Source organism: Rhinolophus ferrumequinum, chromosome 9 (genome assembly GCF_004115265.2).
Source record: "Rhinolophus ferrumequinum isolate MPI-CBG mRhiFer1 chromosome 9, mRhiFer1_v1.p, whole genome shotgun sequence".
In the NCBI taxonomy this organism is placed as follows: Eukaryota; Metazoa; Chordata; class Mammalia; order Chiroptera; family Rhinolophidae; genus Rhinolophus; species Rhinolophus ferrumequinum.
The window spans coordinates 30,201,120-30,272,455 of NC_046292.1; the positions used below are offsets into that span (position 1 = coordinate 30,201,120).

The 71,336-nt window shown below is 48.5% G+C and overlaps 1 protein-coding gene and 1 pseudogene across 1 annotated transcript; one reads left to right on the plus strand and one right to left on the minus strand.

Annotated features, from left to right (window-relative positions):
• Nucleotides 1-382: 382 nt before the first annotated feature.
• Nucleotides 383-29,652, minus strand: SLC2A1 (solute carrier family 2 member 1). Its single transcript, XM_033115043.1, has 10 exons — nt 29,504-29,652; nt 17,306-17,401; nt 6,136-6,296; nt 5,797-6,037; nt 4,552-4,714; nt 4,267-4,454; nt 3,907-4,011; nt 3,327-3,428; nt 1,932-2,135; nt 383-1,555 (listed from the first exon to the last, which is right to left on the minus strand). The coding sequence occupies exons 1-10, from the start codon at nt 29,519-29,521 to the stop codon at nt 1,355-1,357; spliced, it is 1,479 nt and encodes a 492-aa protein (XP_032970934.1). The 5' UTR covers nt 29,522-29,652; the 3' UTR covers nt 383-1,354.
• LOC117026699 (TIP41-like protein) lies at nt 27,391-29,353 on the plus strand (annotated as a pseudogene).
• Nucleotides 29,653-71,336: the final 41,684 nt, after the last annotated feature.

Here is a 71,336-nt window from a genome sequence, read left to right on the forward strand (position 1 = left end):
GTTTAGCATCTGTGCTTGGGGTGGGGGAGGAGTTGGGTATGGCATATGAGTTGTGTAGTATAATGACTAAAAGCAGGGGTTTTAGCATATTTGCCCTGAGACTTCAGGCACATAACCTCTTCAAGCCTGTCAAATGCAGATATAGTACCCATCTCACATTCCAGAGAACACATATCAAGGCCTGAGCATCAAGGTGAGCACATAGCTATCATTTTTTGAATACCATCATCTGTGAAGGAAAATGGGAATGCATAAATGCCAAGATATTTAGATTTTCTCTGGGTAACAGGGATCCATACAGATTCTTGAGCAATAGAGGGTGTTGATCAGAGGTGCTTGGAAGGGACTCGATGGAGAGTCAAAGTCTAAAGTCACTATAGCAGTTGTGACTGCTTGCTTGTCTTTTACTTCCATCCAAATCTCCATATCCTTAACCCGCAAGTATTTCAAAACCATGTTTCTAAAAACCAGCCATTTATATCTGTTTAGGTAAGTTACAGAAGGAGTAAGGTGGTGTATTTACAAGTTGGTTTGCCTAGATATACTATAACTTAGTGTCTGTATTTAATATTGACAACCAAAAATATATATATAAATATCTTCCATCTATACACAGCAGGGCGGGAGCATCCATGTGTTCTTGAGTAATGAGTTCTCAGCCTCCCACGGCCCTTCTCCTCTCATGGTGATCATCTGGCCCTCAGTGCAAAGGAGACTAGAACCTGGTAGCTTAGTCTGGCCCTTCCCCTCTCCCCCGGCACTCCAGTGCTCCCAACTGGTCTCAGGCAAGGAAAGATTAATTTGAGTAGCTGGGTAGGAAGAGACGGGAATGGGCAAGTCCTAATGGAGCCTGACCCCTAGGGTGGGGAGCTCCAGGACTGCAGAAGTGAGTGGCCACAGCCACCTCTAGGGGTGGAAACCTGTAGTTCGCAGTTCGATTAGTGTGTCCTTGGTCATGGTCCAGCCCTACAGATTAGCTTGGCGAAGAAGGCAAGTGTGTCTAGGCAGGACTTGGTCCCCACCCTCAGGCACTGAGCCATTCAGGGTGAAGCCTGGAGTGTGGGTATAAGAGACTCTGGCTGATACAAAAATAATAACAAAATCAGTAATAAAAAAATTATAAAATCTGTTGCTTGTCTGAATAGATCTGAGCAACAGTCTTGCTTTTGTTAAAATCCTGGAGCTGTTAAAGTCCTAAATAGTCTTCTGGACATCATTGCTGGCTGAAGAAAGGAGCCCTAGGCCCAGCTCCACTGAGATCTGCTAATTTGGAAGTCTCATCCAGCTGCCTGTGCTCTGAGAGATCGATCCTTGGGGCTGCTGGGAACAGGCCGGGCTGGTGGTGTGGGATGCCTCACACTTGGGAATCAGCCCCCAGTGGGTGGAACAGCTCCTCCGGTGTCTTGTCACTTTGGCTAGCTCCCCCCTGCCGGAAACCGGAAGCAATCTCATCGAAGGTCCGGCCTTTGGTCTCGGGAACTTTGAAGTAGGTGAAGATGAAGAACAGAATCAGGAGCACAGTGAAGATGATGAAGACGTAGGGACCACACAGTTGCTGAAAGACACACATACACACTTGGTTGGAGTCCTGACCCTATATTCTGGCTGTAGGACCTTGGATAAGTCACTTTACCCCTAAGCCTCTGATATGAGAAAGGGAACACCCACCTACAACCTAGGAGTGCTAGGATGATTAAATGAGAGTCTGCCTGCACTGGGCATGTAATAGGCTCCAGGGAACAGGTTCCCACTACAGAGCAGAATGGAGACAATGCAAAGCCAAAGAAAGAACCCTGGGGTTTGAGGTCAGGGTTCCTAGCTGTGTGACCTGGGCTTCTGAGCCTTGTTCCGCCTCAGCATAATTCCAGTGGGAACAGCTGGAAGAGTACTTCAAAGGTGAGAAATGGTATGTATAGACAACGGGTTCTTACCTCCACATACTGGAAGCACATGCCCACAATGAAATTTGAAGTCCAGTTGGAGAAGCCAGCAACGGCAATGGCAGCTGGGCGAGGCCCCTGGCTGAAGAGTTCAGCCACAATGAACCATGGGATAGGGCCGGGGCCCACTTCAAAGAAGGCCACGAAGCCAAAGATGGCCACAATGCTCAGATAGGACATCCAGGGCAGCTGCTCCTGTTGAGGACGAGAGAGGGGGGAAAAGTTAGGGCTGTAATGGAGCCTCAGAGGAAATAAACTGCAGATGCAATCCGGGGCAGGGATAAGAGCAGAAGGCCTGGGGCTGATCCTGGATTTGCGGTGTGGCTAGGGTACCCTGCCTTGGGTCTCAGTTTCCTCATCTGAACAAAATGATTTACGTCCTGCATGATGGTTGCGAGCTCCAGTCTACCCTCTGGGAATGATCACGTGCTGTACCTGCAGGAGGTGCTAAGAAGAGATCGGTGTGGTCCCCTGGCTCTGGTTGCGGACCAGTCTGCTTGTGGCAGGAGGAAGAACATTTCTGGGGGTGGGTGTTAGAAAGCTTGTAAGGCACCCAGCTCTGGGTCGGCACAGAGGAAGCCCCAGGCATGTGGTTCTATATATAATCATTCCCCTCGAGGCCACGGTATAAAAGTTAGGGGCTTTGGCTCAGATCCCAGAGCTGCTGCTCGTCACGTGCTGTATGCCGGACCTCAGCAATCACCAGACTTTCTGAGCCTTGGTTCAGCTATAAAACGTGCATACTGGTGATTTCCTTGCACAGAGGTTGGACAAATGAGTGTTTGTGTGTGTGAAGTGCCTGGCACAGGGTTATCACAGAGGTTAGAGTCACGGGTGTGGGGCCAACACCTGAGGTCGATGCCTGAGGTCCTTTTATCTGCTGCCTTACTAACCTCACTGGGACTAGGTTTTCTCACCTGTGAAATGGCACTACTAACTGAACTACACCTTTGAGTCGTAAGCATTGAGTGAGATGAAGGCATGTTTCTACGCCTCTGTGGTAAGGAGGGCAATACTCTCTAGGGCTGTTTGGAAGAAGAATTGAGGCTACTACAGATGAAAACTTTGAAAGGGTTAATATTGGGCAAAGCAACTCCTAGGGAGACAGAACTTGGGGTCTGGAGCTGGAGGTGCTATGGTGAGAAAGCCCCAAGCAGGGGGGAGCCAGTTCAAGGCAGGATGTGAGTGTGTAGAAGGAAACAACCTAAAGAGCCAAAAGTCAGGACCTAGGCCTGGTGGGGGCGTTGCAGAACTAGGGAGAGCAGCACCCCGGCCTTTGGCTGCTGCTGGCCAGGATGGAGCTGAGACAGGCACTTTGGGATCTGAAGCCCATGTGAGCTTGGCACCCAGTCCTGCCACCTCACCCCCCAGAGTGTGGCAACTCACCAGCAGTGCCAGTGCGATGGTCATGAGGATGGCACAGCCTGCCATACCAGCCAGGCCAATGAGGTGCAGGGTCCGCCGGCCAGCTCGTTCCACCACAAACAGCTGTGGGCAGACAGAACGTCAGTGCCACCTCCACCTGGAGCCCCCTCCCCCATCCAGAGGCTCGCCCCTAGAGCTAGGAAAGCCACATGGCACTGCAGAGACCGAGGGGAAGACGGTACCGGTACCGTCTCCTCCCTGGAGTTTGGTTTGGGGGCCACATTCGGAGTAAAGGAAAGACAGCTGGCCCTGAAGCCTCACAGGAGTACAGGAGGTGAGAGCTGGCCCCAGAGAGCCAGACAGCCAAGCACCCTGGCTGTGACCTTGGGCGAGCCATTGTATTTCTGAGCATCAGTGTCATCAGCTGTTGGATGTGAGTAATGAACTTGACAAGTTGTTGAGGATGAAATGAGATAGCACTTAGGGAGCACATGACACATGCCTGGCTCGCGGTAAATGCTGCCATTCAGTCATGAGGCCCTGAGGCCCTGAGCTGGACCCTGGCTGCTGACTGGCGGTGGGCAAGGACACAGGGACTCACCGACACGACTGTGAAGGCTGTGTTGACGATGCCGGAGCCGATGGTGGCATACACAGGCTGCTGCACCCCTGCTTTCTCGAAGATCCTTGTAGAGTAATAGAAAATCTATAGGACAGAGAAGTCGTTGGGGCTCGGCGTGGCCTTGGGCCCTTTCCCTGCCTGTCCCCGTGGGTCTGGGACAGGGGGTGAGTAAAGAATGAAGAGGACACTGCACCACTGAACTTAGGGTTTGGTTCTAAACCAAAGTTTCTCCATTGGTAAGGGCTTGTTTGCTGTTTTAAATTTGGGCTCTGTTCACAGCACGCACTTGACCACAGGCTTTGGCTGGGGCCACAGGAAGTGTGGGTGAGGGGCACTCACAGCGTTGATGCCCGACAGCTGCTGGGACAGCTGCAGCACCACGGCGATGAGGATGGGCTGGCGGTAGGCAGACGAGCGGAACAGCTCTAGGATGGTGACCTTCTTCTCCCGCATCATCTGCCGACTCTCCTCCTTCATCTCCTGCAGGTCTCGGGTCACATCTGCTGTCCCACGCAGCTTCTTCAGCACTGGGGGGTGGGGAGCCAAAGGGAAGGTGGGGGTGGCTCAGAGTGGGAAGAAGGCCGGGGCCAGGGGGTGGGGAGGACGGCAGGGCCCTGCCCGTACCATTCTTGGCTCGGTTCTCCTCGTTGCGATTGATGAGCAGGAAGCGGGGGCTCTCAGGGCAGAAGGGCAGCAGGATACACTGTATCAGGGCCGGGATGAAGATGATGCTCAGCAGCAGGGGCCACAGCTCCTTGTTGCCCATGAGGGAGTCCAGGCCGAACACCTGGGGGAAACAGGGAGGGAGGACGCAGCTGTGAGCGCCCCAGCCCTCACCCCTACTCCCTGTCCCCCCCACCCACTAGCCTTTGCCAGCTTGTGTCCACTGCTGCTTTAGAGAAAGGGCTCTGCTTCTGAGGCTCTGCCACTAACTTGAGGCTAGGGTTTCCAGGCGGGAATTCCCGCCCATTTTTAGGAATTTTTTCCCGCTTTCCCGTCCCCAAATCTCGAGAAAAGTTGTTTGGGAAAGTGGGAAAATCGGCTCTTTGAACCCAGTAATACCCACAATGGGAAATAAACGTACTACTCACAATGTACCTCTTAGACAGTTTTCCTATTTATCACTAGGGTTTCCGGGCAGGAATTCCCACCTGTTCTCGGGAATTTTTTTCGCTTTTCCGTTCCCAAATCCCGAGAAAAGTTGGTCAGGAAATCAAGAAAATCAGCTCCTTGAACCCAGGTGGTTGGTAGTATCAGCTGTCACTTTGTGGAAACGATTCATCGTGGAGAACAGAAAACAGTTTATATCTCGGGATTCGGGAATGGGAAAATGAAAAAAAATCCTGAGAACAGGCGGGAATTCCCACCTGGAAACCCTACTTGAGGCTTAACTTCTCTGAACCTCACTGAGTTGCCTCATTTGTAACACTAATACCTCCCGGCATTCGTGGAGGATAGGACACACGGCTGCTACTCTGCCATAGGACGCTTTAAGGGATGGAAAAGGGAAGCTTTCTGGAGAGAGGGTAGTGTATGTGCAGGCATAAAGACCTACAGGCATGAGTGGGGCCCAGCATGGTGAGGAACCCGGAGGCTTCCCTGCAGCTGGATCCCCAGGTGAGAAGAAAGGCTGAGTGGGCAGGGATGACAAGGGTCAAGTCATCTGGACTTGCTCTCCCCCCGAGGAGGCCCACAGGGAACTGTGAGCGGTGGCGTGTTCTCTGGGGCCTGTGCTAGGCTGTGCCCCACGAGGCTGCCCTTCTCTACAGGGATGTGGAAGGCTGGGTCGGAGGTCTAATCAGGTGTCATCTGGACACACCCCCAAGAGCCACTGAAGCTATGGGCTGGGGGCGGTGCTGCCCCACTCACCTGGGCAATGAGGATGCCGATGACGATGCCCAGCTGGTGCAGGGTGCCCAGCGCCCCTCGAAGGGCTGTCGGGGACACCTCCCCCACATACATGGGCACGAAGCCCGTGGTCAGGCCGCAGTACACACCGATGATGAAACGGCCCAGGATCAGCATCTCAAAGGACTTGCCCAGCTTCGAGAAGCCCATGAGCACAGAGGACATGAAGGCCAGCAGGTTTATCATCAGCATGGAGTTCCGCCTGAGGGTGGGGTCACAGGTCAGATGGTCCCTCAATCCCCCCAGACTCCCCACACCCAACTGGGACTCCCCGGGCAGGGCCAGAAGCCCTTTGCTCACCGGCCAAAGCGATTAACAAAAAGGCCCACCGAGAAGGAGCCAATCATGCCACCTACGGAGAAGATGGCCACGGAGAGGGACCAGAGTGTGGTGAGCGTGGCAGGTGGGATCCCGTCTCCATAGCGGCTGGCCCAAGTCTGGTTGTAGAACTCCTCGATCACCTGCAGGGGGAGAAGCAGCCTGGAGGGCAAGGCCAGGACCCAGTCGTTCCTTTCTCCTGGCACTCATCCCTCAGAAAGGGCCATTTTACCACAGGATGCTGGAGAGAGACCAGCACCTGGCCTGGCCCCAAATTCACTGCATGTTCCTGTGCCAAGTCGCTCCCCTTTCGTGAGGCTTAGTTTTCTTAAGTGACAAACAAGGGGCTGGGCTCCATCTCCTGCTCTCATGCTTCCCCTTGGCATGTTTTGTGGCTTTGCGTATTCAACAGGACTTGCTGGGAACCAACAGCCGAGGACCAGTGGGGGAAGTTCAGGCATGGAGAGGAGAGGTTCAGAGAGACAGTGTCCTTTCCCACTTATCCCTTTCTCCTTAAGGTGCTGAAGGCCCCAACTCCTGTCATCCAGCCCTCTCCCCAGCTCCCCTGCTGGGGAGGAAATACAGCTGGACAGATGGGTTCTGCCCTGGGAGGAAGGAAGAGCAGGCTCACTGACTGCACTCAGGGTCTGGTGTGACCAGCTTGCACACAAACCACGTTCTTGAGACTCACACTGCGCTGTCTGTCCCCTAGGCTCACTTCCTTGTGGCTGGCCTGGAAGTTCCACTTTGAAGGACTTATGGCCTCCTCCCCTCTCCCAGGTGCCCAGCTGGGAGGTAGAGGGAAGGCCAGAACAAGGAAGCAGTTCTAGGAACTGGAGCCACCTGCCCTCGCATAGGCCTGCCCACTAGCCCTGGCCCTACCCAGGGGAGGGCCTGGCCAGATTCCAGGAATGTGACAGGCAGGTGGTACAGGTTCTGCCTGAGCATACACACTCTACTCTCAGGCAACGCAGACACACATCCAGTGCCATGGAACTGGCCAGATCTACCCAGCCACATGTATAGCGGGCACAGGCCCAATGTACCCAGAAACAGCTTCCTGTGTACACAAACCGTCACACACACATATTCATGCTCACATCTGAACGTTCCGGCTTCAGCCAGTCACAACCCTGCATGCCCCCCTGCCCTCACTACTTGCAGCTCAAACTCAACTCCACTCGAACCCAACCCATCCCAGTACCCTTGCCCACAATCATATGGCAAGTTCATGCACACATAGCAGTATGCATCTCTTATACGATCTCCAAAAGCACAGCTCTTGGCCCTCCCTAACCCTCAAGCACCGGGGGTCTAGTGGAAGCAGGCTGTGGCAAGCCACAACTGCCAAAGGGGAAACTGAGGCCAACAGTCCCCTTGAATATGGTGGGCCTGGCCCTATGGTTACAGTAGGTCCCTGGCCACTACCTATCTTTTTCCTGCCCAGTTGCCATGATCTGTCCAAGGTCTGTAGACACCTGACAGAGGCCGGGCTCTAGGGGATTAGGATAGATGGACATGGGGAGGGGTGGAGAGGTGAGGCAGTCCTACTGATCTAGGGAAGCCAGACAGTGGAGAGGTTAGGAACCTGGACACAATCAAGTTCAGATCCCAGCTCTACCACTCATCTCCAGTGTGACTCAGGGCAAATGATCTTTTCTCAAATGATAACATTAGAAACACCTACTGTGTAGTGCTGCAGGGCACTAATGAAACAACAACCTTAGGGTGTTTATATGGTGTCTGGCACCATCGCTGAGCCAAGGGACCCCACCACGTTCCAGTATGGACCCGAGGGATGTGCAGACCACTGACAAAGTCTAACCAAGCCTACATCCCATAATTCAAAATCAAGGCTCCTGCCAGATATCAGTGTAACATCTCTATCTTCGCCCTCCATGGTTACTCTGCCTGGAGGGCCCGCCCTGCCTTACCACGCTGAAACCTTTTGAGATCCAGCTCAAAGGGTCCCAGGAGTCTATCCTCCCTGAGGACAGGGATCTCAGTGGATTCACACCAGGGTCTGTCCCAGAGCTGGTGCCAGAAATGCCTGGTGAGTGAAGGAGGAGTCAATGAAGAAAGGTTTGCTTTTGCGGGGGGGCAGAGAGAGGCAGCTTTCAACAAAACAAAACACAAAGTGCTTGTGTTCTTCAAGGGACAAAACCAAGCCCAGAGGAGGACAGCTTGGGAACAGTCATGCTCCATTTATCAGGCTCTGAGCAGAATAAGCTGTTCTGGACAAGGGAACTGTCCAGATAAATGACACGCACCCCTCTGGGGCCCCCAACTTTCCTGATCCATCATCTGGGTGGAAACCTTTTCTTCCTCCTGTCACTCTCACTTTGCTGCCCTGCTGACCTATATGTGGAACTCCAGGACACTGATGTCCTTGGGGTTCTCTACAGGGGCAAGGAGAGGTATTTGCCCAGATGGCTTTTAATTTTTGCATTGTGCAGTTCTCAGAGTCTTCCTGTGGTTCAGAGACTTGTCCATAGAACTCTCAACATATTGGTTTAAATTTTGCCAAGAACTCAGCTAATGGAACTTGTTTGAATTGGGTGCAATAGATAGGTACTAAGTAAGGGCTTACTACCTACATGAGCTTAAGGATGTAGGCTGAGGTTTGTGTTTTGGCAGTTCAGGTCTTTAAACCTCTTTTCGGGGCTGGCTGGAGACGCTGTGGACCACATTAGAGGTGTTACCGGAGCCTCTCTAGTTAAGTCCCCTGCTTGTGATAACAGGTCAGAGGGACCAAACCTTGTCTATGGCTGGCTCCTCTATGGCTCACGAGCTCCTCTGCTACTCAGACCCCTTTATAGAGGTGAGAAAGGGTGAGCAGGCAGCCACTTTCACCTTGGCCCCAGGCTCACCCATCCCCCCCCCAATCCACTTGCTACCCAAGCTGAGGCTGTACAGTGGACTCCTGCCTCTTGATCTGGCACTGGAGATTTCTGGGAAGAAGCTATGCCCAGTTTTCCATCCCTGCTCTTGGTGTGGGGGCGCTGTGTCCTCTTGCCCCTGGGAGTCTGTGCCTCATGTGGGGCTCAAAGCTGGCTCTTGGCCCAGGAAAGGCAGGGGGATCCCTGACAATCAGAAGAACCTAGGGAGAGGTTCTGGGATCACCGCTTCCACCCACCCAGTTACTGCCCTTAGCACCCATCCTAGCAGTGGCTGGGTGCCCCTCCTTACTGCTCCCCTAACAGGATCCCACAGAACCAATCTCCACAAGGTTACTGGCAACATCCTCGGCCTGGCTCATGTTTGAGGTGAGGTCAGGCGTGTGCCTCTTCTGAGTGCTCCCACCTCACGTGCTCCCATCTCACATGCTTCTCACAAGCCTGGGGGATGCCCTTGATCCTGCCACACCCTCCAGCTAATCAATCACCAAGTCCTTTCCATTCTGCCTCCTAATTTGTCCTACTCTCTACCCATGCAGCACCTGCCCTGGGTCTCACCTGGATTGTGCTCCTGACATTCTCCATCCGCTGAAGCCAGATTCCATTTCCCACAGTTAATTACTCCCCAACATGGCCGTTGGAGCCCTGACCATCAAATGCATAGGCTCAGCCATCTCTCTGCATCTTGGCTCCCCCGTTCCAGCCCATTCCCAACCTGTCCACTCTGCCAAAGGTCTGTGTGAGTGCGTGCGTTCTGGAGGGAAAGAGGGGGTCCTGTCAGTTTGAGGGGGGATTGTCAGGAGTTGAGAGGCTATTTAGAGATCTCTGTCCACTTATCCCCTCATTGAACTAGAGGGCAGTGGCCCACTCGGTGACACTGTAGGGGCCAGCATGGAAAAGCAGGTCGGCTCTGGGTGGCTGAAATCCCTTGAACTGAACGGTTTCTAGTAAAAGGCTATTTCTCACCCCACCAGTTCTCCTGGGGGTGGGAGTGGAAGTCTTGTGTCATGTCTGAGTCCTTAGGAATAACCGCCCTGCCCTGCCCAGGCAACTCTGGATACAGGGCCACACATCTGCCTGTCTACAGGAAGTCCTGACTTCCTCTGTGCCCAGGCAGTGTCTGTAGTGAGGCCTGGCGTGAAGGGAAGCACGCTGCCCGGCATGCAGAATAAGCTGCTACTTGTGTCACCATTGTGCTCTCAAGGACAGAACCACCACTTTCCGAGGAGTATTCAGGACAGGGTTTTCTATTTTCAAACTGCCAGAAGACAAAGCATTACCCTAAGGAATTTATAGCGTAGTCAAGAACCTGAAGGAAAGCTCTGTCCTCAGACTCTGCCTGGCTGCCCAGGGCAGGGGGACCCAGAAGGTCTGCAGAGCCCCAGGATATGCACTTCAGCTCAGGGGCAAGAACAGCTGTTTAGGCTGGAGAGGATGAGATTACCCACCTTACAAAGGTGAGTTCCCTGCGAGACGGGAGCAGACAAGTCACAGTTTAGAGCAGGGATTGGGAAACATTTTATGTAAAAGGCTAGATAGAAAAATACTAGAATCTACAGACCACATATGGCCTTTGTTGCTTATTTTTCTTTTTTCCCCTCCTCTAACCCTCTAAAAATGTAAATAAAAAAGCTTAGCTCACGGGCCATACAAAAACAGGCCGCTGGCTGGATTTGGTCTTCCTGCCAACCTTTGATCTAGAATTCTAGACTACTGCCAAGAGAAGGGTTATGTGTTTGGGAACCTCTGGCTGGTCTCACCATCCTTCCCGGTAGACACTCCTCTAGCCCAGGAGACCTGGGTCTTCTAGTTCATGCTGAGCAGGAATCAGACTTCCCTCACAACCCTCTCTTCTCTCGTGGATGTTACTGAGTGGATGAAGGGGTTAAACAGCCTGCCATGCTTTGAGCTCCAGTTAGGAGGAGGAAAGGGCCAGCTTGTCCAGCTTAGTCCCTCAGTCTGACCTTGACTCCTGTTTCCTGTTCCCTACCTTCCCCTCTCCCACCAGCTTGGACTGCCCCCCAACCCTCAGTCTCCATAGCAACCCTTAGTCATACCCCACAGTCACCTGGTAGTTTACAGCCAGATGCTACAGGTGGGGCTAAACAGATAACCCTGTCCCTTGGGTCCCCTGCTGGGTCCCCCGGGGCCTCTCCCCAGTGCGTGGGGCCCAGGAAACAGATAAGAGCTAGAAGCTGGGCCCCAACCCCACAGCAGAGGATCGGACCACCCAGACTGCTTTTCAGGAAGAGCTCTGACCTGGCTTCTCTCCAAATCCAGGCCAGCCCTTTGTTCTGGCCTCCTCACTGGTCCCTGGCCTCCAGGTTCGCCCCTGCAGACAGAGGGATTTCATCTCCGTGGCAACCCCTGCTCACAGCCTTCCTTGGCTCCCCACCACCCTCAGGATGAAATGTCTCCTCACCTACACGATACCCACATGCTACCTGGGTACCCCACAGCTCAGCATTTTCCTTTGTGCTGCTTCTTTGCCTTTTCCCTGGTAAGATGCTAATCACCTTTCAAGAACTGTCCAAACACTCCTTTGGAAAGCCTTCCTGATAACCACTCCTCCTTCTCTACTGCAGTGGTTCTCAAACAGGGACAGTGTGGCCCCCCAGAGGACATCTAGCAATGTCCGGAGATATTGTTGGTTGTCACACTGGTGGGGTGCTACTGGCATCTAGCTGGCAGAGGCCAGGGGTGCTGCTAGACATCCTACAATGCATGGGGCAGACCCCACAACACCAGAGAACTATCTGGTCCCAATAGTGTTGAGAAAACTCTGCTCTGTGGGCCAGGACCTTCTCCTTACCCCTTTTCTGCTCCCACTGGTCCACATTTCCATCACTACCCTGAGAAGCTCACTACAAGGCACCATGTGCTCCCTTTAGACTAAATTCCAATATGGGTGTGGTCTGATTCATCTCTGTCACTGGGACCCAGCACAGACTGGCGTAGAAAGAGTTGTCACTAATAAACAAGCCATGAATTTGAGGGGCTTAAGAGATGATGTATCTGTGATAGGATGTAATGGTGTTAAGAGACTGTGCAACTATGTGTGGGAAACTGTTAAGATGTCTGCATGACTGAGCTTAACTCAGCTTGAAAGTCAGAGCCAGAGGGACAGCTGGGTAGCATCTGTAGGTGTGTGAAAGGGTGTTTTGGTGCTCATCTGACTGTAGTGTAACAGCCAGTGCTTCTACAGTGGTCAAGGATGCAGACTGGAGCCAGACTCCCTGAATTCAAATCCCTGATCTACCACTTACTGGCTGTGTGTCCTTGGTTTAATTGCTTAACATCTCTGTGCCCCAGTTTCTTATAAAACAGGGATTATAGTGCCTACCTAATAGTGTTATTATAAGGAACAACTGAATTAGGATTTCTACAGCACTGAGAACAATACATAACACACAGTAATGTATTAGTGGAAATGGGGGAAGGGGAGAAGGGAACCAGAACTCTGGATGTAGACAGAGCTAAGGAGAGGCCACCTGGATGTCTGAGCGGCAGGGGGCAGAGGGCTTGGGATGGGAGGCAGGTCTTCAGTACTATCATTCACCAAGTGGGTCATTCTAGGCAAGGCAGACCTTGCCGGCTCTCCAGACCAAGTTCCTCCTTTGTCAAACAAAGAGGGTAACCATCAGGCCTCTTCAGCCCCAACTGTCTGCTTTCTTCTGAGGATGCCTCATTTTCAGAGGTGGCTGACCCTGTCCCTTGGCCAGGAACTCATGGTTTCTAAATGGCCGTTAGTCATTTCTGTTGGCAGCTCAGCCCTATATGATGATCAGGAGGCCCTTGTTCATTTATTCCCTCTCTGTGGTTGGGCTGCCTCCTCTGCCTCTACCTACGCTTCCTCCCTCCTTCCCCAGGGAGATAGGAGGCCTGGCAGGGAGAAATCCTGGGGATGTTGTCCTCACTCACACAGCGTGACGCAAGGAAAGGGCGGTCAGGAGGCAGGAGGCCTGGAGTCCACCTCAGCTCACCACCTCACTGCCCAGGTGACCTCACCTGGCCTTGGTTTCCTCCTTTGTAAGCTTAGCCCCACCCACCTTCTGAAGCAGCGGTGAGGTGAGGAGATAATTAACGGGAGGTGCTTTGTAAACATTTAAGATGCTATTATGATTAATTAATCACTTCCAGGAGAAAGCACCTTGGGGCCTGTTTTATAGAGGAAACCCAGCTTCTGGTAATTAAGAGCACAACTGGCACCCCTACATCAGTAGGGCAGTTTCCTCTGGAAAGCAGGCTAAGCCGGTCAACCCTGCGCAGTTTCCTAAGACAAGTGCTTTTAAACAGACAAGAGCAGTCGGCGTATTCGATGCAGGCAGTTAGCAATTCCGCACTAGGGCCACACTTCATGCCACCGCATCTCTGCACAAGCCGTCCCCATTGCCTGGGACAACTGCCCTCCTTCCCCGTGGGTCTGACTCACCCTTCAAGGTCTAGGGCAGCTGCCAACTCCTTCTCAAAACACTTCCTGTCGCTCCCACCACCGTCACCACAGCCTCAGTCATTCCTTCCTCTTTGCTCCCCTAACACCTTAAGCCCTCCTTTCATTATACTCTGGCTTTTCCCAAGGGGTCTCCCCACCCCCTGGGTACTTGAGTCTTTGGAGGACGGGGACCCAGCTCAGCTCAGACCATGTGTTAGGACCAGGATAGGATGTGCCCGTTGTGCTGACAGCTCTGTTCCTGCCCACTGTTTAGGTCATTACCTGGCATAGTCCTTGTTGAATGAAAAGGGTCGGCAGAACCAAATCACTGCCCTGTCGGCTCTGAGCCGTCCTTTCATCTCTTACTCTGGTGCCGTCTTCTCCCCTCTTCCCATGTTAAATTTATCACTTCTAATCTGCTCCTGCTTGGAAGAATTAAGGCCAGGCTTGTGAGAAGTGTTTGTAAAGTGCAAAAGTAAACAGATTGAGTTCCTGAGTGCGCGCCCCAGGAAACGCCACCAGATTTCAGTGTGTGCGCTATCAATTCTGGCCACGCAGGTCTCTGGCTTCAGTCCTCAGAGGCTGGTTTCTGAAGTGACCTTTGGACAGGTGCCCACAAATGTGCCTATAAATGCTGTTTACAAGCCCAGCTGGGCCCTCCATGCTGCCCTCCCAGCCTTCTAGACACCCTGGGCAGCTGCCCCACCCATCTGCCACAGCAATCCTCATCTTTCACCTGCTTCTGATTAGATAGGCAGCATAAGAACAGGAGAACTTCACTCTGGATACCTGTCCACATCCACAGCCTCAGAAGTACCTTAAGTTCTTTCCAGCCAAATGCCAACCCCTACCTCCTAGAGGAATCCCTCCTCTCCCCTTCTTCACTCTCTCCTCTCTGTTGATTCCTTACAACACGTTTAAAAATGAAGTCTTGATATTAAAAACAAAAAAAATCCTAGCCAGACAACCCCTTTAGTGACCCACCCTTCTTTTCTCCCTTCTAAACCAAGTCCCTTGGAAGGGTTGTATCTACTTTCTCAGTTTCCCTCCCTTTTCAACCACTGCAGGGAGGTTTCTACCCACATGGCTTCCCCAAGTCAGCCTTTGCCACCACTGGCCACTATTGGATCTTTCCCATTCATAAATTTGGGACTGATTTGCGCAGGTCAACCTGTGGGGCTCCTGAGAGCATTCCTTTACTCTGTTCTTCCACCCACGACTTATCGGAGTGCCCCTGAGGCTGGGCAGGCACTGCACGGCCCTGACAACCAAACACCCGTACCCTCAGGTGCTGCCACTCTTCCTCTGTTTAGTGAGATTCTGGTTTCCTGGCTTAGAGGTACCAGCTCTCCCCCTGCCGGGGATCCGCCTCTTCTTCAACGTGGGTGTGCTCTGGGGCTTGACCCTTACTCCTCTCTTTATTCCACAGTCTCTTCTCTCCTGCCACTTAGATATCAGTGACCAGTTAGCAACTTGCCTCCAGCTGGCTACCTGCCTAAGAAACAGATTCCACGTTCAAGTGTTTCCCGGACGTCTCAGGCTGTATTACACCAAACCTCAATTCCTGCATGTCCCATGGGCACCTATTAGCGTCTCCCTACCTGTTCCGGCTCCAGACCCTACATCACGCAAGCCAGAAACCTAGAAGCCATTTTTAAAACCTACTCTTTTGTCCTCACACCGAACTAACGCTCATCCTGCCCACTCAGTGTTTATTTTTCTATCCCTCTGACAATAGCAGTTCTCTCATTAGTTTCCCTGTCTCTAGTCTCACATTCTCAGATCCATCCCACTACACCAGACGCCTGAATCATTTCCCTAAAATGCAAATCTGACCATATCTGTTTTCTTTAATGAGTCCCCATTCTTCTCATTCCGAAGTCCACACTCCCTAGCTTGGCCATCGCGGTGGGGTCCACATTCTGATTGTCCCATGCCATGTTGGTGGCTGGATATTTTGCAGAGGAAACCTACCCACAAGGCCCTTAGTGGCCAGGCTCTGGCTTATCTTGTGGACCTCCCCAACCTTCTCTCTCCCCCCATTCATCCACCCAAGTCACACATCAGACTTTCTCTCCTCTGGGCATTTTATTACCCCCTTTGCAGGCCCTCTGCTCACTCCCACTTGTTCTGTTTCTGGAAAACACCTCCTCTATTCTGATCTTAGATTCCTAGTTCTGTCAGTAACTCACTATGTGATCAGTCAGGACAACATTCAATCCAGTAGTTCTCAACTTTGGCTGCACGTTAGAATCAGTCGGGAAGCTTTCAAACTTCGACAATGTAGCCACATTATACCAGCAGCCCAGACCAATTAGCTCAGAATCTGGAATTAGACCAGGGGACCCTAACGTGCACTCAACCTCCCTCTGCGAAGGTACAGACTTTCTGCCTGTAAGGACTTCCAAACGGAGCCAGCTCTGAGGCACACACCTTGGCAAGAGCTGTTCAGAGCACTAAGCAAAGCAGGGTTTGGGGCTGTTCCAAGCATGGGCCCACAGTCGCCATTTCAGGCGAACTTGGAAAAGTTCTGTCACGTCCGCTACAGCTGAGCATGACTCAGCAGGCTAGGCCTTCCTGGTGACCTGTTCCCCAGCATCAGGCGTAGCCCCAGCAGAAACCCGCCGCCTATTTGGAGGAGGCCCAGTTCTGACTCCCGATACTGCCCAGTTCCCTGAAGAAGGCCCTGGAGCCTTGGGAGCCAGCTACACTCACTTTCTAGTTTTACCCATCTGCACAATGAATGTGCTCTTGACAGGAGAGCTGTCCACTCTGATTTCATTCTCCCCAGCAAGGTGCGGAGTTTTAAACTGACAAGAAGGTTGGTCAGGAAGAAGTTGCATAAACAAGAGTTTGGTTTCTGACTCCACCATTCACTAGCTATATGGCCTGGAGCTCACTGGTCATTTCACCTGCCCTCATCTGCTCAGGGCCTGTTTTCGGGTCTATAAAATGTAAATCACCACCGACCTCCGGAACATATGCAAAAGGCCTGGTTGTGGAGAAGGGACTTTCCTTTCCTGCCCCCTTTCCTCGTCTCTCCTCCCTAAAGCAAGTGGGCTGGGCTGGAGGTGATCACCGGGGTCCCTCCCAGTCCTGACTTTCAAGTGAACAAGTAAGGACTGATCTGGGATGTGTCACGGGGAGAAGGAAATAAGCAGACACCTTCACCCCCTGTAGTTCCCTAGGGCAAGACGCCATTTTTGTTTTGACTGGCACAGGGCCTCCAGGGAGAGGAGGCAGTTTCAACCCAGAACAGGATGCCTTACAAGGGAGTGTGCTGTGTATGGATGGGTGTGAGCATGGGCTTGGGGACCACCTGGCCAGGAGAGCTCCAAGACAGACTGGTGTTGGATACCAGCTCCATCCCTAACTAGCTGGGTGACGCCAGGCAGGTTTCTTCTCTCTGGCCACTCTCCCCACCTGCAGGATGGGCATGGTGGATGCTGCCAGCCTGGCCTGTTTATAGTGCTGCATGAACAGCAGATGAGAGGAGCACCACAAGAGTCCTCTGTAGTCCCATTATACCAGGGATTGCTCTGATTATTGCAAATGTCTGTGTTGTACGGGAGGTTGCTGAAGATGACCTATTAAGACCCCATGTTTCTATGGGCCCCGAGCTTCTTGACTTCTGCAGCCCCAAGATTTCAAAGCCAAAGCTGAGTCTCTGCGCCTGTTCAGGGCCAGACAACTGGCTGGTGAGGCAGATGGTTGAGTGGATAGTAAATGACTGATATTCAAGAGGCTGGGTGAGTGTGTGAGGGTGTGTGGTGCACAGCAGAGGAAGCTGGTGTGAATAAGCCAAGGAAGGCACAGCACTCACCTTCTGGGGGGCATTGATAACTCCAGTGTTGTAGCCAAACTGCAGGGAGCCAAGCACTGCCCCTCCCACGGCCATCATGAGGCGGCCGGTCAGCTTCTGCAGAGAAAAACACACTGTTACAGGCAGGTCTGGGCCCAGGTTACTACAGGGCAGGGCCTGGGCTGGCAGATTCCCTTGTTCAGATTATCTTGCTTGACTCCTGGCAACACACCAGTCTTTCTCCCAGGAAACTTGGCCACTTCCTGACCTCAGGTGCCCAAACCAGCCCTGCTGACTTCTAGACACGAGGCTGGCCAGACCCATTCCCAGGGAGAGGGGAGAATTAGGGTCTCCTCTCTCTCTCTCTTCCTGCAGCCAGGTCTTGGCATTCTCTGGGGTCTCATTCCCCTGGTGGAGCCATGCCTGGGGTCAGGTGGCTGCAGACTCTGATTGGGAGGCCCAGGAACCAGTGCCCCTATGGAAGGGATGCCAGATTACATGGGAGAAGCAGCATACATGGGGGGAAGAGCCCTGGATTTGGATCCAAAGGTGCTGGCGTCTGATTCCAGCCCACTTGCCTCCTTACTCTGTGAATTCCAATAGGCTAAGTGACAATTCCCCACTCCTCCCTGATCCTGTTTGCTTGTCTGCAAAATGGGAACAGTTTCATGCTTATCAGCAATGGAGAAGTGGTCCCGCCCTCCCCACCCCATCCCTCCATTCACAGGGTGGGAAACAGCCCCGAGAGGCAGAGATGAGGCAGAGACGACTTCCAGCTCACTCGGGGTCAGGCTGGAGCTTGGGGCTCCTGATTCCCCACCCAGTGTCCCTCATGGCAACCATCTGCAGACCATGAGTCTCCCAGGGTTATTTGGACACAGATGACATACCAACCAGGAATGTGCTCTGGAAAAGTACATGACACAAGGCAAGTAAGGGTGTGGGGGCAAGGTGTTTCCAATGGGCAAAGAGCTAGGGGAGAAAAAAGGTGGAGGGTTTCTGTCTCCTGGAAACCAAGGGCCTGAAGGCAGCAGGCAGGAGGGCCCTGGGTGACAAGGTGCCTTGCTAGAAAAAGGGAGAGAACTTTTTTCCTTTTGAAGAAGCCAAGAAATGTGACATTAAGCAGGTCCTTAAGTGGCAGTGAGAGAATGGAGCCAGGGGAGAGAAACCAAAGAACAACTCTGTGCACCGCACCGGGATGGGGAGTGGAGGGTCGGGTCGGGAAGCACACAATCCTGCCCACACCTGCGGGGGGCAAGAGTTTCCGCTCAGTCACAGCCTTGCTATATGGGCCTTGGTTTCCCTCACAGAACCCAGAAGCTGCCCTTGAAGATCCTCAGACAGCACTGGGCTTAGCTGTTAATCAGACATGTTCCTAGTACGGTGTTTTCATTCTCCAGAAGCCATCAGGACAATGATTGAGACAGCCAAGATTTTCACATCAGAGGCTGAGAAATAGGAAGGAAGCTTGGGAAGCTTCGCCCGAGAGCATAAGCTCTGAGCCCATTCTTCAGGCGGTGAATGCTGGGCCTTTCCTTCCCACCAGCCCACCTGGCCCCTTCCTGGCCGAACTCTGGACATTCATCCAGATGTTGGGGCTTTCTTCATGGCGGGCTGCACTCCCTTAAAATCCTGGCCTTCACAGCCCAGCTCAAAAACACCCCCGAGCACCACAGCATGCCCCAGTGCCCCACCCCTCCGGAGCCCCCCTCAGCTCCCTAGGGAGCCTCAGACCCAGGGCTGTTGGTTCTGAGTGGGCGGTGAGTAGCTGAAAGCTCCTCTGGTCTGCCTCAGCCAAGCCCAACACATAGTGTGACCAGTGGAATTAAGTAAGATGCTGTCACAAGGTACTGAGCATCAATGGAGGGAAGGCTCCACAGCGGCTGTTGAACCCCACAGTGTGAGGGTTTTCTGCCAGCTGAGTCCTATGCATTAGCTCCGGCTGTCCATTGGGTTGTCCAGAGTGTGATACCAATGGTATTATGCAAGATATGTTTTTCTAGTACACATTAGAATATAAAACCAGCAATGCAAACCTATGGTTTAATAAAATGTGGCATAGCTATATAATGAAATACATAAAATAGAAAGTTCTTTAGGTATTGAATTAGGACACATGCCAATATATATTAAGTAAAACAAAGCAAGCTTCAGAGCAGTGTGTGTTGTATGCTACCTTTTGTGTAAAACAAAGAATAATAAATAAGGCTGGGGGGGAAACTATACATATGTATTTAAAAGAGTGCACAAGAAAGGTCCCGTTGTACCTTAGGGGGTGTGGGTGGCAGAGTAGAAGAGAGACTTTTCATTTGATACCCTTTTGCACATTTTTGAATTTTGAACCACATGAATGTATCATCTACTCAAAAGAAAATTTTACAAGCCCCGTGGTGTCATATGACTTAGAACCATGTAATTCAAATAAAAATTAAAGTGAAAAATAATACAGATGCTATGTGGCTCTGGTAAAAATCATAGCACATGAAGAAGTGACGCTGCAGCAGAAGCTCTGTGAGCAGTACCATTATTACAGGTCCTGGTTTCAGTCTGGCTCTGATGTTCGAGGGGTCTGTGGGCCTCTGAAATCACCCCTGGGGCCCCACTGAACAGCTGTAGCCTCTGACAGTGGGGGCTGCTGGGAGCCAAGGACAACCCCCTCTGCTGGACTTCGCCATTTGGCAAGTCAAGGTCAAACTCTGCTTTAGAAAACCTGCCTACCCACGTCCTGGGTTATATCCATAACCTGCAGGCGGGTTGCTGCATTAGGAGCTGCTACATTGCTCAGTGACCCATGCTCGGGCCCCGGCTGAAACAGCCCTCAGCGCTGGGGAGGCTGGTATGGTCTGAGCTCCAACCAGTGGGTAGGAGAAGGCACTGTGGGAGTCCTAGAGGGAGAGACTTGTAATTTTGCCTGGGGACAACCAAAGATGCGTTCTCAGGAGGTGACACTGGAGTTGGGCCGTGAAGGACATGCAGGGAGTCAGCCAATTGGGGAAGCGGTGGCAGTACTGCATTCCAAGTAGACAAAACAGTAGGTACAGGGGGAAGAAAAGGCGCTCCATATGTCCAGATTAAATGGTGGGGGGAGAAGGGGTTGTGCTCAGTGCGACTAGATGCTAGATGCAGGGGTGGAGTGTGGCCCCTGCTCCTTGGTAGGCACGCAATACTGAGACCACTCCCACATCCACACTCCCACCTCCCACCCTTACTGCACCCACCAAATCCTGCTTGATCTCTGCTGGACTTGGAGTCAGGAGACCCAGGCTTTAGGGCAGTGAATTGCTTCCTATCACCTTGGAGTTGAGATACATGGTGGCCCTGGCTCTGGGCCGTGGTTTCCTCACATAGGAAGTGGGTATAAGAGTTGCCATCCGGGTCTGTATCAGTGCCCATCATGGAGCCTGCAGGGTTCACTTGACAAGCGCTTGCTGAATCAGGGAAGGATCGGGAGCCACCATGGCACCATCTGCCCCCACCAACCCTGTGGCTGGAACAGAAACATGGTGATGAACTCCATTCATTCAACATGTATTTATTTTCGTATCACACTGATGGACGAGTTGGCGATGCCTTAGACAGGAGTAGAAACCCCACAGCTTGCCGCTTTCTTATGAAGCCTTTTTCAGGGGTGGAGGAGCAATGTAGAGTCTGGAACCTGGGACCCCCCAGCAGCCCATCCCCACCCCCTGGGGATGGGCTACCTTCTAGAACCACTCCCCTCTTCCAGGCCTTCGCCCTTGCTGTGTCCTCTGCAGACTTCAGCTTTTGCACAAGTAGTTGGGAATACCCATCTGCTCTTCACCCACCAGACTGGGAACGCCTTAAGCATGGGTCCAAGAGTGTCTCCAGGGTAGGACACAGCACAGAACCTTTGCAAAAGAAGACCCACCACTTCTGCATTTCTCTTTTGGGCAAAACTGGCTCTGTGTATATCTGTTCTGCCAGAACGGTGTTCATCCTTATAGACTTTAACTTGTCCATTAATCAAAGCCCTGATGAGTACTGGAATATCAGCTCTGAGAGGTGGAAACAGGCTAACAGGAACCCCTCACACCAACCCACAGGGCTGTAGAGGAAAGACTACCAACCGAGTTTAAACCCTGACTCTCCAGGAGTGCCACAGGCCCCTCAGTTCAGCAAATGCCCAGGCTCAGGGTCCAGCATGAAGAAGGATCTCGTGCCCCCCACCCTCATCACCTCCATACCCATTCTGTGGGTCCAGAGTCCCACTGAGAGCTCTCCCTCTCCCAGGAAGTCAGCTTCCAGGACCTCTCCCCCCACACCCTGGACGTTGATGGCCCTGGCCATGACGCATAACTTCCCAAGCACTGCAGCCTTTGTGACCTGCATGTGCCTGCCCTTTTTCAGCAGAGTGCTCCAGGCCTGGGGCCTGGGCTTGAACTTCAGCAGGCCCTAGGTCAATATCGGCAGAGGGAGGGCATGTGGCTACTGCCATTCAGAGGGAGGACATTATTCCCTGTGGGAAAAGGGTCCAGGAGCAGGGAGCAGGCATAATCCAGGTCGTTCCCACCCACTTTCTCCCCCACAGCTGTCCACGTGGTTTCCCCAGGTGTACTGGAGCATGGGGTTCAGCCTTAATAACGGCTTGGCCTCCAGTTCCAAGGAGGGCGGGACGGGGTGAGGCAAGGGCTTACCAGATCCATCACAGCTCCCTTTTTATGTATTTTGTGTACATTTCGTGTCTGAGATTTCATTTAAATAAAATTCTGGGCGTTAAAAAAGAAAGGAGCCCAAGAAATGGCAGAATTGCTTTAACACCCTTGTGTGATCGATGGGAGCTAGAAGGCCAGAGGCAGGGGCCCAGGACACAGTAAACAAAAGCCAGGGCTAGGACTGGGGTTTACCCTTTTCTTTCAAACAGATGAATAATGGGTTGGTGCTCAGATGTCTGACCTTCAGGGGCCCTCAGGCATTTATTCCCCTTGAAGCCATTTCCTTCAAGCCTTCCAGTAATGTTAGGACTTCTGCCTGGCTGAGCCTCCCCTGCACCCCATGGTGGCCCCAGAGGCAGAGGGATTCATCAATCTTTAAAGCAGAGAGGAGAGGAGGGAGGGGCAGAATTTATCAGCACCAGCAGCAAGGCACTAGGCACCATGCCAGGGGCTGCTCATGCATCCTGATTTAACCACCACGAACACATTTCGGAGGAGACGGTCCTACTCCACACATGAGAAAATGGGAGGCTCAGAGAGGAAAAGTGGATATCGGCAAGTCCCTCGGCCTCCGTGAAACTTCAAGTTGGGGGTCTCTGATGCCAACTCTGTGCCCTTCCTGCTCATGTCCTCCCCCGTTTCCGGGTACTGGTCCCTGAAGGAAACAAGGTTTCTACCTGGTACGTTCTATGTAGGTCAAATTCCCCTTCCAGCAACTGTGGGGCTTGCCCAGTCTGAGCCAGGACAGCCCAGACCCAAGCTCAGAAACCTTCTGACTACTTGGGTGGATTCTGCTGTAAGCCAGGGTCGGCAAACTATGGCCCGTGGACCAAATCCAGCCTGCCAGCTAAGAATGGGTTTTACATTATTTTAAGTGATTGGGGAAAAAAGACTAATATTTTGTGCTACCCGAAAATTATATTAAATTCAAATTTCAGTGAGCATGTTTGATTGGAACATAGCCACTCATTTGTTTATATACGGTGTTGTTTATGGCTGCTTTTGTGCTACAAGGCAGAGCTGAGTGGTTGTGGCCAATGGGACCATATGGCCCACAAAGCTGATGGTATTTACTTACTATCTGGCTCTTTCCAAGAAAGTTTGTTAATCTCTGCTTTAAGCCCCAGGCCCTCTGAACTGCTATGTGCAAACCCGAGACATGAACTGCACAGGACTTTCAAAGCCATCCAGGCAAAATCAAATCCTTCTCCCTAAATAACTGACAAAGCGTTTCCCCTAAAACAGGATGTTCAATGCAAACAATTGGCTCCCTGGGCTGTGTGTGTGGGCCCTGGGTCAGGACCTGGATATCTGCAGAAGCTGACACCCTTGAGGAAGTACCCTTTCAGTGGTGAGGTAGGAACCAATTCAACTCTGATAAAATTAATTTAATAAGGCCATGGGAATATGTAAAGGTCACTAACACTCTCAACAGGCAAGTTTCCATCTCATCTTCCCCACTTGTGTGGCCTTGAAAAAGACCCTTCCCCTAAGACCTCCAGTTCTCAATAAGAGAGGTTTTCCAAGAAAAATATATTACTAAGGAAAGCTAAGGCTTGAATGCATGTTCCCAGCACCATTCTAGTCAATGAGAATTCAGCAATAAGCTAAACCAAATTCCTGCCTTCCTGGAACTTGATATTTTAGTTGAGGGTGGGGACAGATAATAAATACCTAAAATACATCAGGTGGTGAGTGGTATGAAGAAAGTGATGGGGGTAGTATTTCATAATCATGGCAAGACATACTTATAATGGAATACTAGGTAGCCGTTAGAAAGAATGCATCAGATCTGTATGTACTTGATATGAAAAGAGCCCCAGGGTAGACTGTTAAAAGAAAAAAGGAAGGCACAAAGCAATGTATACGATGTACATTTTGTGTGAGGAAGGAGTAGATAACTTGTGTAGGAGCCCTTGCTGGTTGTCTACTCAGAGAGAAACACTGCAAGTAGGTATTTGTCTCTAAGGGGTGGTGGGTGAACAGGATGGGTGGGCCATGCAGGGCTGCATAGAACTAGGTAGAAAGTGTGATCCAATGACATAAAAATTACATTTACAGGCACACATATACACGTGTAGAAAACAAGGTCTGTGAGGTAAACGTCAACCCATTACAACTGGGAGAAGAAGACATTTACTCTTTTACAAGCATGCTTCTCCGTAGTTCGCTCTATTACTTCCATAATGAAAAAAAAATCCACAACCTGACCCAGAGAGGTATATCTTATTATTCCTATTACAGTTGAGGAAACGAGCTCCAACAGGAGGTGTGGCTGGCCTGAGGTTGAATGGTAAGGCATTTCTGAGGGAGCCCTTTCCTGCCTACACCCAACTGCCAAGATAGAGGGAGACCAGCTCTGGGGTAGGCGATATGGGCAGATGTCCTGTCCAGTACAGGCTTTAGGAGCCAAAGGCTTTGTACGCCGCCGTCTGGCAAGAGTTCTCTCCCCTTCCTGGGCGCCGAGGCCCTGGGGAGGCAATCGGCAGCAAGCGAGTAGTGCTGAGGTCTCCGAGAGGATGAACACTGCCCTCATTCTGCCCAAGTTCAAAACCTGGGAGCCCTGCTCAGTTTATGCATCATGCTACTGCCTCCCTGGCCTGGTGGCTGGATGGCTCCACTGCACTCCTCCCACAGAGGGAGGTAACAATGGAGGTTTGTTCTGGTGGCCAGGCCTGGGCCTGCTGGCCTGGACACAGCCTCTCTGAGTCCATAAGTGAAACCAGGAGCCTTCTCAGCCTCCACTATCCTGGGGACGCCAGTTACCGAACTGAGTGGCTTTGTCACCTCTATGCCCAGGAGTGACAGGGGGGAAGGGGTGAGGTTGCAAGTCCCAAGCCAGTGCTGCACACACTTCCAGCTTTGTTCCAGGCCTCCCAGCTCTGCCAGCCTGGGGGAGGGGGAAACTGGATGCCTGTACCCTGGGAGCCAGAGCAGAGCTCTAGCAGAGCTCTGACCCCCGTGACTGGGAGGCACCGGGTAAAGCTGAGCTCCCTGAAGTCACAAGCTGATGACGGGGGATTTGGGGCTGACCCAGCTCTGGGGCAAGTAGGGTTGGGTCGGGTCTCTGAATGGCTCAGCATGGGACAGGATCTTCATGGAGATGTTGACACGGCCTATACTCCCAAACACCCAAACTGCCGTACAAAGTGTCTTTCCACTTCAAATAGCCACCACCCTGATTTAGCGCCCTGGGCCAGTCTCCCCACATCCACCGCAGGGTAGCAAACCTCTGTTTTACAGGTAAGAAAGCAAGGCTCTGAGGAAGGCCACTTCCCCAAGGTCATAGTTTTGGGAGGACACGGTTTGTGTCCATTCACAAAAGGGTTTCAGTCGTCACTTTTTGTCCAATCCAACTTTGAGACTCCTGCTCACCCCGAAAGAGCTTGGAAAGTCTTAAGGTCTGGGAATTCCTGCTCATTTGAGGTGAGTGGAAGGTGGCACAGAGGAGAGGGGTGTGGGGAAGGCATCTTTTTTATACTGTAGAATATCTCAGATTTTCTTGTGGTAGCCGTATGTTGGACACGTCTCTTGCCTTCTCTGGCCTCAGTTTCCCCATCTGTCTAATGGAGGGCTGGGCCGTCCACTGGAAGGTCCCTTCCTGCTCTGACTTTCCTTTATCCCCTTATGTCATATTAGATCGTCTGGCAGCGGGTTCTGAGGTGAAGGCTCAGTGTGTGACCTTGGGAAAGTCACTGGACTGTGATGTCATTGTGACGCGTATCTCCTTGACAGGGGAGGCAGGGCAGCCACATTAGTTGACCCATCTCTGGGCCAGGCACTCTCACCCATGTGCTACCTCTGCAAACCAGCTTCCTGAGAAACCCTTACTGGAGAAGCACTGGCCAGCCAGAGTTTCAATGATTTCCTCAACCAAGTGATACTCACAGCTTGGGCCTCCTGGGGCTCTCCAAAAGCTCATACTGCCAGATTTCTAGAGGCCACAACCCAGGTACAGGTCACCTAAGGCCCAGGTAAGTGCAATGCATCCTGGGAGTCCAAAGAGGCAAGGAAGATTAATGGAGCATCTATGAGAACACTTTTTTCCCCCTGAATTCTTACAGATACTCTTATAATGAAAATGACACCATTGTGCACATGAGGCAACTGAGTTCAGCTAGAATTCAAAACCCCGTCTGCAGCACCTCAGAAGCCTATGCTCCTTGTACCACTGGGGGACCCTGAAGATTTTTATTTCTTTTTTCTCTGCAAGGCAGAGATGGCAGAGACACTGGGGTGCCACCCGGGCCCCACGAGAGACTAGCTGGAGTTCTTCACAAAGGACTGATCACCCCTACCTGCTGCCCAGAAGGGAGTATGAAGCCCCGGCCGGAAGGGAAGGGGATTCCAGCCTGTCCCCTCCCTATTTCCTTCTACTCAGTAAAACTCCTCAGTGAGCTGCAGAGGAGCATGACAGAATACACAGAAGGCAATTGAGTCAATGACTCGTTCCTAAGAGATGAAGAGGAACATAGGAGAAAGAACTTCGGAGCCAGACGTGCCTGGCTCTGGGCAGTGATAGCATCTCTCCAGGCCTCAGTCTAACAGCCTGTATAAAAGGGCTGTGCTTATTGATCGAATCAGCAATCTCCAAAGGGAAGGGCTTTATTCCAAAATGTATACAGGATGATCCATAGAAGGCTTAGCAAAAAGGAAAAAACTGTTTTTTAACCAGAACTGCTATCTGTATTTGTTCTTTGAAATTTCTATGATAGAGGCATACGATCTACTAGCATAACTGCATGTACATGAATTTATAAATACAGATAAACCACTTGGAAGTAGGTGCTCCAAAATTATTTACTGACGGGGGAGTCACAAATTGGGAGGTTATTGCATAGAAAACACCCACCTGTTACAGCATTTAGAATCAGCTGGCACCAGGGCAGCCCTTGAATTCAGGCAAACTTTCCCCACCCCAACCCAAACTTCAAGAAAGGCTATGGTGAAAAGGGATAATGGAGACTGAAAGTCCTTTCTGATTGGCCTGGGTTCAAATCTAGCTCAGTTCCTTACTAGCTGTGGGACTTCAGGAAAGTTATTTCCCTTCTCTGAATCAATAGGGCTATGTGGAGGGTCAGTGACATTGTAAAGCATGTCAGCCAAGGGCCTAGTAAACTGTAAGTGGCTACGAATTTTCTCCTCCACTTTTCTGTCTCCACTCAGAATATTCTCTTATCCACTCAAGAAATAAATACCCACATCCTGCATCCATGCTGAACCGATAGTTCTTACCTTTGAGGAAGTGACTAAAGTTATCTGTCTTACAGATGGAGAAACTGAAGCCCAGAGAGGTAGTAACGTGGCCTACCACGTAACGTGGATAAGAGGACAGGAGGTATTTGGACTTCTGGGTCTCAAGCCCTTACCAGTATCTAAAATCGCTTCTCGTTTGGTTTTTATTTTGTTACATCCCAACATAATGGCTCATCTATGACTGTCAGGAAATATGTTCCCAGCTCAGGGTCTCCCATCAAGCCCAAGGGCCACGGCAAGGTGAAACAGGTTGTCTGGATTCAACAGGTATGAAGCAGCCTTTTCCCGCTGAGGGGACAGCCTGGCGTCACTCTCAAGCACCACTCTGCCCAGCCAAGACCCTCTTCAGTCCCACCAGACACATTCACAGCCCACCAGAAGGGCAGTGCAGAGTTCAGCACTGCCCCAGCACTCCAGCATTTCAGGTAAAAAAAAAAAAGGGCATCCATGAGCCTTCCCTGCTGAGGAGATGGGAACATTCAAGAGGATAAGAGGGAGCGTTTCAAAGGAAAAAGTGATTTGAGAGTGGCAGGAAAGCAGGATGGAGGATGAACATTCCAAGAAGGTTATTAAACCATACGATTGGACATATATACAACAGATTATAAGGAGACATTACTTGGAGAAGCACTCAAGTTAAAAGTTGTACCTACAACATATCACATAGATACAGAGAAATCGAAAGCCAGAGAAATTAAATTTTTTGAAGAAGTTCTGTCTGAGGATGAACTTCATGATCATGGAGTTTCAAGCCTGAGCGTGAAAATTAGAGTAAGGCCTTCTAGCTTTTTCTTGCTGTTTCAGCTTTTCTTGAGAATTGATGGAGTGCCTATCGGAATGAACAACCTGAGACTTTACCATGAGGTGACAAGACCTACATGTTATGAGAATATACATCACGAGAGCAAAATTTTTAATTTAATGCATGTTTCACCTCCCCTCTTCATGGACCCTAATGAAATACCACAGTATTTACCAATAAAGGAGGCAGTTTGTGAAAAGCTAATATTTCCGGGCAGAATTGATCATAACTCGACAGACTCACAAGAAAATACACCTGTAGAAAAGAATGTGATGTACCATACAACTATATAAATTCATCATGGAATCTGGAGACGTTGGCTGTTTGGACGGGGGCATTTTTATTATGAGAATTAATTGCCTTGTCTAGGTGCAGATTTTCTGTAGCGTCAAAGGAATAAAAGATTATTGCAGGCAAAAAAAAAAGTGACTTGAAAATATTCTATACAAGGGGAAAGAAGGGAGGAAGGAAAGAAACACTGTCCCGCACACCGGCGAGATTCGATACATATTTGTTGAGAAGAAACCGTTCTGGGAAAGTCACAAAGATCTCCTGCAGGACAAGACCGTTTACAGATGACAAAAGAGATTCTATCCATGCAGTTGTTTGCCTCCAGAGAAGAGTCCTCATCTATTCCGAGTACAGAGGCCCTCCCTCGTCCCCCAGTCCTCCCGTTCCACTCCAGCCTGGGGCCCCTTCCTCAGCAAGTGATATAATCTCTCCAGGCGGCGGGGACGGCCCCAGGGGTGTTCTCTCTCCGCCCAGCCCGCACCAGCCCCGCCCAAGAGGGAAACGTGCCACCTCGGAGCACATCTCCCCAGGACTTGGCAAAAGCTTTGGAGCCTGCGCTACTCGGAAAGAAGGGCCTAAGAGGCCGGCTCTTAACTCAAGCCTGGAGAGCCGGGCACCCTGGAGTTGGAGCCCCGGCCTTAAGAAAGTGTCCCCCGCCTCGGAAGCACAGAGCTGGCGCGTAGCCGCGGAAAAAGCCAAACGCCAGGCCGCGCGCTTAGTGTGGCGCCCAGGAAAGGGGAGCAGCGGTTCCAAGCCAGCCTGGTGGGGACGGGTCCCGCCTCCTCTACAAGCAGAAGCTGGGGCCGGGCCGGGGGCTCGGCCCGCTCAGCCAATGGGTGCCGCGTTCAGCCAATGGGTGCCGCGCACGAGCCCCCTCCCTCGCCCCAGGAGGAGTCTGCGCGGGGCCGCTGCTGGGAGATCCTGCTGCGCCGGGGCCCTGGGTTCCCCTGGCGTCCCCGGAAGGAAGCCAGATACTCAGTACGAGCGCCAAATGCGCCCGCGCTCATGCCCACTCGCATCCCTCTCCCCCAGGGCACTGCGCTCTAGGCCGGCGCCCAATGAAGCTCAGAGACGCGCGCCACCCGCCCGGACTGCACAGCGCTGCCGGACCGCGGGAGAAACCCAGGCCTGCGGAGGGGTGGGCAAGTGTCCGCGCCTTTGTTCCGGGAGGGGAGGGCCCACGGACGCGAGACTCACCTTGCTGCTGGGATCCATGGCCGCGCTGCGCCGGAGGCTCTGGCTGCGCGCGGGAGACGCTCAGGTTCCGGCTCAGGACCCACGACTGCCACTCTTGACTCCCAGTACCCGCTCCGCCATTTATAGGACCCCAGCCATTGGCTGGCGTAGCTGGTGTGTGTGGGGGTGTGGGCAGAGCCAGGGGGCGTGGCCTGGGCACGTCCTGGGCGGGGCTCCAGGGGGAGGGGGCTAGGGCGGGGGAGAGGGCTCCAGGCCCCGACCCTGCTCTAGCTGCGAGTCTGCCCTACTCCCTGTGCCTTGGGTCCGGGGAGAGTGCTCGTTGTGTGACCCTGAGCAAGTGTCTCGCTGTGTTACCCTGAGCAAGTGTGCACACCTCTCTGAGCCTCAGAGGCCTCTAGCAAAATGATGGAGCTCGTACCTGGCTGTCCGCCACTGGAAAACTTGGGTAATTAAGGATAATAAGAGCACCACCTCATTGGTTTGTTATGAAGATTGAGTTAATATTTGTAGAGTGTTTAGAATAGCGTCTGTGAAGTGGTGAGTTGTATTTAAGTATTCGTTAGACTATGGGAGCTCTCCCTGCGCTATTTTCTCTCTTCCCTCCTCCGGGCGTTCCTGTTTGCACGCTAAAACCTTGCAATGACTGGGCCCTCTGCCTGGAAATCTATACCCACTTCTCTGGGCTTTCATCTCACCTCCTCTGTGAAGACTTCTTCTACTCCTGACAGTACAACTGAATCTATGATGACAAGTAAGTGTGAAAAATATAAATAAGAACACAGGAGACCTTGGGTTTAAACCAGCTCCACTGTATACTAGCCCTGTATGATCCTTGGTGAGGGGCTGGCCTATGAGCCCCAGTTTTCTTATGGGTAAAGCAAAATTAATACCACCACCACCAGCCTCATGTGTTGTCAAGAGATACAATTTCCAGAGAAGCATATGCTGACACACAGTAAGTCCTCCTTTAGTAATAGTGATATTATTTCACCTTATTTCATCTGATTTGACCTCATTTCCTCTTCTAGACCCTGCCTTACTTGAGATTCAGTGAAGGGTAAGAGTCCTGGTCTAAAGGTCTGGCCAAAATCCTGAGGTTAGGCCGAGGGTCCCTTTCCGCTTCCGGGGGTGGGGGAGGGGTTACTCTCTGTTGGAAAGAAGTCTGAGCTGACCACATGACCCCTGGAATCTCTGCCTGGGCTGTGTATCCAGTGCTGGCCGAGGGGGCACCCTGGCTGTGCATGGAGCCCTGAAAGGGAAGGCAGGCCACTGGGCACACCCCTACCCAAGGCTCCCATTTCTATGGGAGCCCAGCAGCTTAGCCTGGAAAGCTTAGGGCTTAGGGCTTCTTTCCCTATCTGGGTTCCAGAAGCCACCAAATCCTGCTGTTTTCACCTTATGCACCACCTCATCCTTCTTGCCTCCCTGCTATCTGCAGGGCCAACAGCCCCTTCAGTCCTGACTCCCATTCTCCTGCTCAAATGTCCAGGGTTGTAAAGGGAGCAAGGTCCTCAAGGCACCAGTTTGAAGCTTAGCCTTATCTCTCGCACCAGCACTTTCTACTATATCTATACCTTTGTCAGGTTGTTTCCTCTGCTGAACTCCCTTCTCCTCCACCTCAATATGCCAAAATGTTTCTGAGGGCACAAAGCATCCCTGGAATGGGGCTTCCTCTTGGAAGTGTCCCTGAGTCCCCCAAGGGGACTCTCTTCCTTACCCTCTGGTGTTTCTAAGTGTGCTGCTTGTCTTGTCTGTCTTTCCCCAGACTGAGCCTTGAGGTGAGACACATGGGTGAAGAAGTGAAGGAAGGCAAGAACCTCTTTCCTGCCAACTCTTCTAGTCTTTCCTTAAGTGCCTCTTGGGTTTTTCCACTTCCTTGCTCGAAGTCTCTGTCCCTCTGTTCCCTAGCATATCTAGTCAACTGTATGTTCCTCTTCCCAGCTGTGGGTATGCCCCACTCAGCCCAGAGGTCACACTCACCATCAGGCATCCTTTCCTTCTCCAGGCCAGCACTGTGCTGGACACTTCCCCAGGGACAGAGGCGTGCAAATCTGGTGCTAGCCTCATGGAGCCTCCAAACGAGAGAGTATGCAAGAGCAGAGATGTACAACAACAAGACCAAGTTGAGGGTACAGGGATAAGAATGTGTACAGGAGCTGAATTTGTATTAGAGGAAGGAGAGAGAGTAGAGGGCTTCAGGGACGGGGGAAGGCATGCTGAGCAGGGTTTAGGTGGCTGAATATGAATGAGTTCACCAGGTGGATCAGAAGGATGACCATTTTAAGCAGAGGGGAAAACATACAAAGACAGCAGACAGGCAGAGAATAATTGCTGAAGGGAAGAAAGAATCTCTAGATTCCAACTCAGTGACTGATGGTGGAGCCCTGGATTTGGACTACTGAATCCCAGCGCTGCTTTTTACTTGCCAAACATCCCTGAGCAACTCCCTTCTCTCTCTGAGCCTCAAGACCCACATCTGTAAAAGGGGTATAATAATCCCCTCCTGGGTCAGCCTGAGCGAAATGGATGTGTATTAAGATTTATCCAAATAAACGGTTTTAATTCATGATGTCAGAAATTCAATCAAATTTCCTTCCTATAATCAGGATGGCCTTTGAAGACAAAGTAGAGTGGTCAGTTTACCTTTCCCCGACCACACCACACCTGCCCAAACAGACCCCCATTAACCTGCTTGAAATTCCATTTCTAGGAGTTCTCTCTCTGTAAGTTTTATGACCCCTGGAGGCTACCATTTAGAGGTACACACTTCAGAAGCTATTGGATCAGAGATTAGATTCTCAGGTGGGCTAGTTAGTTTATTTTGGGGGTGGCTTAGTCCTGTGAAATATAATAGGATTTAACTCCAACCAGGAAGGGAACACCAGAGAAAAATCTAAGAAGTGGCATCTGAGCCTGGAAGGTTGGGATGCAGGGGGAGAAAGAGCATGAACAAATAAATGCCTGGAAGTGGGTCATGAAGGTGCAGCTTAACCCAGAGAGGGCCAGGCTAAGTATAATAGCCCCTGTGGCTGGAGTGTGGGGGTTGGGAGAGAGGAGATGAAGAGAGGGGGAATTTGAGTGAAAGGAGAAGCTGAAGAGGTGGTATAACAAAGGCCCTCAAATGCCAAGTATAGGAGTTAGGGCTTTATTCAGTGGGCAGTGAGGAGCCATGGAGGGTTTTGGAACAGGGGAAGGAAGGATATAAGGAAATCTCAGCCTCCTTCAAACCTACCCTACCCTGAGGCTTTAAAGGACTTGTGAGGAAGGCTGGGGAGCCCTAGCGGTCAGCTTGGAGGGATCAAGGGCGGTCCCCCACAAGCTATGCTCACACTGGCAGCTTTGTCCTTGATGCTGCTTTTAGCCCTGGAAGGAATTTGGGACTTTTCTGAGTCTGATTCCAAGCAGTTCCAGCCCTAGCCACTTTTGGAGGAAAAAAGCTCTCTGGGACTGCCAGGGCGGTGCCAGGTGGCCAGGCAGATGCTTGCTGGCTGGTTCGTGCCTAACGGCACGCACATGGGCTCCAGCGGCGCTGAACAGGGTCCTAGAGGCTCCGTCCTGAGGCTGCAGAGACCGGAGTGCGTAAGACAGCCTGAGAAAGGGCTTCCTGCCCCCGCCATCCCCACCCCGCCTTTAAAGGCAAGCGTCCTTGACAGCTAGGAGAAAAGGCCTGCTGAGTCAACTGCAGCTGATACAAAGGAGGCTGGCAGGGGTTGGGACGCGGGAATCCCAAATCCGCAGTATGTTTTGCAACTGAAATCCTTCCAGGCTGCAGGTAAACACGGTATTGGACTCCAGGACAGCTTTGTGTGTTGGATATTTTCATTCTCATTTGCACACCACCTGCTCCCGGAAAGTTTTTTGGCTTTCCTTCTTTATCCTTTTGTTTGTGTGCCCCTCCCCCGTCCTCTACAAGGGCTCTCTTCAGGGCCACCTCTGGCTCGCTGATTCTGGGCCTATTGAAGGAACATACCCCTCCTTCATTCTCTCCGGAGAGCCAGGCTTATCTTCAGGAGAGACTTCTGCTTGTCCCACAGGTACCTCGAACTCACCATGTTTAAGCTCATCTTCCCCCATCCCTCCTAGTCCCTTCCTCAGAGATGGCTCCTCTATCCACCAAGTTACTGATTGTTTTCCTTCGCCCTGAGCTTTAAGTATGACTCAACAGGGCACTCAATGTTACTAATACTGTCATTTAAACTTTTTGATATTTTGTCATCATGGATTTTTTGCATTAATTTTAATTTTTTTAAAATATTGCATAAAAGTATTATTTATCTTGATGACTGGGCTTTTTTGGCACCCCCTTGAATCTTACTGGGGGGTAGGTGAATACTTCCCCTGCCACACCCTAATCCTGACCCCGCTGGTAATGTTTTGTAATCAGGGTGCTGGTTACACGGGTGTGTTCTGTTTGTCAAAATTCCTCAAGGTGTGCACTTGCAATTTTTGTACTTTTCTGTATGCACATTATGCTTCAATTAAAAGAATTTTTTTCTTTTTTCTTTTTTTTAATGAAAATCTTTCCCTGGTTTCAAGGGAATATCTGCTGTCCACTTCTTCTAGCTAGCATCCCCAGCACCAAAAATAATACCTGCTACACACTGGGACTCAGTACTTACGTGTTGAGTGAATGAGTGCAATGTTATTCCAGTTATTTAATCCCTGAAAGAACTCTATGAGATGAGTATTTTTCTCTCCTTTTTCTAAAAGGGAAAATTGAGATTCTGAGAAGTAACTTGCCCAACTAAGATTACACAAGTAGTAGGTTTGAGTTCTAGCACCTCAATTAAAAAAATAAACAAACAAAAATTCCAACCAGCAACGCTGGTTCAGGCACCTAGCACAAGCAATGTACTGGGGCCTGGCTTTTCTCACTTAGATTATGATTGTTTGAGACAAATCTTTCCCTAGATAATGACTTCCTAGGGGCAGGGACTCAGGCATTCCTAACTGCCATCTGTCCGGCTTGTTACTTAGCACAGAGAAGAAGCTATAACTGTTTAATAAATGAATAAAGCAAAGAATGAATGAATGAGGGGGCCAACAGTGACATGTGGTGGGTAGAACACAGGTTTTGAAGACAGATCTGCTACTTGTGTGTTTGGGGGCATATGACTTAACTTTTCTGAGTCTCAATTTCCCCAACTGTAAAATGGGAATGATATCAGTACTTACCTCAAAGATTCATTGAAAACATGAAGGAGAAAATAACTGTTAGGTGATGGGCATATATTAATACTTGAAAAATGGTAATTATTATCATTTCCAGTATTTTATATTTTCGAAGCCTTATTTACGTCAGGGTGGCAGGGATCTACCTCTTCCAATTTCCATGTATTGTTTTCTGGGGGTTTCTGGAATTGGAAGGAGGGGACGTGATGCAGCCTTCAGGAGCTTTCTTCCTTAAGCCCACAGAAAGGGGGAGTGATGGAAGAGTCCGGAAGTCTGGTTTTATGGCCCAGCTCCTCCTTGCCAGTGGTGCCACCTTTGGTGGTACTTCCTCTCTGTGAGCCTCAGTTTTCGCTCTGTAAAATGGGGCTCAGAATTATCTTGATCTTATGGGCTTTGGGGGAGGGTCCAATGGCTTGTCGCTGGGCCTAGCACACAGTAAGTAGGCCCTCCATAAAGTTTGAGTCTGAGAAATTGACCTGGCACTCTGGGGTGTGGGAAAAGAGCATGGAGACCTGAGCATCTCAGAGACCCTGAGAAGTTCCAGGACTGATGGGAAAAACAAACAGACTGGCTGGGCTCTGTTTTGTTCTTAGAACCTTATTTCTCCTGAGGAGTGAAATGACAATGCCCTTTATGCTGATGCAACTTTTTAACTGCAAAACCTTCCCCCATGTCATTCCTTGGTTCCTCCCCATACCGTGTGCTGAGGGCAAGACCAAATTTATTTATACATCCTCTAGGCAGTTGAGGAAATTGAGGCACGCAGAGGTTAAAGCCACGTGCTTGAGGTCACACCGAAGGAGGAATTTGGTAGCAAATTAAAGATATGAAACCTGGACCTCTTAATTTCTAGATACCACCATATAGCAATTGGAATTCAAAAGAAAGCACACAGCTCACCCCCCCTCCCAGAGGGGGAGGGCTTCCCCACCCCTCTCAAGCAAGTAGCCACAACCCCGTCAGCATCCGGCTGTGCCCTCCCCCACCTGCATGCCACCTGGCAGTCACACGCACGTTAATCACGGAGTTGGGTGACTCACGCCCATTATACTGGAGCTGACTTCTTTAGAAGCAGGAGAGTCAGAACCAGTTGAGGTTCCTTCCCTTCCTTATTGGGGCTTGAAATTAATGCCCCAAATTCACGGCAGTTTAACTCTTAAGAAAGGGAAAGCACTGTGAGCCGGCTGGAGGCAGAGCTCTCCGGACTCAGAGGGATGGTTCAGTTCCACCCTGGGCTGTTACAGGTTTGTTAGGTGACTTCAGGAAAGTCACTGTCCCTTTCTAAGTCTCACTCTCTTCAGTTTCTTAATGAAGGCGTTGCAACAGCTGACTTCCAAGGCCCTTCTAGCTCTGGGTTAAACAGCTTTGTCATAATAACGTCATGTGTATTGACAGTTTACTCTGTGCCAGGTGCAGGGCTAAATGAGTGGCATATAATTATCTCCTTTAATTCTCACAACAAATCCTAGACAGGCTGTTTTATCTCATTTCACAAAGAAGGAAACCAAGGCACAGTTTCAGAGTAGTTTGCCCCAGGTCGAGCAAGTACCGTAAGTAAGTGGTAGATCTGAGTGTTGGACCCCGTCTGTCCCCGGTATGCTCATAAACGGATCTACACTTACTCCCTTTATCCTGCTAGACCTGTTTCCAAAAAAAAAAAGTGGTAATTATATAGATTACAAAAATTTGTAATATATTGTACTACAATATATTACATTTACCATTTTAACAATTTTTAAAAATTTTTAAATTTAAAAAATTTAAAAAATTTAAAAAATTTACCATTTTAACAATTTTTAAGTGAAGAGTTCAGTGGCATGAAGCACATTTACACTGTTGTGCAACTATCACCACCGTCCACCTCCAGAACTTTTGTATCTTCCCAACCTCCGTGCTCATTACACGGTAACTTCCCATTCCTCTGTCCCCCACGACGACTGTTCTGCTTTCTGTCTCTATGAAGTTGACTACTCTAGTTATCTCATGTAAACGTCCTTCATCTTTAAAACTATGATAATAAAGGTCAAGAGTTATTTGATCTTCCTCCTCGGAGGGCAGTTGGCTCCCACTTGGACTAAGTTCCAGTTCTTCCATTCAACAGCTGTGTGCCCTCAGGCAGGTTGCTTAACCTCTCTGCCTCTCTCCTGTTCAAGTCTCTAAAATTGGCCTAATAAGCCTTGCCTTGTGGGGCTATTGGAAGGATCACAGGACACAATACATGTGAAAGTGTTTGGAAAATCTGATGCCACTTCTAGAGCTTGATATATATATATCTTGTTTCTTGAGGGCTAGGCTGAGGACCCTGGCTGGATTTATAGGCGTGAGAGCGAGAAAGACTTCAGAATTGTGCATTTTCTCCTTATAAGACTGAGACCTAGAGAGGTGTTAATGATTTGCCCAAAGTTGCACATGGAACTTGATGCAGCCATTCTCATCTATGCCCTGAGCATAGTGCCCTGAATATGGCAGGTGCCCAACAGGTGTTTGCTGCTAAGGTTGGTAGGTGGAGGCCACGGCATAGAAGGAGGGCCTTGACTGCTTGACTATGGAGCCCTCCCCTCCAGCAGCTCGTGTTCCAGCCCGTGTACCTGGAATTGTAAAGTGGCTGGTCGCGTCTCTGCTTATAGAAGGAGCTGGGGCAATATTCTTCTGTCTTGGCTTGTTCTGCCTTTTACTGGTTCCCAGAGGCCTGGCCTTGTGCCTGAGAGTCACGTCTTTTTTATTTCCTTAGAGTAATGATGTAGGATTTTTTGGTTGCAAGTATCCATATATGTAAGCCAACTTCAGTCAAAAAAAAGAGAATTTATTAAAGTTACAGAGGTGTCTCCCAAATCAGTGGCAAGGATGCAGTCAGGTGCTAACAATGCTCCGGACTCGGCAAGTAGACCACCATCTGCATCCCTCACCTCTGCTTTGTTCCTCTCTCTCTTCATAGACAGACGTGTTCTGCTCCATGTGGCAGAATATGACCACTGCACAATGCTGAAACTCATAGGGGACCATCTCCACAACCCGCAAGTCTGTCTCAGCTGTCTCCTGGTCCTGATTCTGAGTTTCTAGAAGAGAGAAGCAGATTAGCCCTGTTTGAGTGAAATGTTTGCCCTAGGTCTGAATGGCTGTGATTAAATAATGGGATCATAGAACACAGACAAAGCAGACAAGGCTCACCTCTGTGTGGGGTTGGGGTGGAGGAAGGGGTGTGAGTTACACAGGCAAATATGTGCAGCCATGAAAAATGTTGAATAGAGATATACACTCACTGACGTGGAAAGAAAGGGAAGCTTGTTTTGAATGGGAAAAACAGGTTACAAAACAGTACATTTACACATTTTAAAAAGTAAATATGCATATATAATATCATTGATTTCTATAGAAATGTGCTAAATGTGAATTGAAATTATGAGTAGTAGAATTGGGGGTAACTCTTCTTTTCTTTTTTGTAATATCTGCATTTTTCTCTAATGAATATTAGTTGAGTTGTAATAAAACAATAACTCTTACCTCCCAGGGCTTCAGTGTGTGTTAACTAAGACATTTATCCACTTATTCAGTAAATATTTATTAAGCACCTCGTACATGACGGTTTGTGAATGCTGCACAATGACTAGTCAATGACAGAGGCTCAATAATTGGGGTCACCCCAGGCCCTGCCTTCCAGAAGTGCACAAGTCTGGAAGCTCAGACTTAGGTGCTTCTGCTCTAATGGTCTATATGCATTCTGAAAATCTAGGAAATGATGGTTTAGCTGTCTATTGCTATAGAATAACCACTCCAAAACTTAATGGCTTTAAATGGCAACAGCGTAGTATTTCTCATGATTTTGTGCAGTTCTGCTCCCCCCAAGGCACTGCTGAGGTATTCATTCATGCAGTTGTATTCCGAGGGATCCTTGGCTGGGGCTGTTCTCTCCGTATGGTGCCTCATTCTCCTCTGTTCTCGGCAGGATAGCCTGGACTTGCATACGCATGGCGGCTGGGACCAAGAGGGAACATGCCAAGAGTACAAGGCCCGATGTGGGAAAGCTGCTCAAGCCTGCTTATATCAGTGCAAATCATTCGGGATAGAACTTGCTTTGTCTCTCGATCTGTAATGAACATTTTCTCTATGAGTGAATATTCTTCCCAGACTGATTTTTAATGACTGACTGATAGTCCATCGTTGATTTAACCAATCCCCTATTGATGAACATTTAGGTGGTTTTCATTTGGGGGCACTTATAAACAACTCCGTGAAACTCAACTTTGTACCAAGAGCTCAGTTCAAATCCTTGGAAGAGAGAGATGACAGGATCCAAGAATGGGCATTTTTAAGGCTTTGCTAAATCGTTCTTCAAAAAAATAGTACATACTGCCCTTTTACCACCTATAAAGGGACCTGCCCTTTTCACAATCCTCTGGCCAATAATGTGTGTGTTTATCTTTTCAGTCTTTGTCAGTTGGATAGGTGACAAATGGTATCTCATCATTGTCTTCAAAAGAGAGAAAATTAAAAGTAAGTCTCCCAGAGCCAGATGCTTAAGGGGAGTTCTTGTCTTTTACTCGGAAGCAGCCGTAATAAATCAGCATAGATGAGGGCAATACAGTGTAATGGCTCTTGGCCCACTGATTTCAGGCTGTAAAAAAGGAGAACAGCCCTGCTGGCTGAGCTCCTGGGTGCGAAGAGGAGGTTACTGTGTCCTTTTAGTGCAGTTGACTGGGACACGCCTGCTACTCTCCTGTTTTGTGTCTGCGGGTTTTCCAGTGGCAGAGGGTACACAGTCTCACTTGTCTCACCCACCATACCCATCTTGACTCTGGCCCTGTCCCCTCTGACCCACTAATACTGAGGTCTGGACCTGGCCGGCTATGACTAATGAGAATTGAAAGGAGAGGTGTACCCAGCAAGAACCGAGATCCATCCTTGGCCTTGAGAAGCCAGAGCCATTTCTCATGGCCTCAAAACCTCATGAATGGGGGACATCTTCCTGTGTGGAAGTGGGAGTCATGCTTCTTACTAGATGTAGAACAAGCAATGAAGCCTTTCTGAGCCTCAGTTTCTTCATCTAGAATATGGGGGTAATGGAGCTTTTAGGATTATTATGTACTTCTTCTATGTCCAACACTTGTAATCCTCACAGGACCCCTCCAAGATTGGGAATGTCCTGCCCACTTTACAGGTGAGGCCCAGAGAAGGGAATTAACTTGCCCTAGATCACACAGCAAATAAGGAGCAGAGTTGGAAATGAGCTCAGTCCAACCTGGAACCAAAGCCTAGACATACTTTTTCTACAGGCTTTGTAAAGGATTGGATAAGAAAAGGACATCTTAAAGAGCTCTTCAGCTTCTTGTGAGTTAAAAAGTATCTTCAATGACAGCACAGTTTATAAAACCTGCCATCACCAGCTGGACAGTTAATTAGAATTATTCTCAGTGCAGGGGATAGTTGGGCTAGGGACCCACCTTAACCAAGATTCCGCTGGAGTTTTCCGGAAAGGTACCTGATCTCACAGCTACAATTCTATTTTGCTCTCTCCACAGAGGGAGGCAGGCCCTTCACTTAATAGTACCATTTATTTATGGAGATAAAGGGTGCTAGGTACACTTTATATGCATCTAGTGGTACCTTATTGCAGTCAATTCTCACAATAATTCTATGTGGAAGGTACTGTGTGATGCTGTTCTTTGGATGAGGTGCTGTGCCACAGGGAGGTTACGTGAGCTGCCAGGGTTGTAGAGCTTGGTTCCAGGCTGACTTAGGATCCGCTCTCCTAACCAGGGCCCAGAAGCAAGGTGCTCAGGGCTGGACCGCCAGCGTTTACAAAGCCTTTCACCCTGTGATCATGACAGCCTCCTCTCAGTCCCGGAAGGCAGCCAGGGCAGAGCCATTCTCTGCCTTACAAATGAAGGAACTGAGGCTCAGGGAGAGGAGGAGGCTCGCTCCCTGCACCACCTCAGCTTGTTCAGTTTGGAAAGCTGGATGGGGAAGTGAAGGGGAAAAGCTCGCCAGTGGTGTCGGACTTCTGCCTTCCAGATGAGCTGTGGCCTAATAAGGACTGTGTGTTCCTTCCAGGGAACTCAAGGTGGGGCAGAATGGGTGGGAGTAAGATCAGAGGGCAGGCCAGGCCAGGCCAGGCCAGGCAGACTAAAGCGCAGGTGTCTGGGGAGTTGTGGAAAGAGGAAGGGAGCCTGAAACAGGCCAGGAATGGGGCTTGGCCTGGGGATTACTTAGATGGAGGCTTAAAAGGGGCCATGTGGAGTGTGGAGCTCTGACATCAGACACTCCTGGGTGTAAATTATGACTGTGCTACTTATGAGGATGGTGAGTTTGGGTAAATATTTCCCTGAGCCTCAGTGTCCTCATCTGTAAAAGGGCCGAAGCCAGGTGGGCAAGACCGTGGTATCTGGAGCCCTGACTGGTTAATTCCGACTTTGCCACTTCCAGTGTGACCCAGGGCAAGTGAATTTGCTTCTCTGGGTCTCAGTTTCCTCGTCTGTCAGGTGGGCCTGGTAATAAAGTACCCAGCTCACCGCTGTTGTGAGGATTGCAGAGCCCAGCAGTATATGAGTATATGAGTATATGAGCAGTATATGAGTCCCGCAGACTTTTTACCCAATCAGTCTTTGCTACCATCATCGTCATCTTCATTATCCGTCTTCGAGGATTCTTGGGAGGCTTTAACAAGGCCACTGGTGCAAACTGTCTGACCCGGCCGTTATCGGATCATGACCAGGCAGACTGACAGGTGCCCTGATGTAGGTGGTGGGAGGTGTGGCGAGACTCACAGGGTGTTGACAAGAGTCTGCCCCGCTGGGTGGAGGAAGGGTGTGGAGGGCTTCCTGGGGGAGTGGCACTTTCTGGGCCTCAAGGACATGTGGAAACTCCCTGGGTAGAGGAGGGGGAGGGTAGAGACATGAACTTGAGCACAGACTAGGTGGTGAGCAGCCCTGAGCATGTCTGGGGACCATGGAGTGGTTTCATTGGGCGGCATGTTTGGGTTGAGAGGTGAGGGGTGAGGCTGCACAGGGGCACTGGGTCCAGATGGCAAAGGGCTCAGAATCCTTGTCTGGGGGTTTAAACGTGCTCCAGTAGGTGGGGAGTTTCTATGCCTTCTACATGGCGGAGTCACCCAAGGGACTTAAAAGACATATCGATTCCAAGGTCCCACCCAGCAGTATTCTGAGTGAGAGGTTTCAGGTGGGACCCAGCAATCTATATTAGTTAAAGCTCCCCAAGAAATTCTGATGCCTACCGAGGTAGGGGAACCCCTGCCATGGGGAGGGGATGTCTCTAAGCATGGCTAGGCTCCGTTGAAATACCAGCCCCAGACCTCCAAGATTTGAGCCAGAGCTTGAGAGGGTGGGGAGGGTGTGAGAGCCCTCTGACTCTGACCCCCACCCTCCCACTCCTCTCTAGGGGAACCCCACACTCTGATGGTCACATTTCCAACAGGGCTGGCCTCTAGAAATGCTACTACTCTATAGCTTTCTAGCCGCAGGAAGGACAGCTTCCCTACCACCACCCATCCATCTTTTCATTCATCCAACAGTTTTTGAGCTCCCCTACCATGTGCCAGGCATGGGGTTGGGTCCTGCAGGTACAGTGGAGAATAAAGCAAACACTCCACACCCCTTACAAAGGTTTCTATCAGTGCTGGCTCTCTCAGGTGCCTGAGCATGGAGGGCTTTGTCATCAGGAATATGGCTAAGTACAAGAGAGTTATGACAGGAAACCCACCCAGGGGCTATATGGACAGAGGCAGCAGGAGAGCCCACTGGTCCAGTGTCCAGGCCCCATGCCTCCTAGGCTCTCCCTGTGATGCCTCCTGCCAGGAGAGTCCTGGTGCCCAGGGTAGGTGTGAGGTGTGCAGCCACTCCCCACCCCCAGCCCACAAAGAAGGCAACAGCTTTGGAGAAGGCCTGAGCAACTCTTCCCAAGGGAACGGTCAAGGAGCATTTCCTCACAGAGGTAGTAGAAATAACAAACACAAGGAAATGACAGAGATTCCAGGGATTTCAGAGCATACAACTCCGGTACAGGACGGAGCCCTGCAGAGAGAAGGGGTTAGAACCTGTTGCAGCAACTTCCTGGCCCCCCTCTTGGAGCCGTCTCCTTGTGTCTTCATGCTTCTGTTCTCTTCCTTTGTTTCATCAGGTTCCCTTGCCCACTCCAACACCACCCACACCATCGCCAGTGTGAGTGCTGTGGATATCACTGTCGCACTCGCTCATTCATTGCCGTTCATTTGTCTCTTCATTCATTCAACACGTACGTACCACGCGCCAAACCCTGAGGTTGAAGCTATAGGCAAAATATGGCCTCACGTGGAACTCCCAGTTAGATGGGGAAGCACAATGAGACAACTCTAAAACAATGTGATTATTGCCATCATGGTATTGTGCAGAGGGTGTCATAAACCCAGGGAGGAACCAAGGGAAAGCTGATGCTAGAAGAAGGGGTAGGAACTTAAGGAGAGTGTGGCAAGCAGTGAGGACAGCAAGGGTAAAGGAGGAGTAAAAAGATGGTTTGCAAAGGCTAGAGCGTAGGGCAGTATCAAAGGACAGCAGGAGCAGAGGCTAGAAAGGTCAGAGGGGCAGTCCATGAAGGACCTTAAATGCTGGGCTTAGGAACTAGAAATTTCTGCCTTAGGCAGTTGGAGGATTGTGAGCAGGAGAGGGACACAGTCAGACTTGTGTCTTAGAGTGATATGTGGAAGCAGGTTTGGGGGAATGAGCTGGAGAAGGAGAGGCCAGGCAGAGTGGCCAGTGAAGAGGACCAGACATAGCCCAGGTAGGAGAAGCCAAACCTAATTAACCTAAGGCCGGGGCATGTGGCTCAGCAGGTGTGAGCATCTCTGGATGTAGAAACCAAGGTGCGTGTGGGGTAGATGGGCTGTAGAGTTGGCCTCGCCCAGGGCAGCTAGGTGTCTCCAAGTCAAAGAGAGGCTGAGGCAAGCAGGAATTCCAGGAACTCCTGGGCTTTGGGCTTGAGCAGGCTCAAGGTCAGCATGATGCAGCTGGGTGTGTGTATAGAGACTTGGGAGGTCCCACAGCAGGACCCCAGGTCATACAGAGGAATCAGGGCAAGGTCCAGCCCTGGGGAAGAGTTTCCACGAGCCATGGCAGGGTGGCGTCCTGGTCCTGAAGGGAGAAGAAGCTACAAGACAAAGAGCAGAGGACAACTGGCTCCAGCACCTTTATGTCCTGGACCACCTCCCTTTAACCTTCAGTGGCTACCTGTGAGGTTAGGCTACGGGGGCACCTGGGCTATTTTCTTGCCCTTGCCTGGGCCACTCAGAGGAGCTTCCCTCAAGCTCCTCTGTTTTTTTTGTTTGTTTGTTTGTTTTAATTTTTATTGGGGAATATTGGGGAACAGTGTTTCTCTAGGACCCATCAGCTCCAAGTCGTTGTCCTTCAGTCTAGTTGTGGAGGGCGCAGCTCAGCTTCAAGTCCAGTCGACCTTTTTAATCTTTAGTTGCAGGGGGCGCAGGCCACCATCCCATGTGGGAATTGAACCGGCAACCCTGTTGTTTAGAGCTCGCACTCTAACCAACTGAGCCATCTGGCTGCCCATCAAGCTCCTCTTCTTGACTCCAGTTACCATCTGCTCCTGACCTGGGGACCAAAAGTCTACAGCAGGTCTGTCCTGCCCCAGGCTCTAAGCTCCTGTGAGGATGAACTCTGCTCCACCTGCTCAGGTGCCTTTGGAAGTGTGTGTACTTTGCCAGGCCCCATCACAATACAGTCACCGGATACATCACAGTACATGGACCCCAGAGCTCACTTCTTAGAGTGCATTTAGCCAATTAGTCACTCATATAATAAACATTTATTTAAGCACTCACAATGCCAGTTCCTGCACTGAGAGCTGGATTTACGGGGTTGAATCAGATTTAGTCCTTGAGGGTTCATAGTACACTGGAGATAGACAAACACATTCAACACAATACGACCTATTAGAATGTGACACAACACACTTCCATATGACTCAAATCAGCGCGACACATCTCAGATTTCAGGTCTGTTTTCCAGCTCTCTGGGGCCTGAGCTGGAAAAAAGGACACCTCATAGGCAAAAGGGTTATGGTGGCTTACTAAGTAGGGAGCGGTGTGCTGATATAATGCCAGCAGTAGAGGGCAGAGATAAAGGGGCTCCACGGTCAGAATACTTGGCTTTGGTCTTGCCATTGTCATCTTGGACTGCTGACGTAAACGCTTGGTGCCTCAGTTTCCACATCTGCAAAATGGAGAAAATAATGTGTCTCTCTTAGGATTTGAGGATTAATTCAGATAATACATGTAGCCTGGCACAGCGCCTGGCATGTGGTGACACGGTAGCATTGGCTGTGGTGATGGTTGCTGTTGCCTTAGAAGTTTAAAACCTGATTATACCCTTCGATTCTTGAAGGCAGAAAACTGTAGAATCACAGAACCTTAAGCGCTTAAAAACCTTAAACATAGAAACTAAATAAAACACAGCCCACATATTAGCTGGGTGGGTGTCCCTGTCCCTTCATGTGGTAGGGAAATTTCTTCTATTGCCTCAGCGCCGGGGCTGTCACATTCAGTTGCTCACGATGGGCATTCTCTACCTCTAGAGAGAGCCATTCACATAAACTTTCATATAAATGGAGTCCCCTCGATGCCATAGAACCCCGCAGTGCCTGCAACCACACAGAGATGCCCCATTTTATCCCAGAAAAGCCTGCTAAATCCCAGGGGGTTCACATCCCTCCCTGACCCCCAATCTATGCCTCCAGCAAAGCATGCTGGCTTTGTCCTGAACCACCCTGACAGAATGTGATGAAACTCAGACTCTTGTTTGGATTTATTATAAAAAGATAAAATCACTCCTCCCAAGCATTCCTAAGAGTAAACTGTACAGAGGTTTCAGAATGTTCCAGAGAAGGATTACGTCTCGTGGAGCTCAGCCTGCTGACATCTACATGTACAATGGGACATGTGCTCCCCTCCCCCACCTTATAGCTCTGTCCCCACCCCCTCTCTCCCTCCCATCCAAGCCACTCCTCAGGAGTCCCGGCTCTCACTCAGGTCTCTACTCAAAGCCTTCATCAAAGCATTTTCCCCACAAAAATAGTTCCTTCTTTTCCCAAGAGGAATTCTGGATCATATATTTAGGTAGTAATTTTTGTATTCGTCATCACATTTAGTACCACTAATAAAACCTCACAGAACATTAAAATCAAATAATCTTAGAAACAAGAATCTTGAAACGATCTAGCCTAAGGATCACAAGTTCTAAGAATCGTGAAGAATTTTAGAATCTGCCAAATCCTACAATTAGAAGAGGCCATAAAGGGTCATGGAGTCCACACCTTATTCAATGCAGATATCTGTATAACAACACGGCTGGCGGCTGCTCATCCTGCCTCTATTTAAACACAGCTCTTACTCTCTCATCAGGTGATCTGTTTGTTCCATTGTAGGATTACAACATCAGCTGCCTGCCTGTAGAAATGCTTAAGATAAAGAGGCCCTTTACTTTCTTTTGTACCTGTGATAACACAGGTGGACTGGCATTTTAGAGCAATGATAGTTGAGACTCCAGAGCTGGGACCTGGGTACCATGATAATCATGGTGAGCTCAGCTGTGATTGGGGCAGAGCTGCAGCTCGAGGGGCAGGATGATGGTAGTGGCTAGGATGTATCGATAAGTTATATTTTCATTTAGTTCAAAATATTTTTAAATTGTTTTTGAGATTTCTTCTTTAACCCATGTGGTATTCAGACGTGTGTTGTTTAATCTCCCAATATTTGGGGATTTCCCAGATAGCTTTCCGTTATGCTTTCTAGTTTCATTCCATTGTGGTCTGAAAGTAGATATTGTATGACTTCTACTCTTTTGAATTTGTGAAAGTTATGTTTTACGGACCAGAATGTGGTCTGTCTTGGTGAATGTGAGTTTGGGAAGAATGTGTATTCTGCTGTTGTTGGATGAAGTAGTTGATAGATGTCAATTGTATCCAGATGGTGCCGTAGAGTTGACTAAGTCTTTACTGAGTTTCTGCCTGCTGGATCTGTCCATTTCAGATAGAGGGGTGTTAAAGTCTCCAGCTATCAGAGTGGGTTCATCTATTTCTCTTTGAAATTCTGTCAGATTTTGTCTCATGTATTTTGACGCTCTGTTGTTAGGCACGTGCACATTCAGGATTATGTCTTATTGGACTATTGACTCCTTTTTCATTATGTAATGCCCCTCTTTATCCCGTTAACTTTCCTTGCTCTGAAGTCTGCTCTGGCTGAAATAAATATAGGTACTCCAACTTTCTTTTGATTAGTGTTAGCCTGGTATATCTTTCTCCATCCCTAACTTTTAATCTATATGAATCTTTATATTTAAAGTGGATTTCTTGTAGACAACATATTGTTGGGTCTTATTTTTTTATATCTACGCTGATAATTTCTGTCTTTTAATTGGTACATTTAGACCATTGATGTTAAAGTGATCATTGATATAGTTGGATACATATCTACCACATTTGTTGCTGTTTTTTATTCATTGCCCTGCTCTTTGTTCCTATTTTTGTCTTCCACTTTTTTTCTGCCTTTTGTGGTTTTAGTTAAATATTTTATTTGATTCCATTTTCTCTCCTTTCTTAGCTTATCAATTATACTCTTTTAAAAACATTTTTAGTGGTTGCCCTAGAGTTTGCAATATACATTTACAACTAATTGAGCCCACTTTCAAATAATACTATTCTGCTTTACAGTCATGCGAGTACCTTATAATAACAAATATTCCTAATTCTTCCTTCCAAACCCTGATATTATTGCTGTCATTCATTTCACTTATAATAGTTGTAATCATCAAATACATTGTTGCTATTATTATTTTGAACAAACCTATCCATTAAGATCAATTAAAAAAAATTAACGTTTTTATTTTACCTTCATTCCTTCTCTAATACTCTAATGCAGATCCAAGTTTCTGACCTATATCACCTTCCTTTTCTCTGAAGAAGTTCTCTTAATATTTCTTGCAAGGCAGGTCTACTGACAACAAATTCTCTCAATTTTTGTTTGTCTGAGAAAGTCTTCATTTCTCCTTCACTTTGAAGAAAAATTTGCAAGATATCGAATTCTAATTTGTGTTTTTGTCCTCTCAGAACTCTTTAAATATTTCACTTCATTCTCTTCTTGCTTTCATGGTTTCTGAAGAGAAGTTGGATGTAATTCTTATCTTTGTTTCCCTATAGATAAGGTATATTTTTCCTCTGGCTTCTTTCAAGATTTTTCTTTATCTTTGATTTTCTGTAGTTAATAGAATATGGTTAAGTGTAGCTTCTCCCCCCCCGCCCCCCCACAATTATTCTGTTTGGTGCTCTCTGAGTTTCCTGGATCTATATTTTAGTGTCTGACATTAATTTGGGGGAAATTCTAAGTTATTATTCCTTCAAATATTGATTCTGTTCCTTTCTCTTCTCCTTTAGGTATTCCCAGTATGTATATGTTACACCTTTTGTAATTGTCCCATAGTTCTTGGCTATTCTGTCCTATTTTTTCTTTTCAGTGTATTTTCTCTTTGCTTTTCAGTTTTGGAAGTTACTATTGAGATATCCTCAAGCTCAGAGATTCTTTCCTCAGCCACGTCCAGGCTACTAATGAGCCCATCAAAGGCATTCTTCATTTCTGTAGAGTTTTTTTTTTTTTTTTTATCTCTAACATTTCTTTTTGATCTTTCTTATAAATGTCATCTCTGCTTACATTACCCATCTGTTCTTGCATGTTGTCTACTTTTTCCATTAGGGCCCTTAGCATATTGACCATAATTGTTTTAAATTCCCAGTCTGATCATTCCAACATCCCTGCCGTATCTGAGTTTGGTTTTGCTGCTTGCTCTGTGTCTTCAAACTGTGTTTGCTCTTTAGTATGTCTTGGAATTATTATTTTTTTAACTGAAGTTTACTGGGGTGACAATGGTTAGTAAAGTTACAGAGGTTTCAGGTGTACAATTCTGTAATACATCATCTATATCTCACATTGTGTGTTCACCACCCAGAGTCAGTTCTTCTTCCGTCACCATATATTTGACCCCATTTACCCTCTTCTACAAACCCCGTCTCCCTGTCTTGGAATTTTTTGTTGAAAGCTGTGCATGATGTACTAGGTAGATGGAACTCTTTCTAAATAGGCTGTTAGTGATGTGGTGGTAAAGGTGTGGGGGATGCAAAGAATTCTACAGTCCTATGATTAGGTCTCCGTCTTTAGTGAACCTGTGTCCCTGGGCTGTGAACTTCACAAGTGCTTCTCCATCTGTCCCCCCACTCCTCCTTGCCCCTTGGATAGACTGGCTGAAAGGGGCTGGAATTGGGTATTTCCCTTTAGGTAGATTAGGCTCTGATAAAACCCCAATAGGTTAGGCTCTGGTAAAATGTATTCTACTGAGGGCAAGCCTTGTTAAGAGTGTTCTGGCGTATTTAAAAATGGTTCCTTTTTTCTCTCCCCCTGCTGGAAGTAGAGGGGATTTTTCTCAGCTAGTCACTGTGAGGGCCTGATAGAGCTGCTGGAGGTACAATTCACAAACATGGATGTCTCCCTGTGATTGGGTCCCCCTGGAATTTTAAACTCTCAGACTTGTCCACATGGAGCCTCTAGCAATTCTTTGAATTACAGTTCAGGTTTTCCTATCCAATACTAGTTCCTGTGGGGGTTTGTCCTCATGGGCTTCTGCTCTGGAAAGTTGTTATTCTTTGCTTTCGGCTGTCTATCTCTCTAATTTTGGGTGCAGTGGTTTGCCCCGTGACCTCACTTCTCTGATGAATCTAAGAAGTGTTGTTGCTTTTCAGTTTATTCAGCTTTTTAAATTTGTTTTTAATGTAGAGTGACGACTTGCAAACTCCTCATATGCCACACTGGAAACTGGGGGTCTTGCTGTTACCGAACCAAAGTTTGTGTGCCTGATACTTAGAAATACCCAAACTTAAAATGTCAGAGTTTGGAGAAAGGGAAGGTTTATTGATCGAGAAGTTGCCAACCGAGAAGATGGGAGACCTAAGGGTGTCTCAAAATCCATCTTGCTTGCTGGACTAGGTTAAGGGTTTTTAAGGGGCTAGAGGGAACAGGAATGCGGAAGTGCTAGTGGGACAAGTTTCAATTGGGCGACCTTTGAATTTGGCCATTTATGGTAAAGTGGCATCAACACTGGATCTTCCTGGACAGTGGACCCTTGGCTTCTGAAAGGGTTCCAGTGTTCAAGTTCCGGTTATGTCCTGGTCCTTTGGTTCTGTATGGGGAGGGATGTGGGGCAGGGGTGACTTTGGTTCTGAGTGCAGCTAGAGATCGGGAGATCAAAGTTCTCTCCTCTGTGCATGCTTAGGCTGCATGACTTGAGATTTTGGTCTGTTGTGTCTGAAAAGCAGCCCAGTATCTCATTAAGCAAGATAGGACCATCTTGAGCTGGTTCTGCAGTTACATTGCTACCATGTATTGAACACCCATGTGAAGTAAGCACTTTTTAGATATTATCTCATTTAATCCTCACATCAGTCCTGGGAAGAAACACCATTACCTCATTTTGTAGAAGCGATTCTTGTAGTTCAGCAAGAATAAGTGACTCCCTCAAGGTCACACAGTTAGAAAGTAGGATTTGAACTTCGTTCTGTCTGATTATAGACCTGGTGTGTGTTCCACCCATCATGCTACCTCCCACAACTAAGCAGATTCTGGATAGGGCTTCAGGCCCAGAGACAGACACAAGTCAGAACTAGAGACAGCAGCCCACGCCAAAATGGAGGATGGGACCCAAAGAATAATAAGAAACTTCCCAGGGCTCATTCCTGGCAGGCAAGACACCTGGTCTCTGAAGGTATTGTGCTCCTTCTAGCTATGTGACCTTAGGGAAGTCACTTTTCCTCCCCTAGACTCAGATTCTTAATAAGTGGTCTAAGGCCTGGAAAATGGCAACTGCTCAAAAAAAGGAAATTTTTACTGTTTTTGCTAGGTAGTAGTTAGTGTTGCCAGCTGGAAGGTTGTGGGTGCTAATACCCATTTAGCCCAGCTCAGGTGACGTCAGTAACTAGAAAACAGATGGGAGCTGTCAGAGACTCCTGCTGGAATGGCTGGGGGAGGTGGAGGCATTGGAACCTCAGTGAAGAATCATTTTGTTGACAAAGATATAATGAGATACCATAGCTCCATCTTCCCGTGGGACACAGTGGTTACCTGCTCTTCTGGCTACTGCCCTGGTTGGCACCCAGAGCTTGAGAGCTTGAGAGTACAGTAGGATCAGTCCTTCCCTGGGGCCAGGTATGCCACCTTGTGTAAGGGAGGAAAAACTTCCTAGATCCAGTTCAGAGCCAAACCTGACACTTCCTGATCAATTCCAATGTCAACTCTGATGACAAGAACTTCTACTTCTGGTTAAGATGGAGTAACAGAAACTAGGTTTACCGTCCCATCTGAAACAACTTAAAAAAAAAAAATACAAAAAAAGTGGCACTCAAAACATCGCACAGCATGCAATAACAAACAGTAATCACTTGGAGAAGGAAAGAAAAATAAGGTGAGTCCCATGACTACCTCAACTTACTGCTTGGAGAGAGTTCCCAATGATGGCACAGGGGTAAGGGAATTCAAGTAAAGCCTGGAAGTCTTCCTGAATTAAGGAGACATAGCTGGGCGTCTGGGGGGAGGCTGAAGAGGCTAGAGTGTGTAGGGAAGAGAGCTGCAAAGAAAGAGCTTTGGCGATCTGAAGAGGGTTCTCTTTCACCAATCGATTGAGTATTAATCAACTAGAAATTACCTGAGCATAGAGAAAGAACCACTGAAAAGGATAAGAGGGAATAATGCTCAGAGCTCACACAAGGCTGGGAAATAGCTCCTGTTCCTGATAGCCTGATAGCCAGAGTAGAAAGTCTCATAATTCAAGGGGCATCAATTATATTACTAAGAAGGGTCTTGGCCTAGGGGAAAAGTAACCCTATACTAAATGCATCTCTGGCCATACCTAACAAAAAGATCAAACGGTTTCCAAGTAACTTAATTACTTCCCAGAACAAAATTCAAGATTATTTGTAGGAAAATGAAACCATACAGAACCCAACAGGTAAAATTCACAGTGTCTGGCATTCAATCAATAATTACTAGGCATATAAACAAGCAGGAAAACACCACCCATAATGAAGAGATGATCAATCAATTGAACTGACCCCAAAGTGACACTGATGGTAGAATTAATAGGTGATAACATTAAAACAGTTATTATGGATGTATTCCATATATTTACCAGAAGATTGACTATGTAGAGACATGTAACACCTAAAAAAAAAAAAAAAAAAAAAAAGGTACTTCTAATTTTAAATTAAAGAAATCTTAATTAAGAAAAGATTCAAATAAAAATTTCCAGAGATGGAAACTACAATGTCTGAGATACAAAATACAGTGGATGGAAATAATTAGAGATTACAGAAAAAAGATTAGTGAACTTGAAGACATAGCTTTATAAACTACACAAAGTGAAACACACAGAGAAAAAAGACTTAAAAAAACACAGTTTAGTCAACTGTGGTACAACTTCAAACAGCCAAATAGCTAGTACAATAAAGCCCCCCAAAAAGATAAAAGGCAACTAAGATTGAAAAGGCAAAAGTGAAACTATATTTACAGACAACATGATTGCCTATCTAGAAAATCTAGAAATCTACAAAAAAGATACTGGAACTAGTAAGTGAGTTTAGCAAGCTCAAAATACAAAACAATTACATTTCTACACACTAGGAACAATCTGAAGTTGAAATAAAAAATTTCATTAGCATCAAAACTATGAAATATTTAGGGATAAATCTGAAAAAATATATGCAAGATCTATACACTGAAAGTGATAAAATATTGCTGAGGTAAGTTAGCACTATCCATAATACAATTAATAAATTTGACTTTATCAAAATTAAAATTTACCGGGGTGGCTGGTTAGCTCAGTTGGTTAGAGCGTGGTGCTAATAACAACAACGTTGCTGGTTCAATCCCCGCATGGGCCCCTGTGAGCTGCACCATCGTTAAAAAAAAAAAAAAATTAAAAATTACCGCTTTTAGAAAGACATTGTGAAGAAAATGAAAAGACAAGCCACAGAGTAAAAAGAGTACATATCTGACCAGGAACTTGTATGCAGAATATATAATGAAATCTTAGAAGTCAGCATTAAGCAAACAAACAATCCAATTAAAATATGGACAAAGATTTGAACAAACTCTTCACCAAAGAAAATATATGGGTGCTAATATAGACATGAAAAGAATTCAATATCATGGTCATTAAAGAAACCACAAATTAAAACTGCAATATGTTACGGCTATAGATCTATCAGAGTGTATAAAATTAAGAAGACTTTATAATACCAAGGTTTGGTGACGATGTGGAGCAGCTGGAACTCTCAGATGTTGCTGGTGGGAGTGTAAAATGGTATAACTACTTTGGAAACACAGTTTGGCATTTTCATAAAAAGTTAAACATAACCCATAATGGGACCCAGCCATTCCGCTCCTAATTATTTTCCCAACAGAAATAAAAGCATTATAAAAACTTGTACATGAATATTCATAACAACTCTAATTGTAATAGCCAAATCCTGGAAACAATCCAGGTCCTGGGGCCAAGGAAAAAGAATAAGAGCTTGGCCTGGGGATTACTTAGATGGAGGCTTAAAAGGGGCCATATGGAGTGTGGAGCTCTGACATCAGACACTCCTGGGTTTAAATTATGACTGTGCTACTTATGAGGATGGTGAGTTTGGGTAAATATTTCCCTGAGCCTCAGTGTCCTCATCTGTAAAAGGGCCGAAGCCAGGTGGGCAAGACCGTGGTATCTGGAGCCCTGACTGGTTAATCCCGACTTTGCCACTTCCAGTGTGACCCAGGGCAAGTGAATTTGCTTCTCTGGGCCTCAGTTTCCTCGTCTGTCAGGTGGGCCTGGTAATAAAGTACCCAGCTCATCGCTGTTGTGAGGATTGCAGAGCCCAGCAGTATATGAGTATATGAGTCCCGCAGACTTTTTACCCAATCAGTCTTTGCTACCATCATCGTCATTTTCATTATCCATCTTCGAGGATTCTTGGGAGGCTTTAACAAGGCCACTGGTGCAAACTGTCTGACCCGGGCGTTATCGGATCATGACCAGGCAGACTGACAGGTGCCCTGATGTAGGTGGTGGGAGGTGTGGTGAGACTCACAGGGTGTTGACAAGAGTCTGCCCCGCTGGGTGGAGGAAGGGTGTGGAAGGCTTCCTGGGGGAGTGGCACTTTCTGGGCCTCAAGGACATGTGGAAGCTCCCTGGGTAGAGGAGGGGGAGGGTAGAGACATGAACTTGAGCACAGACTAGGTGGTGAGCAGCCCTGAGCATGTCTGGGGACCATGGAGTGGTTTCATTGGGCGGCATGTTTGGGTTGAGAGGTGAGGGGTGAGGCTGCACAGGGGCACTGGGTCCAGATGGCAAAGGGCTCAGAATCCTTGTCTGGGGGTTTACACGTGCTCCAGTAGGTGGGGAGTTTCTATGCCTGTCTACAGGGCGGAGTCACCAAGGGACTTAAAAGACATATCGATTCCAAGGTCCCACCCAGCAGTATTCTGAGTGAGAGGTTTCAGGTGGGACCCAGCAATCTATATTATCTAAAGCTCCCCAAGAAATTCTGATGCCTACCGAGGTAGGGGAACCCTGCCATGGGGAGGGAATGTCTCTAAGCATGGCTAGGCTCCGTTGAAATACCAGCCCCAGACCTCCGAGATTTGAGCCAGAGCTTGAGAGGGTGGGGAGGGTGTGAGAGCCCTCTGACCCCCAGTCTCCCACTCCTGTCTAGGGGAACCCCACACTTTAAGTCCACATTTATTGCCAGAAAGTTTCTTATAAAGATATATATTTACAGTATAACCCAGCAATTCAAGACTTAGGGAAGCCTATGTCTACCCAAAGACTTGTGAAAGCTCATAACAACTCTCTTTGTAATAGTCCAAGATTGGAAACAATCTACTTGTTCACATCCACATGTGAATGGATAAAGAAACTGTGATCTCTTCACACAAGGGGGTACTACTCAGCAATGAAAAAGAATGAGCTATTGATACATGCGACAATATGGATGAACTGTTAAAACAAGCTGAATGAAAGAAGCCAGACCCCCTTCCAAAAAAAATGAGTACATAACATGTGTGATTCCATTGATATGAAATTCTAGGAAATGCAAACTAATCTATGGTGCCAGAAAGCAGACCAATGTTTCGCTGGGATGGATGGTGGTGGAGACATAAGGGGGAAGGCATCACCTAGGGGAATAAACAACTTTTGGGGGTGATAGATATGTTTATTATCTTGGTGGTGGTGCTGGCTTCAAGTGTATGTACACATGTCAAAACATCACACTGTAAGGGCGGCCGGATGGCTCAGCTGGTTAGAGCGTGAACTCTCAACAGCAAGGTTGCCAGTTCAATTCCTGCATGGGATGGTGGGCTGCGCCCCCTGCAACTAAGATTGAAAATGACCACTGGACTTGGAGCTGAGCTGCGCCCTCCACAACTAGATTGAAGGACAACGACTTGGAGCTGATGGGACCTGGAGAAACACACTGTTCCCCAATATTCCCCAATAAAAATTTAAAAGCAAAAATAAAAAAATCACACTGTATAATTTAAACATGTGCTGTTTATTATATGTCAATTATACCTCAATAAAGCTGTTTAAAAAACCTGAAGCCAGCTTTGCATAGGCACAGCCAGTCTGGTCTTTACCCGGCACTCCTCCCCCATCTCCTCCTTCTAGGGGACAGTGTACATTGAATGGTTACCACGCAGGAGGTACTGTCTGCTAAATACTATATGGAATTTTCCATTTAATCCTCACAATAGCCTTGGGCTATTGTGCTATTATTATTAATTCTGTTTTACATGTGAGGAAACCGAAGGTCAGAGAGGTTAAGTCACTTCTCCAAGGAAATGTCACCTGTGAGTCCCGGCCCCAGCATTTACCCCTAACTTAATGCAAACTCTGATTTGTTCTTATGATTATATAAACATTATGATATTTGTGGGAAACTATATTTAAAAATTTAAATTTCTTTCAATCAATCCCTGTACATCATTGAATATCCTAACACATCTAATGATTTTTATTTTCCATTATTTTTTATCTATGTGAAGACAGTATTTTTACCAGCATAATTCAGCAATTTGTTTCCCTCCCCCACAACTTTACATCTTTACATGTGGTCTTATTCTCTTCTACACAAAGAACAACATGAAGAACAGCTTTTAGGTCGGTGATTTTTTTCCTTTCAAAGTCCTAAAAAGTGGGATGGAGGGCACAAAGTGTTATGGTGTTTTCCTCCTTACCCTGATCTAAAAAAACTACAACTCACCCTTTTTACTGTTTATAAACTGGGCCTTCCTGGATCTCTAATCCAGGCCCTGAAATTATTTGTAACAGTTGTCATTTTTGACCACCAAGCACCCATTCTCCCTATGTCTCTAGAAAGTTGCTCACTCCCCAGCACCAAGAATAGGTTCTGATAGGTTTTAGCCAATCCATATATCCACAGCCATTGTGGAACCAATCAGAGGCAGGGAAAAGCAAGGAGTCTTTTTCTGGCATTCTTGAGAAGTGTCCTGTCTTTCTCATGGGTGCTACCAGGGAGACTCCCTTTCATGGAACAATACAGAGAAGGGCAAGGAGACTTTTAGCAGAATGGTGGTGGTGATGGGAAGCGTTCAACTGACACTGCCGAGATCAGAGCAGAGAGGAGAGAGAGACTCCTTCCCCTTTCTTGATGATACCATTTGAGCCACCTGAAGCCAAATAACAGATTCCTTTTGTTTAAACCAGTTTTCATTATTTATGTCACCAATAGATACGAGACGAAAGAGTTCTACCTATAGTCTGGATAAAAGTTCTTTATCTGATACATGGTTTGCAAATGCTTTCATCCATCTGTGCCTTTCCTTTTTGTTTTTCCAAAGAGCAGAAGTTGTTCATTTTGATAAAGTCTCCTTTATCAATTTTTCCTTCTTCTGTGGTTTCTGACTTTTGTGTCCTATCTAAGAAATCTTTGCTTAGCCCAGGGCTTCTCAATTTCAGTCCTAATGTTATTTGGGACCACATAGTTGCTTCCTGTGGGAGGCTGTGCTGTGTCGTGTAGAATGTTTAGTAGCGTTCCTGACCTTTACCTACTCACTCAGTAGCACCACCCCTCTGGTTGTGACAAATAAAAATGTCTCCAGACATGGCCAAATGTTTCCTGGAGAAAAAATTACCCCAAGTTAAATAACACCGGTCCGAACCAAGATAAAAATAATTTTTCCCTACATTTTCTTCTAAAAGCTTTCTAGTGTTAACTTATGCTTTCTATTTAATATTCTGAGTTAATTCTGCATTTGATGTGATGGCTAAGACTCATTTTGTCCCATAGAGATACTTAATTGTTTCAAAAGCTTCATCTGTTGAAAAATTATCCTTTCCCTGTTGAATTAACTTGGCCCCTTTATCAAAAATTAATTAAATATATATGTGTGGGTCTATTTCTGGACTTTGTTCTAGTCCACTGATTTATGTGTCTATCAGTACTGCACTGCCTTGAGTTTTATATTAAATCTTGAAAGCAGGTAGAGTAATCCTCAAATTTTGTTCTTCCTTTACAAAATTGTTTTTGTTATGCTAGGACTTTCACGTTTTCATATAAATCTCGGAATCGACTTGTTAAGTTCTACAAAAACATCCTGCTGGTGTTTTCATTGAGATTTTATTGAATCTACAGATTAATCTGAGAAGTATCATCTTAGTATTAAGTTTTCCCATCCATGAACATGCTGTACCTTTCTATTGTAAAATTTCTCTCAGCAATGTTTTGTTGTTTCCAGTGTGCTCGTTATAGTGGTTGTAAAAATACCTTCACAAATTATTTGCTGCACCTCCCTTCCACAGGTGGATATTAATTCTCCTCCCTCGGAGAATGGGCTGGATTTAGTGACTTGACTTGCTCTAATAGAGAGAATGAAGCATAAGTGATAGTGTGGAATTTCAGAGACTAGGTCGTAAAAAGCAATGTGGCTTTCTAATTGGGTTGCCCTTTGTCCCATGGATCATTCGCTCTGGGAGAAGCCAGCTGCTGCGTTCTGAGCGGTCCTGTGCAGAGTTGCATGTGATGAAGAACTGAGGCCTCCTGCTAAAAGCAACATCAAGCCTTCAGATGATTGCCGCTCTGGCCGACATCTAGGTTGCAACCTCATGGGAGACCTTGAGCCAGAACCACCCAGCTAAGCTGCTCATGAATTCCCAATCCATGGAAACTGAACTAGTGAATGTTTATTGCTTTAAACCACTGACTTTGGGATAATTTGTTACACAGCAATAGATACATTTGATGGTTGTTTTCTTTTTTATGCCATTTAAAAATATGTTTTCAAAACTTCAGTTTCCAGTTGTTTATTGTTAGTACATAGAAATATAATTGAATTTAGAATATTGACTTTCTGTGCTGTGACCTTGCTAAACTTAATTCTAGTAGCTTACCAGTCTGTAATTTTGATGTGCTAGGAAACTAGTGTGATAGTCCTTAATTCCTGCTTTAGGGGCATGCACCTCCTTCTTTTCTGAAGTGTACCTTTAAAATACCACATTCTTACTAATTCTAAAACTGTGGTCATTCCCCTCTAACACTAGGAACCTTTAGGACAACCAATAGCAGGAGTACATAGATTTTACTTTCGCAGTTTAAGATTAACACAACAATTCAACTATCATCCAAGCTTGCTTCACTTAATTCTGCTGGCTACTTTAAATTCTCTTTTCAGTCACTTGAACAGGCTTGAACAGGCTCAGATCTCTGGACCTCTCCATATTGTGACTTCTTTGCCTCCAGTTCCCTGTCATGTTTTCATATGTTTCCCCATTCAAGTTCCCAAGTGTGACAATTTGGTTTGGACCATTTCATCCTTTCCCTCCATGTCATTGGTGGCCAGGCAGCCCTGACTGGGTAGTCAGGTCTCCCTTTCTTCCAGTTTGTCCTGTCCATAGGGTACAAGATTTCATGGTCCAAATGTACCGGCTTGGGCTGTGGGGGTTGGGGACAGAGCAGTCTACCTTAGAGTACGATGAGGTGGGCCCTGCGATGGACACCTCTCATGCAGACCTCCTACCCTAGGTCCTACCTCCTCCTTAGTCTTGAATCACTCTGTGCCCTTCACACTGCTCCTCATTCAACCCATGAGCGAAACCCAGACCCCACTTATAAAACTGAATATTATTACGCATTGATTATCTCCCTCCCCCCCAAACCCTCCTATTCCTTTCTGCTCATTCATAGCCAGAACTGAAAGTCCCAGAAAAATCATGCACTCCAATCCAGGGATGTGGCAGGTGGAAAAACTATGGCCTGACATTACTATATATTTGAAAACTATATATTTGCTTCATATAGAGGCAAAATATAAATATAGGCGCCCTAATTTTCCCAAGTTACTGTTTTTCCACGAAGCAGTACTTGGCTCTCGCAGGCATGCCCACCTCCCACTCCCACTGGGGTCTGATGAGGTCTGGTGCTGCAGTCCAGTGGAGGCAGGCTGGGCCAAGGAGCAGGTAACAGCTATGACCTAGCCTAAGCTGTGGATGGCAGGTGTCCCACCCCACCCAGGGTCAGGCTTTAGGGCTTAGTGAGTGAGGGTCTAAGTCCAGGTTTGGCTAGGAGATGAGAGGTACAGCAACGGAGCTAGCTGAGTTGGAGCCAGAACCAACAGACCTGGATTAGTTTTCTGTGGCTGCTGCAACAAATGACCATAAACTGGGTAGCTTAAAATAACAGAAAATGTGTTCTCTCACAATTTTGGAAGCCAGACTTCTGAAAGCAAGATGTTGGCAGGGCTCCACTCCCTGCCTGGACTCTGGGGAAGAATTGGTTCCTTGCCTTTGCCAGCTTCTGGTGGTTGCAGGTATTCCTTGGCTTGTGTCCACGTCACTCCAATCTCCCTCTATCTTCACGTCTCCTTTTCCTCTGTGTATGCATGTCTTCTCTGTCTGTCCCTCTGCCTCTGTCTTCTAAGGACACTTGTGATGGCATTTAGGGCCCATCTGCACAATTCAGGATACACTCTTCTTCTCAGGATCCTTACGTTAATCACATCTTTTGCCACATACGGTGACACGCACAGTTTCCAGGGATTTGATGTGAATATCTTTTGGGGGCACTACTTTTGGCTGACCCCAGACCTCAGCATGCCACACTGCTGTCTTCCTTCCAGTGACCCCTGAGCTGTGGGGGAAGAAGCAGCAGGCCAGGGTTTATAAGGCAGCAGGCCTTATTCTTCCTGGGAGCAGAAGGGAAACTGGAGGTAGTCAAGAGAGAGAACAATGATGGCCTTCCGACTAATTTGACACTGTATTAGATTGGGCTGCCGTAACAAAATACCACAGATCAGGTGTCTTCAATAAGAGGAATGTATTTTCTCACCGTCCTGGAGGCTGGAACTCTGAGATCAAGGTGCCGGTGTCATCATTTCCGGTGAGAGCTCTTCTGCTTGCTTCCAGACAGCTGCCTTCTTGCTATGTCCCCACACACACAGCCTCTCCTCTGTGTATGGAGCTGGAGGGAATGGGGAAGCACAAGCTCACGAGCGAGCGCTCTGGTGTCTTTTCTTAGAAAGACACTAATCCTACTAGATCAGGACCCCACCCTTACGACCTCACTTAACCTTACCTACTTCCTTAGACGCCTCATGGCCTAATACAGCCACACTAGGGGTTAGGGCTTCAACACATGAATTTAGGGGAGGGGGGGATGTGAACATTCAGTCCATAACAGAACTTTTTGCTTATGTTCTTATTGCGTCATCTCTATATTGTCAGATAGGGATTAGTATTCCTATATTACAGGTGAGGAAACAAGCTCATAGAGGAAATAATTGCCCAAGTAACTCACCTGTCCGAGTCAGGATTCAAAGCCAGGTTGGTCTGGCTCTGAAGTCCATGCTGATTGCACTGCCCTGGACTCCCCTGGGAACTCCCGAGCTAAGGCTCCAGCTCCAGCCCACACACGCTGCTCTTACTGCCACTGCCTTCTCCCAGAAGTGCACCCTTAGTGTTCACAGCCTTTTTACAGAGGCACCTATCTTCAGCCCTCAAGATCCCAATATGCTCATGGCTTTTAGGTGTCTTGAGGAAGGCAGTGACCGGAGAAAGGCAAGGGTCCTCGTGTTGGGCTTCCCTGTTTCTACACTGGCTTGAGCCATGCAGGGCACGGGGGATAGTCTGATGAGAATGACCTGAGGAGGGGCCAAGGAGAAAGCCCTTCTCCCCAAGGAGGTAGGAGATTCAGTTGAGGTCCAAGCAGGACAAGCCTCCATGAGTAATCTCTGGAGGTCTGTTTCAAATTCTCAGTATTCTTACCTGTGAAATGGGGGGATTCAGTTCATTTGGAAGATATGTTCAAGTCCTGAACCTCTGTGATGTAAAATACTGTCATACTGACAAAAGCTCTCGTCTTTGCACAGCCCTCTCTGGTTAACAAAATGCTTTCACTCATCGCTAACTATTCAGTGAACATTTACTTCTACTGCCGTGTACTTGACCAAGTGTTGGGTGATGCTTGGCAACAGAGGACACAGAGAGATGAAGGAGGCCCAGTTCCTGGCCTCGGAGAACTGCAAGTGCAGGTATAAAGGCAGACATAAAGGGAGGGGTGGGTAAGAGTGTGTACACGGTAGATAACGATCCCTGGGTGCTGAGGGGGAGGGACTTGGAGGGAGGGATAGTGCCGCATATGACTCCACATCCTGCAAAGCAAAGAAGGCATTTTTGTCTCCATTTTACAGATAAGGAAACTAAGGCTCAGCAAGAGAAATGACAATCTAGGGTCATACCACCAGGAAGAAGCCAGGGCTGCCTTCATTCCAGGGTCTTGTCTTTTGGCACAGTTTGCCTTATACTGTAGGGGACACTGGGATGGAGGATAGGAAGGAATCTGAGCCAGACACTGAAGATACACTGAAGAGTTCTCAGTCTAGTGGGGAGGTGGGCACATCAACGCTCCACTCCAAAGAATGTTTACCAAGCAGTTTGGCGACCTGGTGGATGTCAGGCCCTGGACTAGGACTGAATCAAAGGGCTTCCCAGCTCATGGAGAGCTGCAGGCTACCGGGGGTGAAGACACACACTCCAGGGTCAGGGCAGTGACAATGCACAAGAAGTCCCAGCTTGGGCATGCTCAGGGCTTTCAACCCACACAAATCCATGGCCTTGGACATTCATTCATCCACTCATTTGTTCTTTCATTCAGTCATCACACAGTACTGAGACCCATCTGTGTACCCAGCCCTGTGTCTGTTAGCGGAGCCTTTCCTCCCTCTTTGAACACCAGTCCTGAGCCCTCAGCATGTGGAGCTACAGCCCTGGGTCTGCATTTGCGTATGTACATGACTGTTGCTCAGTGGCCTGGACATCCCCAGGGCAGGGGCCTGGTCTCACTCCTCTCTAGCTGACCTAGAGGAGACTGCACCAGACTATCTGGTGCCTAGGAGCTTCTCTCTGATGTTCCCAGCACTCCCTGTCTAGGAATAGGGATTCAAGGCGAGGATGCAAGGACAGGAGGTGTGTGTGAGCACAAGGACCCCACTGCCTAGGTCTGCTGATCAGCTCCAAAGCAGAAGGGCAGAACTGGAGGGGCCCAGGTCACAGCGATCAGCCTTGTTCCCCACTGTACTGAAGAGATAATTGAGGCAGTCACTACCGCTCACCCCCTACAACTGGTGGGGGCCCAGCATCTTAGCTCCTAGTTCTCCTTGCCTGCACGCCTATCTTGGGTGGTCCCCTGGCCTCCCATTTGGCTGCTTTGATGGTGGTCTCTCTGTGATAGGCTTGGTGGTGGGCGTGGTGGGGGAGGGCAGCCTCTCCCAGTCCAAAGGACATTTCCTCCCAAAGTGCTTTTGATCTCCAGTGAGCCCGGCCCAATTCTCCTCCCAATTCTGCTCCAGGATTGCCCTAGCATGGAGGACGAGAGGTGGAGGAGGGGCGCGTGGGGAGAGTTAAGTACGGGGTAAATACCTAAGGATCATTCTAAGGTTCATTCTCCAGCCCTCTGACAGTCGGAATCTCTTAAGTGGTTAGTGGGGGCACAAACCAACGCGTGCATGTGTACCCGTGTTTGCGAGATTGTGAGCACCATGAAGGCATCCTGTGAGCATGAGTATATGCAATCGTGCCCCCATGGATGCCTCGAGAAGGCTTTGGTCTCCCGCTAACCTCCATCAGCGCCACAGCTCCCCCTCCCTTTGATGTGGACAGGACTAGCTCGCCTAAAGAGCCGCTTGGAGACTGTCCGTTCAAGTTGATTCCTCCTAGATAAGACATTCCGGAGAGCAGACTAGCACCTGAATGTTCTTGCAGATCGAATTCTGCTTGGAGGCCTGGGGCAGAGACCCGGTCCTCACACTAAGGGTGGAGGTGCGTCGGGCCACGCATGAATACAAGCGGGAGCCCTGCCTCGGCCTCGCCTGCAAAACACAGGGCTGTGCATTTCACCAGCCCCTCGCCCCCAACCCCGGCGGTAGGCTCCTCCCTGCAGGACCCCGGGCCAGCCTCTTTCTTTGGGTCGCAGACATCCCGTCTGCCAAACAGGGACCCCGCCCCCTTCTGGGCCGTGGGGGCCGTGCGAGTGAAAGCTCGGGTGGAGGAGACGGCCTGGGCCCAGGCAGGGTGTGCCCTTGTGCCCCGGCACCCACCCTGCCCCCCTTTCTATCTGCGGAGCCCAGGAGTCGGCGGGCGTCAGGGCCGGGCGGCGCCCGGCGGGCGACACTGGCCTTTTGTTACCTGCCCGGCGCCAAGCCGACGAGCGCTACGTGCGGCCGGGGCGGGCGGGGCCGGGGGCGCCCGGCCTTCCCCCTCCACGCCCCCTCCTTCACCCCCGGCCTCGGCCTGGGTCCTCCTCCCTCATCATCTTTGTGAAACCCGCTCCCGCGCCCCTCGCTGGCTTCCTCCTGTCCCTGCCTTCCCGACACCCGCGTGGACTGCTCACCCACCGTCACGGAACCCAAATTGCACTTTCTAGTCGGGGTTCAGGAGACCAGTCTTTCCCCGCCCCCATTGCCTGACAAACTCGCACCCCAAGGCCCAGCTCAAAGGCGGCTTCTGGGAAGCCTCTCTGACTCCCAGTTTTAGTCATTCTCCTCGGGTAGCCCTCTGTGTCTGATCACTCCTGTGGAGGCTTGTCTCCCCTCAGGATCCAGGGCGGGACCCAGCACTCTCTGCCACACAGGCCAAACCATCCAACAGATGTGTTCAGTGGGAGAGTGAATGAGTGAAGCTGGAGACAGGCAGGAAAGAAAACCGATGACGGAGGGTGAAAGCCCAGCATGGGCCCTGTCCACTACCCCAGCTGATACCTGAGCTTCCTTGCCCCTGGCCACCCACCCCAGGGACCCCTTGAGAGCTTTGAGACCCTTGATTTACATGACCTGCTCAGCCAGAACCTCTGGCCTCCCAGCCTCTGCTCAAGCTGTTCCTTCTACCTGATACACTCTCCAGCCGCAGGTGCAAACCAGACCCTTCCAAGGCTCATCTCTCCTGGAGAAGCCATACCCGATGCTTGGGGCTTTGTAGTGACCTGTGCACATGCCTTTGGTGCTTTACAGATAATGTTGCATTCCCCCTCATTGCAACCCTGCAAAATAGTTAGCTGGCAGTCTACAGGTGACTGACCCTAAAACATACTGTTTATTCCACCCCACACTGTTGCCTTCCTCTTCCAGGCCTTCCCCCTGGCTACAACTATTCCTCTGACAGCTCCCCATCTCTGGCTCCCTCCCCCTATTCAAAAGGCCTGAGCAGGGCAGGGGTGGGATTCTTGCACCAGGGCAGGTTATTCTGAGGCCCCTGTAGCTTTGGGGCTGCTTGAGGAATTTCGATGAGAGAATTTGTAGGGTGTGGTGAAACCTGAAATGGAATGTGGGGCCCCAGGACAGAAACCTAGCAAAAGGTGAAGAAGGCCACAAGTGATGGCTTTCCCAGGCCCTGGGAAGCCAAGACTGGTTTGAATGACAAAGAGTTCCCCGGGGAGCTGAGAAAGGCTTGTGAGGATGGGAATGCGGGAGGAGGAGGGTCAGAAGGGCGGGAAGGAAACTGCCCAAGGGTTCCCGTCTGCAGCGGCCCTTTCAAGTCTTGCTAAACCCTTAACAATGAGAGGAACTGACCTACAGGCACCACAGGCAAAGGATGATTAACGTAACTCACCGAGGAAATATAAAAATTTTATGAAAAATGTTAGAAATTCCAAAGTACAAATGAAAAGGAGATGCAGCTTTTCCTACCTATAGAATTGGTCAAGACAAAATAAATGAGGACAACAGATGTGGGTAAGATGTGAGTGCCTTTTTCTCTGCCAAGGAGGTAAATTGTACAAGGTTTCTGCGTGACCATTCAACAGCGCGTACAAAAACTTTTAAAAGAGTTATACTTTGATTTAGCAATTTTACTTCCAGGATATACCCTAAAATCAAAGATTATTTATCCCAGCCTTATTTATAATGGGGGAAAATTGGAAATTTCCTAAATGTTCAATGACAGGGAATTGGGTCAATAGATTATACCACATTCATAGATGGAAGGCTGTGCAGAAATTAAATATTAGGCACTTGACGAATATTAAAGATATGAAGAAACACTCAAGATAATGCTGATAAATATAAAGGGGAAGTGATAAAACAGCATGACTCCAATTTTATATAATGTTTATATAAATATGCACAATATCTACCATTCATTGTGCTGGATTGGATGCGCTACTCTGTGCTAAGATCTTGACCCAATCTGTCATTCAAGCATCACAGGATCCTTGCACGCGAAATTCTAGCAACTGCATGGAGTCAAAAAAAAAAAAAAATATCCCACAAGGAAATTCACCAAAATGTCAAGTGTGAAATGAGAGGGCATATATTGTTTTTTTCCCCCTAGAGAAGAATCCACTTCAAAGAGGGCATATGTTTTTTGTTTTCTTCTTTCTGATCTTTTCTAAATTTTCTTCAATAAAAATAGATAATAATAGAAACATTAGAAATTATAAAATCATTTGTTCAAAAAATATCTTCAGCACTTCTTCTTGGGGTGGGTGGCAGTTTTCTCTTTGTATTCATTTACTGGAGCTGCTGTAACAAAGTACCACTCATTGGGTGGCTTTAAAATAACACTGCAGTGTATTGTCTCACAGTTCTGGAGACTAGAAGTCTGAAATCAAGGTGTTGGCAGGGTCGGTTCCTTCTGAGGGTCTGAGGGAAGGATGCGTTCCAGGACCCTCTTACCTTCTGGTAGCCTATGGTGTTTCTTGTCTACTTTTTCTTTGTGTGTCTTCACATCACCTTCTCTCTGGGGGTATCTGCTTCTGTGTCCAAATTTCCCCTACTTATAAGAACACCAGTCATATTGGATTAGAGCCCACCCATGTGACCTCATTTTGACTTGATTATGTCTATAAAGAACTTATTTCCAAATAAGGTCACAGTCTAAGGCACAAGGGGTTATGACTTCAACACATGAATTTTGGGGTGACACAATTCAACCCATAACACTGCCCTCTGGGATAAGTGTGGCAGGGAAGTGGGGGTGGGGAAAACTTCCATAGGGGTTCTATGTTCCTGGACATTCTGGGTCCCCCTGGACTTGCCACACTGTGTGACCTTGGAAAGGTCATTTACACTCTTTTGGCTTCACTTTCCTCCTTCATAGACTAGGACTGGTATTACTTACCTTCCAGGGTTGTAAATGAGATCACAGGTAAAAAGTGGCTTCCTTGGGGCCTGGTACATAATCTTTCTCAAGAAGTGTCCTCTTCCTCTCTTCTCAATGGGGAGTGGGTGGGTGGTGATATAAGTGAACTGGCACCTTAAGATGACTAACCATAGAACTTTGAGGTCAACGGGCAGAGTTGGGCTCCCTGTTACTCTCTAGTCCTGACTTCTGTTAAAACTTTGTGGTTCCAACTTTCAGGAGAGGGATTTATATAGGGGGCCATTTTGGGAAGAAGTCACTTCTTTTTGCACATGAGCGGCCGGCTGGAGGCGTGCGTCCTCGCACTGCAGTGGTGGTCTTGTTTATTTTTCTTTTCCCAAATAAAACCTCTTTTAGTAGACTACTTGGAGAATCATTGTGTCCAGTCGACAGTGGGGATGGTGGTAGTGGTGGTGGCTGGGAGAGCACTGGCCCAGGGATAGTCATGAAGGGCTTCGTTGAAGTTCTAATCCTGTCTCTCACTGGCTGCATGGTCCCTGTGAGCCTCAGTTTCCTTGTTTGTGAGGACTAGTGGACTTGGTCCTCAGCATTAGTAATAAATAGGTGTTAAAGTAATGAGTGTATAGTGAGCATATACATGTGAGGATAGAACATGTGAGGTGCACGTTCCATCCTTTCTCAAATACGGTAATTGAGATACAGAAAGATTATGTGAACAACCCAAAATTACTCCGCAAAATAGCAGAACTGTGTTTCTAACCCAGGGTACCGGCCTCCTTTCATTGCATCAGGCATGCTGGAACAGGGAAGTAGAAGGATGGAGGAATTTGACCCCATCAGAGGACTGATCTGGCTTCTGGGCCTCTTCTCCGGCTCACACTTGCCAACCTGAGTCATCGTGGCTTTGAGAAATACTTGTGTCTGGAACTGCTCTGTTGGCCCAAGACCCTGACATCAGAGAGTTTCCAACCAAGGGGGAAGCAAGGGTAGGAGCCATGCCACATCCCTGATGTCAAGATGGAAGGTGACAGCATAATCCTGGAGCTGACTTTTTACCTCAGCTTAAAAAGAAACTAGATGGGTCCGGCCTGGTGCCTCAGGTGGTTGGAGCTCCGTGCTCCTAACTCCAAAGGCTACCGGTTCGATTCCCACATGGACCAGTGGGCTCTCAACCACAAGGTTGCCAGTTCGATTCGTTGAGTCCCACAAGGGATGGTGGGCTGCGCTGCCCGGCAACTGGCAATGGCGGCTGGACTTGGAGCTGAGCTGCACCCTCCACAACTAAGACTGAAAGGACAACAACTTGAAGCTGAATGGCACCCTCCACAACTAAGAGTGAAAGGACAACAACTTGACTTGGAAAAAAGTCCTGGAAGTACACACTCTTCCCCAATAAAGTCCTGTTCCCCTTCCACTATAAAATTTTTAAAAAAAGAAAAAAGAAACTATATGATCTTAGGGTAGCTTTTCAAGGAGAGCTTGTATCAACCATCACAGTCCTTCCAGGGAAGAGTATGGAAGCACAGAGTGGGTGGGGCCCTGGCTCACAGTGCTAGGTGTCCACAAGCTCTGGGCAGAATCAGCTGATTTCCAGCTGGACTAGAACCAAGAGCCTCTTGTCACTGGAGCTGCTTGGGCCTGAGCCTACCTGCCTGATCTTCGGGTAGACAGGAGAGGCACTTCAGCTGTGGAGGCCTGTGCTAAGGGGTTTTAGGAAGGCTTCCCTTGGCTGGATGAGTGACAGAACCACCATCTAAGTGGGGGGATGGACATTCTGTCCACCTGGGCCTCCCTGTGGAGGATCCACTGGTGCTATCATGGTTCCCTTTGTTCATGCCTTTATTGAAGAGATAACTGCATAGAGAGCTGTTTCTCAAATTATTTACAACACATCTTAGGCCCATCTTTCTGTATTACTATACTTGTATGTCAAAGCAATTTCAAATTGCTGCAAAATGTTTCCAAATGCTTACTCAGAATTTTGATACTTAACTCATTGTGGACAGGTAGCAAAGAGTTTTCAGACCAGCATGGTCCATGGACCACACTTTTAGTAGCACTGGAATAGAGGACCCACGATAGGCTAAGACTCAAGAATTAGAAAGACCCTATCTGCTGCCCTGGAAGAGCACAGGCTCTAGAGACAGACACCTGGATTCAAATTCTGCCATACCAGATACTAAGCTGTATAACTTTTGGCAAGTCACCTCTGTTTGCTAAGTCTGCTTCTTTATGCGGAAAATGGGAATGCCTAGTATAAAACATATCTGTTATTTCTGTCAAGTATCTGGACAAAGGTGACATCTGATTTCCCTTTGGGTTTGGGTGGGCTGACCCCTTCCCTTGGCTTCAGGGCTGAGTACATAACCTAAGAGTGGCCGTTATCAAGTTCAATCATCCTCACCATATGATTGGTCCGAGACAGGCACATACCCAAACGGAGCCACTGAGAGCCTGTCTTGGGTCCCATGCTGGATGTGTTAGGGAAAAGATGCTCTTTTTCTGCTGGAGTTGCTAAGCACAAAGAGAGCCTTTCTAAAAATGAAGCTAGTACAGAAGAAAGCTGAGCCAAAAGTTGGAGAGAAAGGCTCCTGGTAATAGTGTTTGAGTGCCTAGATCCAGATGAGCTTCCACCATCCCTTCCTCTCCTTCTACCTGTCACTGTCCTTGATCACACTCCACCAGCTCTCCTCCTCCTCTCTGGGCTCCCTACTGATATGCATCCTGGACAGGCAAGGTCAGAGACTACAATCTGAAGTCAAGAGGCTGCATGACTTTGGATAAGCCACTTCGTGCCTCTGGACCTCGGCCTTCTCGTCGGTCAAATGGGGATGCTGTCTGTCTTAGAGTTCTTTAAAGGACTTGCCATAGTCATGAGCAAACATGATTTAGAGCTTAAAGTGCTTGGCATTACCCAGGAATGTTGCTGGCATACTGATTTCAAGGCCATGTGACATGTGCAGGTAGAGAAAGTGTAGAGAAAGGGCTTGGTCCAAAAGATCTGATCTCTACTTACTAGCTGTGACACTTTGCTCATGATTCAGCCTCTCTAAGTCCTTGTTTCCCCATTTTTAAGATAGGATAATAATATGGCTGTAAGAGAGGAGTGATCGTGTAGCTAAAACACACGGCATAAAGTAGGTGCTCTTAAAATGGAGTTTATAATAACTTTTTAAGGACGCCAAATGTAGAAGAAACCCAGCTGACTAATGTTCAGAAAAGGTTTGCTGGTCTGCTCAGCGTGTGGTGTTCTTCCTTTGATGCTTCCTGAACAAGACATGTCCTGGAGAAACCTGCCTGCGATGCACCACCTCTTGATATCCTCACTTTCCCCTGCTCTTCTCCGATCCAATCAGTTGCCAAATCCTGTCCATTCAAACTCTGCAACACTCTTTCACCAAGCCATCTCTTCCTGCCCATCTTCCCATTCCCTCTGCCCTGCTACACAGCCTCCACCCTGCATCCTTTCTGTCCCATCTCACCACCTCTCCCCTGTAGCACATTCTGGGGCTGGCAGGAGCTTTCAAGGAGCACTGCCCTAAGTTCAGAAAATTTCCATGGCTTCCCATTGCCTAACAGATAAACAGCAAATCTCTAGTGGGGATTGTGGGCCCCCACGAACTCTTCTCAGCTTTCCTTTCGAGAACAGGTGCTGTTGGTACCCCACCCATATCCCTTTAGCCATCCTGAAAGTCAGCTCCAGGTTTGGTGGAGAGCTCCTGTCCACAGTGGTGGGTTCCTACCTCAAGCATTCACACCTCTCTGCCCAAGGACTTTCTGTGGCAGCAGGAGTGGGCTCATCCCCATAGATGGGATCCAGAGACAGATCAGATTTGCTGGACAAATACTCCAGCTTCCTTGTCCCTCTGTGGGACAGTTCTGAGGTGTGTTCTGCACTGTCTCTCAGAGGCTCCCCAGTGGGACTGAACCCATTACCCAAGGGGTAACTTGCTCATCTTTTATTGGCTTTCCTCCCCTCTCTCTCTCTCTTCCCCACTCCTTCACTATGTTTCCTGGAGACATCCTCTCAAATAACATACTTGCACCTAAATCCTTGATTCAGCATCTGCTTTGCAGGGTCCCCAAATTAGGACACTTTCAAAGCTCAAGTCCCATCACACCCTTTCATGCACCTTTAACTAGAGCCAACTTAAAACTATAAACTAGATGCCCCATGCATTTAGCCTTCCATGGTTTTGTTCCTTCCACGGTTTTATTCTTTCTGTGCCTGTTGCCTAGAAGACCTCTTGCTTTCACATCTGTCATCTCTTTTTTTTCAAGAACTAGCTCCGATTCCATTTATTTCATGATAAGCACAAAGAATGATTGCTCAATCCTTTGAACTCCCAGAGCAGTCTACCACTTCCCTTGGTATGATGTTTGTCCTCCAGGTTTCTGGACTTAGAGGAGTCTATTAACAATCCCCCTGCCCCCACCACCCCTTTTGTTCAACCGCAACTAGACCTTATCATCATCCAGCACTGCTCCAGCTCTGGCATTTTAAACTCCAGGGTCTCCAGGGTGACCACTGTGGGGGAGGGGGACATTCCCTCTCTTTTCCCTCTTAGTGCTGTGGCGGGTCTAAGCTCACCACTTTCACTTCTACAGGATCCTGCAGACAGAGCTCTGAGGAAGGGGTGGGGAGGTGGGTGACTAACATGGTAAGAACTCTCACCTTCTGCTGGCCTGTATCACACGCCCCAAGACCGCCTCATGGGCGTCAATCCCAAAGTCAGCAACGTCCAGCAGTAAAGGTTCCTGGCTGGCTTACCAACTGAGGGAGGGAAATTCCCCTCTTAGTTCTTTTGGCTGGTCTAATTATCAGATTGACATGAGACAGATTGACAGGAGAAAAATACCAAATTTAATTACTTATGTCCATACGGAGACTCCAGAAGACTCTGGGGCCCAAGGACAGATGGGGCAGTGAAGGCTTGAGCTAAGGAGAAAGGGGAGTGGTGGTTTGGGACATCAGAGGGGAGGAA

What these genes read in the sequence shown, in the direction of transcription:
- SLC2A1 (XM_033115043.1), bottom strand. An exon ending in TTATCAATGCCCCCCAGAAG is followed by an intron (nt 6,297 to 17,305) that starts GTGAGTGCTGTG and finishes CTCCCCCTGCAG; the next exon opens with GTGATCGAGGAGTTCTACAA. An exon ending in GGAGAACCGAGCCAAGAATG is followed by an intron (nt 4,455 to 4,551) that starts GTACGGGCAGGG and finishes CCCACCCCCCAG; the next exon opens with TGCTGAAGAAGCTGCGTGGG.